General features: G+C 48.3%; 4 protein-coding genes across 9 annotated transcripts in view; 1 reads left to right on the top strand and 3 right to left on the bottom strand.

The window, feature by feature from the left end:
* Nucleotides 1-1,985: 1,985 nt before the first annotated feature.
* LOC128120964 (2'-5'-oligoadenylate synthase 1A-like) lies at nt 1,986-12,760 on the top strand. Its single transcript, XM_052755231.1, has 6 exons — nt 1,986-2,504; nt 4,067-4,355; nt 6,919-7,103; nt 9,889-10,121; nt 10,804-10,957; nt 12,176-12,760. The coding sequence occupies exons 1-6, from the start codon at nt 2,322-2,324 to the stop codon at nt 12,287-12,289; spliced, it is 1,158 nt and encodes a 385-aa protein (XP_052611191.1). The 5' UTR covers nt 1,986-2,321; the 3' UTR covers nt 12,290-12,760.
* Nucleotides 12,761-16,461: 3,701 nt separating this feature from the next.
* On the bottom strand, nt 16,462-28,378 carry LOC128120590 (2'-5'-oligoadenylate synthase 1A-like). 6 transcript variants are annotated; one of them, XM_052754748.1, is made up of 6 exons: nt 28,196-28,378; nt 25,899-26,187; nt 22,161-22,345; nt 19,031-19,263; nt 17,679-17,832; nt 16,462-16,630 (listed from the first exon to the last, which is right to left on the bottom strand). In XM_052754748.1, the coding sequence occupies exons 1-6, from the start codon at nt 28,376-28,378 to the stop codon at nt 16,526-16,528; spliced, it is 1,149 nt and encodes a 382-aa protein (XP_052610708.1). In that variant the 3' UTR covers nt 16,462-16,525. The 6 variants fall into 6 exon arrangements, with proteins under 6 accessions (XP_052610708.1, XP_052610706.1, XP_052610703.1 ...); XM_052754746.1 differs by adding an exon at nt 22,497-22,501 and having other exon boundaries at nt 16,524-17,832; nt 22,161-22,326; nt 25,891-26,187; XM_052754743.1 differs by having other exon boundaries at nt 16,524-17,832; nt 25,869-26,187.
* An 8,760-nt stretch (nt 28,379-37,138) lies between these two features.
* Nucleotides 37,139-46,884, bottom strand: LOC128120736 (2'-5'-oligoadenylate synthase 1A-like). The gene is given in 6 exon segments (XM_052754942.1): nt 37,139-37,177; nt 38,353-38,548; nt 39,200-39,432; nt 42,189-42,373; nt 45,344-45,632; nt 46,702-46,884. Coding segments are annotated over 6 exon segments (1,125 nt in total).
* A 10,222-nt stretch (nt 46,885-57,106) lies between these two features.
* LOC128120735 (2'-5'-oligoadenylate synthase 1A-like) overlaps nt 57,107-60,948 on the bottom strand; it is an 8,307-nt gene continuing 4,465 nt past the window's right edge. Inside the window, exons 4-6 of the mRNA XM_052754941.1 lie at nt 59,575-59,804; nt 58,749-58,902; nt 57,107-57,205 (exon numbers count right to left, since the gene is read on the bottom strand). Of these exons, the coding sequence (XP_052610901.1) occupies nt 57,107-57,205; nt 58,749-58,902; nt 59,575-59,804 (483 nt within the window). The remainder of the gene's footprint in view (nt 57,206-58,748; nt 58,903-59,574; nt 59,805-60,948) is intronic.

The following is a 60,948-nucleotide window of genomic DNA, read 5'->3' as shown; positions in this document are numbered from 1 at the left end:
AATAATTTAAAGATGACACATTTTGCTGAGGGCTGACCTCTGACCTGGAATAACACAGCCACCATTAACACAATTTCCTGTTCCTATGTCTTTAAGGGGAAGGTAATTTTACCACGCAGAAAGCGTGTTCTCGGCCATAGCCTTGGGCAGGATCATTTTTCCCATTCATTTCCTCAATCTATTGCAGCTTTCTTTTCTCACTCTCTGTAGTGAAGACAGTTGTGGTCTAACCCAGGCCAGCCCAGCCTCCAGTTATCCATCCTCCTGCATCAGCGTTTAGGTGCTGGACTCCCAGGACCATCGGCAAGGCTGATTTTCTTTCTTGGTTGTCTGTTTGTTGAGGGGTATGTGAAGGATTAATAACCTAGAAGCCTCAGGCAGTCTGAGAGATTCCCCGAAGGAAGAGATGTAGCGCTGATCTCAGAGGGCAGTTAGGACCAGGGACGCCAATGTGGTTAAGGACTCCACCAAGCTTCACCAGCTTGGGAAAGCAGAAAATAGGTCTGCAGATGAAATCTGTCACCCAAAGGTCCTGTTACTACCCTACAAAACCTGAGGCTCCTTGTGCCCCAGGACATAGACTCCACTAGAGACACTTCCTTCAGTATTCTGATTAAAGGGCAATTCTGCTCCTGCAAGAGGCCACAGTCATCGCTACATAAATCACCTCTGTTGATCCTGACTAAGGACATGTGTCTGTGTGTGTCTCTCTCTGTGTGTGTCTCTGTGTGTGTGTGTGTGTCTGTGTGTCTCTGTGTGTGTCTCTGCATATGGGTGTCTGCATGTGGGTGTCTCTGTGCGTGTCTCTGTGTGTCTGTGGTTGGGAGCTGCCGTGTGGGTTCTGGGAATGGACCCAGGGTTCCCTGGGAGAGCAGTCAGAGCTCTTCCCTCCTAGAGCTGGGTCCTCACTCTGCAGTCCTGGCTGCCCTAAAAGGTACTGACTGTGTAGACCAGGCTGGCCTCCAATCCACCAGCTTCACTCTTGAGTGCTGAGATTAAAGATGTGCACCAGCACACCCAGAGTCATTTTTATTTTTATTTGTATGTGTGTGTGTGTGCTCCTGAGCATAAATTTATGCACTCTCTGTACAATACCCACAATGCCTTAGTACTGATCCTTCTCTCCAGCCCACAGTGTTGATTTTGTACACTTTCTTCACCTTCTCATGGGTCCGTATCTGTATACTGACAGAAACATACACACGATAAACTTACAGTCCTACTGAATAATGAGACTTTAGGGTGGCAACAGGCTCAGCTCCTGTGGTGACATTTTTGCCTTAGGCGTAAGTAAGTCAATACATAATGCAGAGGACACCGATGAGCCAGTTAGGAGAAATGTGGGTACAGCTAGGCCCCGTGGCCCAGCCCTGTAACACCAGCACTGAGGAGGCCAATGTGGAAGAATCACCAGTTCAAGTCCAGCCTTGGACTCCAAGTAAGACCACAACAAAGTGAAAAGTCTAAACAAGAGATGAAGAGGCGGAGGCAGGGGGTTGCAGGACACCTAAACTGCTTTGAATGACGCTTTGGATGGTGGCTACATGAGTGTGCATCTGGGACCTGTGCCCCCCAAAGGCTGAACGAACTTCAACCTCGCCATGGCCTTGGCAGATAGCTCACGGTATTATCCCAGTGCTGACCTGTCCCGTCCCCCCTGCCATCCCGTGAATCATGCCTCATCCCCTGCCTTAAAACTGGGGAGTTCAGTGGTACTGCCGGTGCTTTACCCTTAGGTTGCCATGGGTTACCTCTCCAGGGCCACAGAGGAAGGAGAAGGGGATATGAGTATGAGAGAGGCCTTCTGGGAACTCTGGGCTTTCTGAAAGAATTTTCTGCAATCCTAGAACGGCGGGTCTAGAGTTAAAGGAAGATCAAAGCTCAAAGTTACAGCGTTTTGTTTTGTTTTTGTTTTTGTTTTTTTAAAAAAAGAAAAGAACACAGAGTTCTTCCAAAACATTTGCAGGAGCTGGAAGCCAAGCTCAGGACCCAATCGACGCCTTCTGCAGTTTCCTGACTTGGTTTCCCCTCTTTTCCAACACGTACAGGTTGCTCTTAAAATCTGCTATTTTTCGACAAGAAGAAACCTTAAAAAAAATAGCTGTTTCATTATGAATTCTTCTCTGGCTAGGATGCTAAGGAAACCTAGGCTTGGAGGGACCTCGTGAGAAGCCCCTGAAGCCATTGGCTGCCCGGGTCTGGGTGATTTGCATAGTCCCGCCCTCCCCGGGAAATCGAAACCGAAAAGCAGCTGCATCCAGCTCAGCCCTGGAAAGGGGAGACAGAAGATCTTGGGCTGCAGAGGAAAAGCTTCAGGGAGCATGGGGCAGGGACTCAGCAACATCCCGGCCTGGGAGCTGGACAAGTTCATAGAGGACCACCTCCAACCCGACGCCAGCTTCCGTCATGATGTCAGAGCCATCATCAACATCATGTGTGATTTCCTGAAGGAGAGATGCTTCCGAGACGCCGCCCACCCTGTGAGGGTCTCCAAGGTGGTGAAGGTGAGCCCCCACTCAGCCCGAGCTGACCCGGGTGGGGTGGGAGAGGACCCTCAGGAGCCAGGCTGCAGCCCTGATCCCGTCTCCTCACCTCTGATCACAGCTGTGTGGTGTGGGGGGTTCTGCCCCCAGGTCCCACATCTGTGTTAGAAAAAGAGGCTCAGCTACAGTTTATGTTCCACCCTCCCAGGCCACATCCATTTCAGAGTCAGGGAGACTGAGGCCAAGCTCGGGGAAGCAGTTTTCTGCAGAGTGGTGGATGGGGGGGCCCAACCTTCGCACTGCTGTGTGACCTTGGGTGAGTGAATTACCATCTCTGTGCCCAGGGTTCTCTGCACACCTCCTATATTGGCACAGGACATGCAGACTAAGTGTGACACAGAGGACAGAACAGGACCCCATATGCTGGTGACTGGATTGATGGGTGATCGTTGGGCTCGGTTCCGGGTCTTGGATTTTTCATCAGTACCTAATTTACTGGGAAAGCTGCAGAAATAAAGTTGTTTTCTTTTCTTTCTTTCTTTTTTTTTTAGTTGATTTTATTTATTTATTTATTTTTAATTTTATGGATGGGAGTTGTGCATGTGTTACTGCAGGCGCCCTCAGAGTTGAAGAGTGGGTGTCACATCCCTTTTAGCTGGAGTTACCTAGGTGGCTGTGAGCTGGCTGGCCCACGTGGGTGCTAGGCACTAAACTCAGGACATCTGTAACAACAGCAGGGTCTTTTAACTACTGAGCCACCTCTCCATTCCCAGACGGGACATTTGGAAATGACCACTCAACCATGGCGGGGGGCTCATGTGAGGGATTATTCTCAGCACGAGTCCTTCTGAAAATATTTTGTTTTACAGATGGAGATCTCTTTTTACTAATTTTTTTTTCTGTTGCTCTCTGAATTTTGTTACTAAATATTACGTAAGGCCGTTTTCTTACAAGTACGTGATGTCATGTGAGCACAGTCTACCAACTAGCAACGTTAACAATGGGGATCATGACAACCGTTTCATGAGTCCGTGTTAGTTTACTCAGAGTCTCCTCTCACCCACTACCATCCCGTCCTTTGCCCCCGCCACTGACCTCACCTAGAGGGTCCCTCTCTGATGGTATGTCACGTGTGTGCAGTGAGATCTGGATTCCACATGAGAGAAAATGTGCTATTTTGTCTTCCCTCATGACCCACTCTTTAGACCCCTCCCCCACTTTTCCCACATAGCCCCCCTTCTATCACACACACACACACACACACACACACACACACACACACACACACACACACTCATTCTCACAGACATATTTAAATATAGGCCCCACAGATCAACGCTGATGTTCATCATTCTGAGTCTGGCTTATCTCTTGAACCACAAGGAGATCCAGAACCATCTATTTTCCTACATTGATCCTGATTTCACTCTTCAGGGTTGACTAGTATTCCACAGCACATGTGCCGGCTTTGTCTGTTCTCTATCCGTCTGTGACTCTGGGTGGTGGCCCCCTAGGCTGCTGAGGGTCTGGACTGCTGGGCAAGGTTCTGCCTGTTGTCTGTCATTCTACTCATTGTCTTTCAGGGCGGCTCCTCGGGCAAAGGAACTGCTCTCAAGGGCAGGTCGGACGCCGACCTGGTGGTGTTCCTTACCAATCTCACCAGCTTTGAGGATCAGTTAAGCCGACGGGGAGAGTTCATCCAGGAAATTAAGAAACAGCTATACAAGTTTCAGAGAGAGAGACGTATTAGGGTGAAGTTTGAGGTCCAGAATCCATGGTGGCCCAACCCCCGGGTACTCAGCTTCAAACTGAGCTCCCCTGATCTTCAACAGGAAGTGGAGTTTGATGTGCTGCCCGCCTATGATGTCCTGGGTAAGCCAGTCAGAGCCTCAGCCGGCCCTTCCGTGTGCCTTCATCCTCTCTTCTAATTCTTTCTCTGTGTGTGTGTGTGTGTGTGTGTGTGTGATCATGAACCATGACTGACACACCTCAGAGGCCATCCATCTTTTTTGAGGCCTGGTCTCTTCCTGCCTCAGAGTTCAATAATTAATCTTGGCTGACTGGGCAGAGCCCCGGAACACTCTTGACTCCCCTCCCCAGCGCTGGGATTACAATCCTAAATCACCACTCCCAGCTTCTCCCTGAGTACTGGGCTTCCAACATGGGTCCTCACGATTCTGTGACAAGCACGTTACTCACTGATCATCTCCCCAGTCCACACCTTCTATTCCTGAACTGAAAACCCTTATCAATTGAGAAACTCTCCCAAACAGAGTATCTCTTTAAAGCTGAGCTGGGGGGGACAGACTTTAGAATTTTGGAGTGGGAGTAAGAATCCATCAGAGAAGGGCATTAAGTAGCACGCTGGCTCAGTGAGGGGTGAAGGCACCTTAGATGACCCCTCGGCTGACCAGTGATATTCAAGGCTGGGTGTGGATTTTGTCTTTCCAAACATAAGCAGAGAACTCAAAGAATATTACTAACTGATGATCTCACCCAAAGAATAGAAAACCTCAGACCTGTTCATAGGCCTGGGTGCCTGTGGGAGGGTTTGTGCAGGATGCAGAATTTTCCTGAAGCTGTATGCCTCTGGAAAACAGGAAACAGAGCCACACCACATCCCCACCCACTTGCACAGCTGTTAAATCATTAATCATTAAATGATCCTCTATGTAAAGACCTCACACCAGGTTTGACACACAGTGTGTCTCCAAAATTACAAATTGCCCACCTCTACCCTAAGACACTCACGGACACCCTCTGATAGCATACTGGGGATTGGGGGGACACAGCATCCCCTGCTGGCCACTGTGAGAACTGCTGCTATTAACTTAGAGACAAGGCCACTGCCCTTGCTTAGGAGAGCCATGGACACAGTGCAGAGTCTCAGGCAGCAGGAATGAGAGGCCAGCCTGGGAGCAGGAGCAGGGCAGCATGCTGTGGGAAGCTGCAGGGGCTTAGAACCCTGCTGAGTGGAAGGGCCAGAGGGGGTGACCCAGAAATGAGCTGGGAGGGCGGCTCCCCAGAAGCCTGTCTTGGTCGTGGACTTCCCAAGCCTCAGCAGCTTTCCAGTGGGGCTTGCGGGGCCACCGCAGAAGGACCCCCTGGGAAATGGCAGTGTGGGTGACAGTCCAAGAGAGGAGGACCCCAGCCACAACCTTACCTAAGATGATTTTGTTGATGAGCCTGACTGTGTGCTGGGCCCTGAAGTTGAAAATAAACATATGAGCAAGGGACCTTCCTGGGTCACTGAGTGACTGGCTGTGTCCCCAACTCCATCAGTAGGTGATTTTGCCCTGTGCCAGCATCAAAACCTGATGGTATGGCCTGCTGCAACCATGGCCACACCTGTGTATACCTAAGACACAGCCTGCTGCCTGTCTAGTCTACTCAAATGTGCACATGCACCCACACACAGACACACACCCACATGTTTTCTTTAGCCTGCTGCCCATCCACTCTACAAGTTCAGAACACACACACACACACACACACACACACACACACACCACCACCACCACCACCACCACCACCACCACCACCACCACCACCACCACCACCACATCTTATTGTTCTCAGGACCCGGTCAATCAAAACCATATGATATTAAGTTAGGCACTATGGAAAATCATGCACTAAAAACACACAGTGGCTGGGGAGACGGCTTAGTAGATAAGAGCAATTGCTACACAAGCATGAGGATCTTAGTTCAAATCCCCAACACTCACTTAACTTAGAAGGTGCCACACATGGATCTGTAACTCCAGCACTATAGGGGACAGAGACAGGAGAATCTCTAAAGACCTGCTGGATGTCTGCCAAGCTCCATGTTCACAGAGAGACCCTGCCTCAAAGGGAGGAGGAGACAAACTATAAAGGAAGAAACCAGTGTGTCCTCTCTTATCTCCAAACATAGGTGTATAACTTTTCATGAACATAAACAATGCATACACAAAATAGGGCAGAGACTCTGTAAGCACAAGACACATGATGTATAAATGCAGTCGACAGCTCCACCGTAAACTCTGACACAAGCAGGAGTGTACACACACACACACACACACACACACACACACACACACACGACAAGCCCCGTGCACAAGACACTGGACACCAGAGCATGGTTGGCCATCATTAGATGACTCTGCAGCTCTCTTGTGTGTGACCTCAGTGTGCTGTTTCCACCCACCGCTGTCTCCAGGCCTGTGAGGAAGGCACTGCACTAGGACCAGTTGCGGGCAGGACTTTCCAGGGCCACATGGTGTTTGCAGTCCTGAGGGGTGATGGGCACATGGTTGTATGGGGAGTGAGGCTTGCTGTGCTAAAACTCTGCCCTGTTCCCTGAACCCCACAGCCAGTGAGCTTGTCACCCCAGATATACCCAAGAACCCCAGAGAAGGGCTGGAGTGTTAACTGACTGAAGCCTCCTTGACAGGTCATGTTGGCATCTACGGCAAACCTGGCCCTGAAATCTACAAAACGCTCATCAGGAAGTGCACCTCCCTGAGGAAGGAGGGCGAGTTCTCCACCTGCTTCACAGAGCTCCAGAGAAACTTCCTGAAGCATCGTCCAACCAAACTGAAAAGTCTCATCCGCCTGGTCAAGCACTGGTACCAACTGGTATGGCATCTGGCCCATCTGCCATGAGCCCCGTCTATACAGGGGTGGATACAGCCAGAGAAAAGAAGGAGTATTCTAGTTTGCTTTCTATTGACATGATATCTTTGTTACATGACCAATAGTCTCTTGGGAAAGAAAGGTCTTATTAGGTCACACATCCCAGTCACAGTCCATCCCGAAGGGAAGAAAGGTCAGTCACTGAAGTAGAGACCATGGAGGAATTCTGCTCACTGGCTTCCTCTCCATGGCTCACTCATTTTGCTTTCATGTACAACCCAGGGTCATCTGCCCAGATGTGGCATCAACCAGAGTTGGCTGATCCCACCCACATCAATCATTAATTAGTAACATGTCCCCCACAAACTACCATAGGCCAGTTGATGGAGGCATTTTCTTAATTAAGGTTCCCTTCTCCCAGATGTCTAGTGGACCAAAACTAACCAGCACAATTGACTGCTTTTCAAGGTGATGCACAAACAGACCACTATTAAACCATAACCTTTCCTTTCTTGCTTATCCCTAAGATCTCATGTCTGTATCACATTATAAAATACAATATAGCCTTCAAAGTCACAAAGTTTAAAAAAAAACTCCACCAACACTTATAAAAATTAGTCTCTCAACTGTGAGCTCTTATAAAATTAAGAACACAAGTTAAATACTCTCTTATCCTAGAGCAAAGAACATGGGCATAGTCACAATCAGATCAAACAAAACCAATGTCCAACAGTGCAAAAGCTCAGTATCTGATATCTGGGACTCACCATTTTCTGAGCTCCAAAGGGCCTGGGCTTTGTTCATCTCGGGCTCTGCCATCCACAGCACACAGCTGGTCTCACAGGCTCAGGCCATCTCTGTTCACATGTTCTGCTCTCCTTGGCAGTGGTCTCATGCTCAACAGACCTTCAGTGTTTGAGGGGGTTCTCCACTACAGTTGAGGCTGCACTTTCTCCAATGGCCTCTCCTGGCCTCTCTCAGTGCCAGGCCTCAGCTGCTCTCCATGACCCCTTCAATCCTGCAGTCTTGAAGGGACTAAAATAGAATCACCTGGGAGACATCTCCACTTTACCAGGTCTGGCTGTCACCCTGAGAGGCAGTCTTGGGCCCCTTGGACCACAGCTTCTGTGTGTGACCATGAGAAAACTCTTCCCAGAAGACTTGGCCTCCATGGTGCAGGTCTCTTCTTACTCAGAGCTGATTTTCAGCCCCAGCTGATGAGAAACCATGATATTTAATTCAAAATCTCAAACAGCAAGATAGAGTCTTTGCTTCCCTCTGAAACTTCACACACCAGCCTCTGTCATCTGCCTGTCTGTCAACATTTGTATCTTCCAAGTTCCCACAAACGGCCCATTAGGTTCTGAGCACTCAATGGTTTTTCTAACCCAATGTTCCAAAACCCTTCCACTATCCTGCCAAAGAGCAACATGGCAGGTGTGGCCCAGCAGTAGTCCACTCTCTAGGACCAGGAAGTTGAGGCAGGGATTTAAGCAGAAGCCACAGAGGAGCGCTCTTTACTGGCTTGATACCCCTTGACTGCTCAGCCTGCTTTTTAAAAGCAACTCAGAACCACCCTCCCAGGGGTGGCTCTGCCCACAATGGGCTGGGCCCTCCCACATCAATCACTGATCAAGAAAATGACTTACAGGCTTGCCCACAGCCTGTCTGATGGAGGCATTTTCTCATTTGTGGGTCCATCTTCTCCAGATGACTCGACTTGTGTCAGGTTGACAAAGAGGAAAAAAAAAATTGGCACAAGTGGTGAGGAAAAAAAATTGAAAGGGAAAAAGGCAGGTGGAAGGGAGGGAGGGAGCAGGGGATGACAGAAAGTCAAGGGGTAAGTGGGGGTGATGCTGAGGGAGGGGACCGGAGAGGAAGGAGGACTTTCTATGTTTGTTCTAATTGATTTTTTTTTCCAGTCCACTTTGCAATCAGCTAAATCTCTCTTTGGCCGTGTCTAATTCCCTCTTCTCTGGATGCTGCTTCTTTTGTGTCTTTGAATTTTTTCTTCCATGGCAAATCTTGCATGTTCCTGTCTATCACTTTGATTTTCCCGACTCTTCATGCAATTCTCTCTTTAAACGTTTTATTCCTTGTTATATTCTGGGCTTTTTTAATCTGTGTGCATTTATACCTGTTCACGGGAGCACATGTGTATGTGTTTATAGGTGTGTGCAAAAGCACGTGCAGCCCAGAGAGCAATGCCAGGTCCTCAGTCACTCTCCACCTTGTATATCCAGGCAGGGTCTGATGCTCGAACCCACAGCATTTTGAGTCATGAGGTCTGAACCCTCATGTAGTCCTGGGGACCCCCATCTTCACCCCCCGAAGCTGGGATTATGAGTCAGCATCCTCACCAGACATTGATGTGCATGTTGCAGATCTAAACTCCCTGGCTTGCCTGGGGGGACACTTTATCCATTGATCAATCTCCTTGGCCCCTCCCCAGTTATTTCAGAGCCTGTGAAAACCTTCAAGAGTGAGCATCATTACTATCCCGCCCCCACCCTCATTCCCTGGCTGTCACTCAAAGTGTCATGATTCCTCCTGTGCCTGCCGGTAAATGCGCAGTCTTTGTGGACCACACAATCTCCATCCCAACTGCTCAACCACTGGCTGTAGCCTAGGAGGGTCCATAGACTGAATCTAAAGGACTAGGTATAGCTGTGTGTCAATAAACCTGTGATGACAACATCAGGTGGCAGCTGCATTGACCCCGTGAGAAGTGGTCCCCACAGCAGCTGATGTGACAGCCTGTTTTTTCTCATTACCTTTCTCTTCTCAGTGTAAGGAGAAGCTGGGGAAGCCACTGCCCCCCCAGTATGCCCTGGAGCTGCTCACAGTCTATGCCTGGGAACGTGGGAGTGGAGACACTGAATTCAACACAGCCCAGGGCTTCCGGACAGTCTTGGAACTGGTCACCAAGTACAGGCAGCTTCGAATCTACTGGACAATGTATTATGACTTTCAAGACCAGGACATCTCCAATTACCTGCACAGACAGCTCAGAAGAGCCAGGTAGCCTATCCCCACATGGCCCAGCTCCTCACCATGGGGTTCAGGCTGCAGGAGTGTGAAAAAGGGGAGGTGGGAGTTCTGTGTCAGTGAAGCATCTCCTGTCCTGTCACCGTGCTGGGCCCTGTCCTGCTGGCCCCTTATTGACACAAAGACCTGCAACCCTGGGCTCTCCTGTCTGTAGATAAGACCAAGGCTCTGACCTTGTCCAAACCCAAACAGTCGAGAGAGGGGAGTACATGGAGTGGGAACGGAGACATTCCAGCAGTAACATAAGTCATAAGGGCTGCTAGGTACTGAAGACTAACTCGGGGACCAAACTAATTGTAAATAATACAGTAGACTTGTTGCCCAAGGTAGGGACCTGTTGTGATCCGATGTTGTGTTCAGCCCTCACATCTCATCTCATCCTTTGAGACTGACTGGTTCAACTCTCCCCATCTCATAGATCAGAGAGCCTGAGGGACCTGCCCCAGGACACACAGCTACTAAAGGGTAGAGGATTGGAACCCAGGCCTTCCAAGTCATGGGCAAGTGGCCCTCCAGGCTTGCTCTATGCATGGGGCAGGGACTCAGGACAAACTTTGGATAGGGGTGATCTGCTGGGCTCCTCCACTGCCCCTGGGCATTGGTACCTGGGACACCGGACAGCTGGTCAATTCCCTCTCTGAATGTTGCTCTGCAGGCCTGTGATCCTGGACCCTGCTGACCCAACAGGGAACGTAGCTGGTTCAAACTCAGATGGTTGGGGGCGACTGGCTGGAGAGGCTACGGCCTGGCTTCGGTACCCATGCTTTAGGAACAAGGATGGCTCCCCAGTGCGCTCCTGGGATGTGCAGGTGAGACCCTGTCATCACCCTGTCCCCTTGCACACAGCTTAGGTCACTTCATCTGTTTGGTGAATACTCTCACCAAGATGTCATCTTTAGCTACAGGACTCCACACTCCTAGGAAAGTCAGCTGCTTCCCTGTTTTCCAGCCATTTTAGCGGCATTCAGAGATGTCACAGGCTGGCAAGATGGCCCAGTGGGTAAAGCCCGTGCTGCCAACACTGGTGACCTGGGCTTGATCCCTAGGACCCTAAGGTAGAAGGAGAGACCAACTCCTCCAAGTTTTCTCTGTGCTTCACCTCTGTGCTGTTACACAAGTGGACATGGACACACACACACACAAACACATAAACACATTCACACAAACTCACTCTCAGACTCACACACATATACCCACCTTCATTTCCAAACTGACGCACACACACTCACGCACACTCACAGACACAGGTGCACCCGCACACTGACACGCGAAGATCAATCCCACGTGAGTCTATTTAATGGGTAATAGGACCACTACACTGATACCCAGGGAGAGTGTGAAAAGGAGGCTCAGAGCTCAAACCCCTGGCTCAGGGACGCTCAGCTAAGGATAAACGGGGCTGGGATTCCCGTGGACTCTGAAGCCAGTGCTCAGGTCCAAGGAGCAGCCCATCTTTCCTGTCTCGTTGTCATGGGGTCAGTTGCACTCGGGGGGGGGGGGGCCTGTGTCACAGCCAAAGAGGCACAGAGGGACCTGCACTTGGACTCTCCCCCTCCTGGTATAGGGGCTTTCTGATGTTAGGGAACCGATGGTTCCCTTGGCCATGCATGGGTGGCCGAGCTTAGCCTGGGATATTGGAACCAAACCCCAGTTCAAGAAGGAAGTGAGAGGGGACATTAGGGATGTGGGGGAGAAGCATGGGAAGCAATAGTGGCCTCCAGGGTTGCCATGCAGCAGACAGTTGGCCTCCAGGGATGCCATGCAGCAGACAGTTGCCTATGCCCATTCTCTCATTTGACAGATCTATAAATGAATGAGGGGTCCTCAGGTGGGAGGCATGACTTCCAGGGAAGTACTCTATATACCCACAAGGGCCTGAGTTCTAAAGTTGGCCTACTGGCCACCTTCCCAGATCCTGTCTAAGGGGCTCAGATGGCCCGTTACAGCACCCACCTTCAGGGCTCATTTATACCCCCTTCCCAATAAGAACGTGGGCTCCTGACATGATTGTGTGTTTTCTGTTGCAGACGGAGGTTGGTGTACCACACCAGGAGAACCAGGAGACTCATTTTTTCCGTAATGTCTGTTTAATTTTGTTGTTTTCATTTGTTTTTGGTATTTCAAGGGCTGCTTCTGCATAGCATGGGCTAGCCTGGAGCTTGCCATCCTCCTGCCTTAGTGCTGGGATGACTGCAGTGTAGACCTGATGTGCCCTGCCTTCCATCCATCCTCAGGTGGATGAGAATGGAGCATGTGTCCTCCTGTGAGCTCAGTAGCACCCTTCCCAGAAGGCTCCCAGAGTCAGGGGGATGTGCTCCTCTGCTGCAGGCCTTGACCAGAGAGGTCAGGATGCTGCCAAGGCCCCAGTGATGGAGTGTCCAACCTGGAGTCAGACTCCAGGGTTCTGACCCTGGCCCACCTACCCTTCCACCCTGTCCCATCACAGACAGCCTTCCTTACAGCCTGCTTCATCAGCTGTATCCTCTGACAGTGTTCCCTGGGGGACAAGAGATGCAGAAGGGTGGGGGAGAATTCCAACTTGACTTCTGTCTGTGTGTCTGTTGGGAGGTTCTGTCCAATGTCTGATAAACAATAAACCACAGCCGATGCCATGAGGGTGTGTGAGATGAGTCATAGAGTATAGACATAGGTGTGTGTGTGTGTGTGTGTGTGTGTGTGTGTGTGTGTGTGTGTGTGTGTGTGTGTGTGTTTGTATGGACACTCGTGGTTCAACTAGATGCATTTATTGAGCACTTGTTACATGCTCCCCATGAGTCCAGGCACTGAACACTCAGCAGTGGACAGAGCAGAACCAAATCATTACAGCTTTTTATTCCGGGTGGCTTGGGGATCCCTCCAGGTCACTTGTACATAAACCAAAGACAGGAATCCTTGGTTCCTTCTGTCCATGTCCCAAGACAAGATTCTAGACCTGCCCCCATGTGACTCAGAAGCTGTTCTGCAGCTGCACATGGCCAAAGGGATCTGGGAATGTGAGCATTGCGTGTGATGATGCACCATGGCTGCAACATGCAGGCTGGGGTTCGAGGGTGTGCATGACAAAGAAAAAGTGCATGGAGTTTGTGACTATGGTGACTTTGAAACGAAACATGGTTTGTCTGTAGTGATTATGAACTTCTGGTGCCTTGAGTTAAATCACAAGGAGTGTCAGCTTTGTCTCTCCCTCTCTCTCTGTCTCTGTCTCTGTCTCTTTCTCCCCCTCTTTCTGAGAGAGGGTCTCATTATGTGTCCCAGGCTGCCTGGAACTCACTGCAATCCTTCTACCTCAGTCTCCCCAGCTCTGGAATTATACACACATGCACATGCACACACTACTAACCTCCACACAGAGAATTAAATGGTTACATAAGAAGGAAGACACCTCTAATCTGGGCCACATCTTCTGCTGGTATAAGGGACATGGAAGAAGGAAGCTTCTGTGCTTTGCCTGCTTGCCTTTGCCTTGCTAGCCCATCCATCCCTTCACTGGCGTTAGAGCCTAGTTCTTTGGGATTCCAGCATATACAGAAGACCAGATAAACAACTTCTGGATTCTGGGATGCTCTGTAAATAGCCCGTCATTGTTGGATTAGCTGGACAACAGCCCATAAGTCATACTCATAAACCCCCTTTCTGTATACATAGAGATTCATTTTTATAAGTTCTTCTACTCTAGAGAACCCTGACTAACACAAGAGAGCACCCGACCTTGGCCAAAAGGTCCAAGGTGAAGACTAGGCTTAAAACCCAACGACATGGATGGTAAATCAGGACCAACATGGGGCCCACAGGAAGAGCAAGGATGAGCACTGTGCTTAGGGCTAAAGGGCTCTTGGGCAGGTCCAGTCTGGAGCAAGCATGATGCTTCACAACATGGCAGTCAGACACAGTGGTGTGCAAGTGTCAAGTGTGGACATCTTTCTCCATCTGAGAGATGCTCTTCAGTCACCCTGTTGTCATGGAAACCTGATCCTGCCACCTTGTGGCTCCTCCCTAGGACTGCTCATCACTCATCCTGTGGCCTGCTGTTAACCTCCATGGTCTTTATCATTGGGAAGGCTCTCAGAGGTCCACACAGGGAGTCATTCCATCATGGAGACATGGGATGTGGCCATTACATGTCACATGTAGACTTGCTTTAGTGTGGGGTACATGAGGGCTCACATGATGGGTCTCCTCAGCTTGGCAGGAGACATGGGGCACCCCTGGCTATTGTTTGTTAAAACCTTCTTTGTGTATCTGGGGGTGTTTCAGAAGAGGCAAGACTGGAATCATAGACCAGCATCATTGCGTTCACCAAGGGCTCAGATAGAGCACAAGGCAGAGTGTGGTGTATTCTGAGGTCTAGGGTTTTGTAGGGGTCCACCAAAGGCTCAGATAGAGCACAAGGCTGAGTGTGATGTGTTCTGAGGTCTAGGGGATTGTAGGGGGTATTTACTCTTTGTGGGGAGCTGCCACCCAGCTCCTAAATAAATACACACAGAGACGTATTCTTACTTATGAAAGCCTGGCCTTAGTTTGGCTTAGTTTCTAGCCAGTTTTCTTTAACTTTAAATTATCCTGCCTATGTTTTGCCTCTGAGCTTTTCCTGTTCTCTTCTGTAAATTTTACTCTGTGGCTGGCTGGTTGTGTAGCTGGTTGGCTGGCCCCTGGAGTCCTCCTGCTCTGTGAGATCTCTTTTCTCTTCCATCTCTTTTCTTCTTCTTCCTCCCTACATCTTCTCTCTGCCTGCCAGCCCCGCCTATTCTTTCTCCTGCCTCGCTATTGGCCGTTCAGCTCTTTAGTAGGCCATCAGGGGTTTTAGACAGGCGCAGTAACACAGCTTCACAGAGTTAAACAGATGCAACATAAACAAAAGTAACACACCTGAAAATAATATTCCACAACACTAGGGGACTCATGTCTTCTCACACTCCAGGACATCGGGGCTCCTGGTTCTCAGGGGCTGCTATAGTGAGAAGAGAATGAATGAGTGCTGGAAGGACACCCCACACCCCCAGTTATTAAGAGAGTGGGCATTAGGGAGAGGAGCAGGTTTGGGAGTGGGTAGCTCTGTGCAATGCCCTGAACTTTTAGTGAGCAGTGCCCAAGATGTGAGTGCACACAGGTCTTCTGTGGTTCCAGGGTTTTGCATATGTATGGTTCTGACAAATGAGCTGCTGGTTTATGGCACTGAATTATGGAACCATTTAGTTTGGTGGTGGTGGTGGTGGTGGTGGTGGTGGTGGTGGTGGTGGTGGTGGTGTGTGTGTGTGTGTGTGGTTTTGTGGGGTCAGAGGTCAGCCTAGAGTGTCATTCCTGAGGCACTACCTACCTTTTTTTTTTTTTAAAGCAGAATCTTTCATGGGCCTGAGTTCACCAACTAGGCTACAGTGGCTAGCCAGGGAGCTTCAGGAGCCTCCTGTCTATGCTTCTACAGCACCAGGCTAACTGCATGCTACCACCTTGGTTTCTTAACACTAATACTGTTTTTTAACTACGTGTATGTCTGTGTGTGGACATGGGCACACAAGTGCTAGTGTTTGTGGAGGCCGGAGTAGTCTGATCTCATTGGAGCTGGAGTTAGAAATGGCTGTGAGCTACCTAAACAGGAATGCTGGGAATCAACCTCGGGACCCCTTCAAGAGCAGTAAGTGCTCTTAGCCACCAAGTAAGGAGCACGTGGGATTTTTAATGGATTAAATTCGGTCCTCAGGCTTGCAAGGTGAGCACTGTACTGCCTGAGCCAGCTCCTCAGCCTGCTCTTCAACCCAGTAATTCCCCTGCAGGGACGGAGCTAGCTCATAGATGTCCTGCAAACCATGAGGTGGTTTTACTGTTTCTAGCAGCCACTTTAAAAGTTTTGTAAGATGGGCCAGAGAAATGGCTCAGCAGTTAAGAGCGCTGGCTGCTCTTCTTGAGGACCTGAGTTCAATTCTCAGCACCTACATGATGGCTCACAACTGTCTAGAACTCTGGTTCCAGGGGGATCTGGTGCCCTCTTCTGGCTAACCTGGGTACTGCATGCATATGGTGCACAGATAAATAGTCTGGCAAATCCTTTCACACACATAATTTTTTTTAAAGATTTATTCATTTATTTTATGCATGAGTGCTCTGTCTTCATGTACACCTTTATGCCAGAAGATTCCACTAGAGATGGTTGTGAGCCACCATGTGGTTGCTGGGAATTGAACTCAGGACCTCTGGAAGAGCAGCAAGTGCTCTTAGCCGCGGAGCCATCTCTCCAGCTCCATGTAATTTTTTTTTTTTTTTTTTTTTTTTTTGGTTTTTTCGTGTAATTTTTAAAATTGTAAGGAGAGGTGCTCACATTTGTAATTCCAGAACTTGGGAGACTGAGGCAGAAGGGTTTACTGTGGTTTCCAGACCAGCAAGGGCTATGCAGCAAAAGCTCCCAAAAAATCATACAGAAAGACAAACAGAAAAAAGAGACAGAGGTGATGAAAATAATGAACCTCCTGCTTTGGCACATCAACTTCTGTCTGTAATAGAAAACACACAATCATGTCAGGAGCACATATTCAAACTGGGAAGAAGATGCAAATGAGTCCCCAGGGTGGGTGCTGTGACGGGCCACCTGGGTCATTTTATGGGATGCTGGGAAGGTGGCCAGTAGGCTAGCTTCAGGGCTCAGGCCTTTGAGGGTGGACAGGGTCCTTCCCTGGAAGTCATGCCCCCACCCAAGGTGCTCCTGTTCAGTTTGTCAAATGGGAGAGAGGGGCTAGGCACCTACCTACCTGTCTCCTGCGGGACAGCACTAAAGGAGCCTGCCCCCCTTTCCTCTCCCCACCTGCCCCTCCCACATCACCTCTCACTCCCTTCCTGACCTTCTGAAGTTTGGTTCCAGCATCCCTGTACCCATACTAAGGTCCATCCTGAGGCCAAACACATCATCATCATCAGTTCCCTAGCATCAGAAAGACCCCTGACCGAGTAGAGGAAAGGTCCAAATGCAGGTTCCTCTGTCCCTCTTTACCTGTGACAAAGCCCAGAAGAGTCCCATCAGCCACATGTTAATGAGGCAGGAGAGATGGGTTGTTCCATGGACCTGAGCAGTGGCTTCAGCTCTGAGCCTCCTTTTCACACTCTCTGTGTTTATGTGTGTCAGTGTGTGGGTGCACCTGTGTATGTGAGTGCATGTGAGTGTGAAAGTGTGGGTATGATTGGATGTAAATGTGTGTGAGTGTTAGAGTTTGTGTGTGTGTCATGTGTAACATGCAACATGTGTAACAGCACAGAGGTGAAGCGCAGAGAAAACTTGGAGGAGTTGGTCTCTCCTTCTACCTTAGGGTCCTAGGAATCAAGCCCAGGTCACCAGTGTTGGCAGCACGGGCTTTACCCACTGGGCCATCTTGCCAGCCTGTGACATCTCTGAATGCTGCTAAAATGGCTGGAAAACAGGGAAGCAGCTGGCCTCCCTAGGAGTGTGGAGACCTTTAGCAAAAGATCACATCTTTGTGAGAATATTCTCCAAAGAGATGGAGTGACCAAAGCTGTGTGCAAGGGGAAAAGATGAGGACAAGGACTTACCAGCACATTCCAGGAGCCCACTTGAGGCATGCAACATTTAAAAGAGCATTGGCATTGCAGCCAGGCTGTAGCCTCTCCAGCCAGGCGCCACCAGGCCTCTGGGTTCCCACCAGCCACGTTCCTTGTTGGATCAGCCGGGTCCAGGATCACAGGCCTGCAGAGCAAGATTCAGAGAGAGAATTGACCAGCTACTCAGTGTCCCAGGAACCACTGCACAGGGGCAGTGGAGCCCAGCAGATCACCACTACCCAAACTTTGTCCTGAACCCTGCCCCACAGCATAGAGCAAGCCTGGAGGGATCTTGCCCGTGACCTAGAAGGCCTGGGTTCCAATCCTGTACCTTTAGTATTTGTACATCCTGGGGAGGGTCTGGCATGCTCTCCAATCTGTGAGATGGGGAGAGTTGAACCAGCCAATCTCAAAAGAATGGGGTGTGAGGGCTAAAGACGACACAGGATCAAGACGTGTGACAAGTCTACTGTATTGTTTACAGTTAATTAGTCCAGGTGGTTTTGGGTGCCCTCCCAGCCCTTCTGACTTCTGTTATTGATGAAATAACTCAGTTGCTGCTTCATGTACTGTTGTAGAATATTTGTTTAAGATTCATTTATGCTGTGGAATATTTGTTCAACAATACAGAGATGTGTTGCATTCTTTTATTATGTTGCTTTTGTTCAACTCTGTGAAGCTGTGTTAGCTGCCTGTCTAAAACACCTGATTGGTCTAATAAAAAGCAGACTGGCCAGGAGCTAGGCAGGAGAAAGAATAGGCGGGGCTGGCAGACAGAGAGAATAAATGGGAGGAGAATTCTAGGCCTGAGAGAGGAGAAGCAGGAGCAAGAAAAAAAATAAGGAGAGGAGGGCATTAGGGGCTAGTCACATAGTCAGCTCCAGAGTAAGAAGGAAAGAATAAAGAAAGATACAAAGCCCAGAGGCAAAAAATAGTTAAAGAAAACCGGGATAATTTAAATTAGAAAAGCTGGCTAGAAACAAGCCAAGCTAAGGCTGGACGTTCATCAAGAAGAATAAGTGTCTGTATATTTATTTGGAAGCTGAGTGGTGAGCCCCCCCAAAAAGAAAAGAAAAGAAAAAAAAACTACAGTGTACTCCCCTTCTTCTGCTGTTTGGGTCTGGACAAGGTCAGAGCCTTGGTCTCCTCATCTGCAGACAGGAGAGTCCACCCCCGCCTCCCAGGACTGCAGGTCCTCATGTCAATCAGGTGCCCGCAGGACAGGGACCAGCACAGTGACAGGACAGAAGATGCCTAACTGACATGGAACTCCCACCTCCCCGTCTCTGCTGCAGCCTGGTCCTCCCTGGTGGAGAGCTGAGCCACATGGGTATAGAGGCTACCTGGCTCTTCCGAGCTGTCTGTGCAGGTAGTCAGAGATATATTGGTGTTGAAAGTCATAATACACTCTCCAGTAGATTCGAAGCTGCCTGTGCTTGGTGACCAGTTCCAAGACTGTCCGGAAGCCCTGGGCTGTGTTGAACTCAGTGGCTCCACTCCCACGTTCCCAGGCATAGACTGTGAGCAGCTCCAGGGCATACTGGGGGGGCAGTGGTTCCCCCAGCTTCTCCTTACACTGAGAAGAGAAAGGCAATGAGAAAAAACAGGCTGTCGCATCAACTGCTGTGCGGGGACCACTTCTCACGGGGTCAATTCAACTGCCACCTGATGTTGTCATTATAGGTTTATTGGCATACAACCAATAGATTCAGCCTATGGGAAGTCCTGTGATGCACCCGAGGGCTGAGTGCTTGAGATGGAGACTGTGTGGTCTACAAAGACTGCGCATTTGCCAGCAGGCATAGGAGGAATCATGACACCCGTGAGTGATAATCAGGGAATGAGGGTGTAGTGATGCTCACTACTGAAGGTTTTATCACAGGCTCTGAGATAACTGGGGAGGGGCCAAGGACATGGCCCAGTGGGTAAAGTGCCTGCCCAGGAGCTGTGAGAGCTGGAGGTCAGTTCCCCAACATGAATGTCAGCTTGGTGAGGAAGCTGGCTCACAATTTTAGCTTCAGGGGTAGAAAGGGGTGTCCCCAGGACTATATGACTGTCCAGACCTGCTGGTTCAGCACACTGTGGGTGCATGCATGTCTGAGACCTTGCCTGTATACATATAAGGTGGATAAGGACTGCAGACCTAAAACTGCTCTGTGCCCTCCTTGTGATTATACACACAGATACACATGTGCTCCCATGAGCAGGTATACATACACAAACACCACACAAACACATAAAAAAAAAAACCACCCACAAAATAACAAGAAATCACACATTTAAAGAAATAATAGCTTGAAGTGGCTGGAAAGCAGAAGCCATAGAAAGTGACATGAAGGATTTGCCAAAGACACAAATGAAGTAGCACACATGGGACAGTGAATTAGACACGGCTGAAGAGGGGTTTACTGGATTGGAAAAATGGACCAGGAGAAATCATTTCTAACAATCCCAGAAAGTCCTCCTTCCTCCAAGGCTCCCTCCCCCCTTTCCTTCTCCAAAATACAAGACCACCCTCCTTCCCCCTACTTTTTTCCCCTGTCTTTTTTCTCACCTTTTGTGCCATTCTCTCTCTCTCTCTCTCTCTCTCTCTCTCTCTCTCTCTCTCTCTCTCTCTCTCATCAACCTAACACAAGCTTGGTTCATCTTGGGAAGATGGAACAAGAAATGAGAAAACGCCTCCATCAGACTGGCCCATGGGCAAGCCTGGGAGGCATTTTCTTGATCAATGATGGATGTGGATTGGATCAGCCCATTGTCAGTGATGTCACCCATGAGCAAATAGTCATGAATCATGTAAAAAAGCAGGTCGAGCATCCCAGGGGTATCGGGCAGAAGCAGAGTCCCTCCATGATCCCTGCCTCAGTTCCTGCCTAAAAGTTCCTGTTTAGACTTTCCTCAGAGCTGGAGTGTGATGTGGGAGTGTAAGTCAGACAAACTTTCCTCTCCAAACTGCTTTCTGTTGCCGTAGTAAGCACAGCAAGAGGACAGACATTGGTCCTAGAGAGTGGACTACTGCTGGGACACACCCGCCATGTTGCTCTTTGGCAGGATAGTGGATGGATTTTGGAAATTTAGGTTGAAAAAACTGTTGAGTGCTTAGAGCCTAAAGGGCTGTTTGTGGGGACTTGGAAGATATGAATGTTGACAGACAGGCAGATGATGGAGGCTGGTGTGTGAGGTTTCAGAGGGAGGCAAAGACTCTATCTGGCTGTTTGTGTGAGATCTTTGAATTAAGAATCAGTGCTTTCTCATCAGCTGGGGCTGAAAGTCAGCTCAGAGTAAGAAGAGACCTTCACCATGGAGGCCAAGTCATCTGGAAAGAGTTTCCTCATGGTCACACACAGAAGCTGTGGTCCAGGGACTCAAGACTGCATCTCATGGTGACAGCCAGACCTTGTAATGTGGAGATGTCTCCCAGGTGGTTCTATTTTAGTCCCTCTAAGGCTGCAGGATTGAAGGGGTCATGGAGAGCAGCTAAGGCCTGGCACTGAGAGAGGCCAGGAGAGGCCATTGGAGAAAGTGCAGCTTCGACTGTAGTGGAGAACCCCCTCAAACACTGAAGGTCCCCTGAGCATGAGACCATTGCCAAGGAGAGCAGAACATGTGAACAGAGCTGGCCTGAGCCTGTGAGACCAGCTGTGTGCTGTGGATGGCAGAGCCCGAGATGAACAAAGGCCAGGTCCTTTGAAGCTCAGAAAATGATGAGTCCCAGACACCAGACACTGAGATTTTGCACTGTTGCAAAATTGTTTTTGGTTTTGTTTGATCTGATTGTGACTGTGCCCTGGTCCTTTGCTCTAGGATAAGAGAGTATTTAATTTGTGTTCTTAATTTTATAGGAGCTCACAGTTGAGAGACTAATTTTTATAAGTGTTGGAGTTTTTTTTTTAACCTTTGTGACTTTGAAGGCTATATTGTATTTTATAATGTGATATAGACATGAGATCTTAGGGATAAGCAAGAAAGGAAAGGTTATGGTTTAATAGTGGTCTGTTTGTGCATCAACTTGAAAAGCAGTCAATTGTGCTGTTTAGTTTTGGTCCACTAGACATCTGGGAGAAGGGAACCTTAACCAAGAAAATGCCTCCATCAACTGGCCTAGGGTAGTTTGTGGGGGACATGTTACTAATTAATGATTGATGTGGGTGGGATCAGCCAACTCTGGTTGATGCCACATCTGGGCAGATGACCCTGGGTTGTACATGAAAGCAAACTGAGTGAGCCATGGAGAGGAAGCCAGTGAGCAGAATTCCTCCATGGTCTCTGCTTCAGTGACTGACCTTTCTTCCCTTCGGGATGGACTGTGACTGGGATGTGTGAACTAATAAGACCTTTCTTTCCCAAGTGCCGTTTGGTCATGTAACAAAGATATCATGTCAATAGAAAGCAAACTAGAATACTCTTTCTACTCTCTGGCTGTATCCACCCCTGTATAGACGGGGCTCATGGCAGATGGGCCAGATGCCATACCAGTTGGTACCAGTGCTTGACCAGGTGGATGAGACTCTTCAGCTTGGTTGGACGATGCTTCAGGAAGTTTCTCTGGAGCTCTGTGAAGCAGGTGGAGAACTCTCCCACCTTCCTCAGGGAGGTGCACTCGCTGATGAACTTTCTGTAGATTTCAGGGTCAGGCTTGCTGTAGAAGCAGACACTACCTGTTAAGGAAGTTTTATTCGATTTAACACCTCAGCCCTTCCGTGGTCCTTTGGTCTGTCTGAGGTGACAAGCTCACAGCCTGTGGGGTTCAGGGAACAGGGCAGAGCTTTACAACAGCAAGCATCACTCCCCATACATCCATGTGTCCACTACCCCTCAGGACTGCATATACCATGTGGCCCTGGAGAGTTCCTGCCCCCTACTGATCCTAGTGCAGTGCCTTCCCCACAGGCCTGGAGACAGCGGTGGGTGGAAACAGCACACTGAGGTCACACACAAGAGAGCTGCAGGGTCATCTAATGATGGCCAACCATGCTCTGGGGTCCAGTGTCTTCTGCACGGGGCTTGTCGTGTGTGTGTGTACACTCCTGCTTGTGTCAGAGTTTACCGTGGAGCAGTCTGCTGCATTTACATTTCATGTATCTCATGCTTACAGAGTCCCTGCCCTATTTTGTTTATGGTGTATAATTCGTTGGCGTGTTTGTGAGGAAGTGTACATGTGTGTTCTGAAACAGGAGAAGACGCTGGGTGTCTTCCTTTACAGTTTATCTCCTTCTCCCTCAGAGGCAGGGTCTCTCTGTGAATGAGGAGCTTGGCTGGCATCCATCAGGCCACAGTATAGTAGGTAGCTGTTCCAGCTTTGACCTTGAAACACTGCCCCTAGAGTGAGAGCAGGTAACTGCCACACCTGCCTATGACCTGCTCCTGGGGTGTGGCTGAGAGGGAGCCCCTTCTTGGTACCTTGTGGTCCTGGAAACTGGATGGGAGACCAAGCCAGAGTTCTCCACTGGATGGTGCCTCATTATGGTGATATTTTATTTGTACTGAAATGTGAGTTTATTTGTATGTTAATAAATAAAGTTGCCTGGGGGTCAGATCTAATAGCAAGCCATAGCAGAAGCCCGGTGGTGGCGCACGCCTTTAATCCCCGATCACATGACAGGCAGATCTCTGTGTGCTCAAGGATACAGCCAGCATGGAGACACACACCTTTAATCTCAATACCAACCATAGAAACCTAGAGGTCTATATAGACAGGCAGTGACGAGGCTGTCGTATGGTTGGGTTTACAACCAATAAGAAGGCAGAACAGAAAGTCAATAAAAAGACAGACACACAGGAAGTAGGAGGGGAAGGACAGCAGCAGCAGGAAGGGTAAGAAGGCGGTTTTAAGTCTCAGCTCTTAGCTACTGCTCTGACCTCTTGGGCTTTTAACTCTGCATTTGGCTCTGGGTTTCTTATTTAATAAGACGGTTACATCTATACCTCATCTCTCCCAGATTCTGTATCCAAACCCTACTGGCTGTAGGTTACCCCAGAAATAAATCTCTCTTGATTACCAGATAAATTACGTGGAATTGCCTCATTCATTACAGTTATACCACAGAGATTCTCCTGTCTCTGTCCCCCATAGTTCTGGGGTTACAGGTCCATGTGCGGAACTTCATAAGTTTAGGTGGGTGTTGGGGTTTGAACTCAGGTCCTCATGCTTGTGCTGCAATTGCCTGTAACCACTGAGCTGCCTCCCCCAGCCACTGTGTGTTTCCAGTGCATGATTTTCTGTAATGACTGACTTAATATCATGTGGCGCGCGCTCTCTCTCTCTCTCTCTCTCTCTCTCTCTCTCTCTCTCTCTCTCTCTCTCCCCTCTCCCTCTCCCTCTCCCTCTCCCTCTCCCTCTCCCTCTCCCTGTCCCCTTCCCTCTCCCCCCTCTCTGTGGGTGGTGAACTTGTAGAGTGGATGAGCAACAGGCTACAGAATAGATGTAGGTGTGCAGCTGTGTGTGATAGTGCGCACGTTTGAGTAGACTAGGCAGGCAGCAGGTTGTGCCTTAAGCGTGTGACTGTGGTTTAAAAGGCCATACCATGAAGCCATGATGCTGGCACAGGACAAAATCACCTACTGTTGGAGTTTGGGACCCATCCATTTATGCAGTGACCCAGGAGGGTCTCATGTGCTTATTTCCAATGTCAGTCAGGGACCAGCACACAGTCAGGCTCATCTGCTAAGTCATCGTGGGAAGGACTGTGCCTTGGGTCCTCTCTTGGGCTGTCACCCACACTGCCATTTCCAAGGTGGTCCTTCTGTGGTGGCCCCACTTCCTCACTGGAAAGCTGCTGAGGCTGGGGAAGTCCACAACCAAGACAGACTTCTAGGGAGCCGCCCTCTCAGTTCATTTCTGGGTCACCCCCTCTCACCCCCTCCACTCAGCAGGGTTCTAAGCCCCCTGCAGCTTCCCACAGCATGCTGCCCTGCTCCTGCTCCCAGGCTGGCCTCTCATTCCCTGCTGCCTGAGACTCTGCACTGTGTCCATGGCTCTTCTAAGCCAAGGGCAGTGGCCTTGTCTCTAAGTTAATAGCAGCAGTTCTCACAGTGGCCAGCAGGGGGTGCTGTGTTCCCCAAATGTAAAGCCTCAACTATTCTCTAAAGTCCCCAAGACCCTGCTGTGCTATCAGAGGATGTTCCCAGTTGTCTTTGGGTAGAGTTGGGCAATTTGTAATTTTGGAGACACACTGTGTCAGGCCTGGTGTAAGATCTTTATATAGAGGATCATTAATGTTTAATGGTATAAGGCGTGTGCATGTGGGGGTTTGGGATGGTGGTGGCTGGGCTTCCAGTGTTCCCAAGGCAGACAGCCATCCTCCGGGAAATTCTGCATCTTGCACAAGCCCTCCCACAGACACCCAGGCCTCTGCCCAGGCCTGAGGTTTTCCATTCTTTGGGAGAAAATGCATCAGCTATTAATTTTCTATGAATTATCTGCTGCCTCATGTTTAGAAAGACAAAATCCACAGTCAGCCACAAATATTGCTGGTCAGCCGAGGGGGCATCTAAGGTGCCTTCACCCCTCACTGAGCCAGCGTGCTACTTAATGTCCTTCTCTGATGGATTCTTACTCCCACTCCCCAAATTCTAAAGTCCCCCCTCTCCAGCTCAGCTTTAAAGAAATACTCTGTTTGGGAGAGTTTCTCAATTGATAAGGGTTTTCAGTTCAGGAATAGAAGGTGTGGGCTGTAGAGATGATCAGTGAGTAATGTGCTTGTCAGGACCCAGTGTGAAGCCCAGGACTCAGGGAGAAGCTGGGAGTGGTGATTTAGGATGATAATCCCAGAGCTGGGGAGGGGAGTCAAGAGGGTTCCGGGGCTCTGCCCAGTCAGCCAAGATTCCAGGCCAGAGAGACCAGGTCTCAAAAATGATGGATGGCGCCGGGCGGTGGTGGCACACGCCTTTAATCCCAGCACTCGGGAGGCAGAGGCAGGCGGGTCTCTGTGAGTTCAAGGCCAGCCTGGGCTACAGAGCGAGTTCCAGGAAAGGCGCAAAGCTACACAGAGAAACCCTGTCTCGAAAAACCAAAAAAAAAAAAAAAAAAAATGATGGATGGCTCCTGAGGTGTGTTAGTCATAGTTCATGATCACAGTCACACACAATAAATCCACATGCGACACACACACACACACACACACACACACACACACACACCACAGAGAGAGGGTAGAGGCACTTAGAGGGGCGACTCCAGACTCTGCTGAGCCTTACGGATGACTGGCTTACCCAGGAGGTCATAGGCCAGCAGCACATCAAACTCCACCTCCTGTTGATGCTGCGGGGAGCTCAGCCTCAAGATTAGCCCAGGGGAGTTCTTCCTCCACGATCGGAGGACCTCAAGCTTCACTGGAAACTTTTTCTCTCCCTGTAGCTGGCACAGCTGATTCTCAATTTCCTTTAGGAACTCTCTCCGTCGCTTTAACTGATCCTCAAAGCTGGTGAGATTGTTAAGGAACACCACCAGGTCAGCTTCGAACCTGCCCTTCAGCATTTTGCCTTTGCCCGAGGAGCCGCCCTGAAAGACAACGAGTAGAATGACAGACATCAGGCAGAGTCAATAACAGCTGTCCAGATGTTGAACAGCCTAGGGGTCCACCACCCAGGGCGATGGATGGATAGAGAAAGCTGGCACATGTGCAGTGGAATACTAGTCAGCCCTGAAGAGTGAAATCAGGATCTATGTAGGAAAATAGATGGTTCTGGATCTCCTTGAGGTACAAGAAGTAAGTCAGACTCAGAATGATGAACATCAGGGTTTTTGTTTTTGTTTTTTACTTTTTTTGTGGAATCCAGATTTAAATATGTTTGAGTATGATGTAAGGGGGACCCGGGTCTATGAGAGAGATGGGGGAGGGGTCTGAAGGAAATAAGGAGCAAGAGATGGTAATGGCGGAAGACACCATAGCGCTTTTTTCTCATGTGAAATCTAGTGACACACATGTGACATGAAGTCAGAGGCAGACTCTCAGGGTGGGGTACACAGGAGGGAGATGATGGTGGGTGGGAGGAGACTGTGAGTAAATTAACACAGACATATGAAAGTGTTGTCAGGAACTCCATTGTTAGCATTGTTAGTTGTGGGGAGTATGCTCACATGACATCATATAAGAAAATGTCCTTGTGTAATAAAGAATAACATAAAAGTCATAGAGCCATACTAAGGAGAGCCTCCCTAAATAAAATGCTGAGAACAATCACTAACACTCGTCAGCACCAGCCACTGTTGAGTGGCCATTACAAATGTCATTTCTGGGAATCCACAGCCAAACATTAAGTGGAGCTTGGGGAGCCCCGCAGAAGAGAGGGAGGAAGGATTGTAGGAGGCAGAGGGGTCAAGGACATCTGGAGAAATCCCACAGAATCAACTAATCTGGACTCACAGAGACTGAACTGACAACCAGGGAACCTGCATGGGACTGACCTAGGCCCTCTGCATATAGGATATGATTGTGTAGCTTGGTTTTCTTGTGAGACTCCTAGCCGTGGGAGCAGGGCCTGTCTCCGACTCTTTTGCTAGCTTTTGGGACCCTATTCCTCATACTGGGTTCCCTGATTCAGCCTGCATACGAGGGGAGGTGCCTAGTCTTACTGCAACTTGATATGCCATGTTTGATTGATAGCTATGGAGGCCTGTCCTCTTCCGGAGAGACACCGAGGAAGAGTGGATTGGGGGGAGGGACAGAGGGAAGGAGGGGGAGAGGGACTGGGAGGAGAGGAGGGAGGGGAAACTATGGTTGAGATGTAAATAATAACAATAAATAGTAATAATAAAAATGTCATATCTGGGGATGGAGGTGTGCCTCAATAGTTAAAAGCACCTGCTGTTCTCGAGGATGACCTGAATTTGGGGCCCAGCACCCACGTAGGCCAGCTCACAGCCACCTGTGTTATAAACCAGCTCTAAGGGATGTGACACCCACTCTTCAACTCTGAGGGCCCCTGCACGAGCAAGCACACAGCCCCCATCCACAAGATTTTAAATGTGAAAGTGAAAAACAAAACCACTAACAACACGGTTTCTGCAGCCTTCACAGCGACTGAGAATTAGGTACTGACGAAGTCCAATTGGACAGACCCGGACCCTGCCCAGTGAGCATCCGTCAATCCAGTCACCAGCACATGGGGTCCTGTTCCGTCCTCTGTGTCACACTTAGTCTGCATGTCCTGTGTCAATCAATATAGGTGTGCAGAGAACCCTGGGCACAGAGATAGTAATTCACTCACCCAAGGTCACACAGTAGTGCAAAGGTTGGCCCCCCTCCCCCATCCACCACTCTCCAGAAAACTGCTTCCCCAAGCTTGGCCTCAGTTTCCCTGACTCTGAAATGGATGTGGCCTGGGAGGGTGAAACATAAACTGTAGCTGAGGCTCTTTTTTTAATACAGATGTGGGACCTGGGGGCAGAACCCACCACACCACACAGCTGTGATCAGAGGTCAGGAGACGGGATCAGGGCTGCAGCCTGGCTCCTGAGGGTCCTCTCCCACCCCACCTGGGTCAGCTTGGGCTGAGTGGGGGCTCACCTTCACCACCTTGGAGACCCTCACAGGGTGAGCCGTGCCTTGGAAGCATCTCTCCTTCAGGAAATCACATATGATGTTGATGTCTACTCTGACCTCATTACAGAAGCTGGTGTTGGGTTGGAGGTGGTCCTCTATGAACTTGTCCAGCTCTGAGGCCGGGGTGTTGCTGAGTCCCTGCTCCATTCTCAGGCCCTGAAGCTTTCCCTCGGCAGCCTGAGGCTCCTGTGTCTCCCAGGTGGGTTGAACCCAGGTACAGGGCTTTTCAGTTTCGATTTCTAGGAAAGGGCAGGGCTGCAAGTCTGGGATTCCTTAGGGTCCTATGGGCACACGGTCAAAATAATTCATCATGAACTTTGCCTTGGGGGAACTGAGAAAGAGGCTCCAGGAAAAAAAGGCAGAGGGCCTTTTATCTCGGGTGCATTTTGTTCCCTGGAGTGTTCTTGGACATGATTTTGTACCTCCTTAGACAAACATTTACATTCAGTTTATAAGACATGTTTATTCTTGTTGGATGCCAGAACACAGCGATAGAACCCAGTCTGACCCTGAATCTGCATATGGTCTTCTGCCTTGCTTTTCTGCTTTCCCAGATAGGGTCCATAGTAAATGCCAGGCAATTGTGTTTAAATCAGTTTGTCCTGAAAAAGTTCTGGGAAAGGGCTGCTCTGTTAATATTTAATATGTGTATACTAGTGTTTATTTTATTTATTTATTTTGGTTTTTCAAGACAGGGTATCTCTGTGTACTTTTGGTGCCTGTCTTGGATCTCGCTCTGTAGCCCAGGCTGGCCTTGAACTCACAGAGATCCGCCTGCCTCTGCCTCCCGAGTGCTGGGATTAAAGGCATGGGCCCCCACTACCTGGCTCTACCAGTGTTTATTTACATGTTTTTTTTTCTTTTTTTGATCATGTCTACCAGTGTTTATTTACATGTTTTTTTTTTCTTTTTTTGATCATGTTTTTCTGAACTCAAACAACCTTCCACAGATTGTAACCTTCTTTGTTACATTTGTGTCTACAAAAGTCCACTAAAAGGGAGGTCCAGCTGTCTGCAGCATTACACTGTAGTCCGGCTCATTCCTTCTGCAGTATTAGACTGTAGTCCATGCCTTCTGCAGCTGTACTTTAGCTACAGTAGATTACACTGTAGTCCGGCCCATTCCTTCAGGTTCTCGGATCCCAGGTCACATAGACAAGATCTGCACAGGTGGACAAGAGTTGACAAGTGGCACCTGAACCAGGGACCTAACTGAAAAGTTACAAGAGGACCAGGGGAACCCAGCAGAAGGAGGTAACCCGGGATTAATATGGGGGCAAAAGGCAGGAAAACTGGCGCCATATCTGGAGTTGATACCTCCTTTCTGTAAAGAGAGTGCTGCTGTGATGTCTAAAGCCCCTGCTGCAGGAATGCTGGGATTTAATAACAAACTGTAACCCTTGGTTTCCTGAAAAGGGCACTTTAGATCCCAGAGTGTGAGGTCAAGTTAAAGAAAAACTAGAGAAAGCCCGTAGACAAGGAGAAAGAATTCTGATACAATTCTGGGTAACTTGGACAATGGTCCATATTGTGATACAAACAATAAATGGAGACAAGCCAAAGGATTTAGAAAAGACTCTGACAGATTCTTTGTATGAGTATGAGCTAAATAATGAAACACACACAAAAAGAATTTACAAGCTAAAAAGGGGGTTTTTCCAGTGCAAGGTTGGAAGGGACCTAATGGAAGAAATTGGAAAGTAAAAATGTGGGCTCTGTTCTGGGATGAAGGCCCCTGGCCGTCCACTCCCCTGCCTGAACATTACATCATCCTCTACCTGAGGACTAAGATGATTGGAATGAATGGGGGAAGGGAAGATGATGTGCCAGGGTTCCCCAGAGGAACGCCTTTGTTTTCTGGGAGTGAGGACACACGGCATAAGTTACCAGACTCTGGGGGAAAAAAGGCAGGAACTTTCTAATATTAGACAATTGAGCCCCATTAAGATTTTGTTCCTTGTCTTCTACAGGTGATCAGCTGTCTTTCAGTTGATGGAGAGGCAGAAACACTATTGTTAAGCAATTGGCATATGAGAATAGTTAATGGAGACTATGGGGGTTCCAGCCCCTCAAAAGTCCTCTCCCAGGGTCCTTGGAAGAATTTACAACCTGCTGATAATTTAACCTTTGATGAAAAGAAATGAATCTATGTACACAAAACTCTTTAGTCTATTCACTTTATTTCTTCTGAGTCAGTTCTCTCTCTACATGGCTTCTATTCTGCTCTCATGCCTAGCTCCTGTCTTGCCTGATTTCTCTCTACATTTATCTGCTGTCCCCTCTAAGTTCTATCTTAATTCTGCCCCATCTAGGTTCTCATCCATCTGGTTTTTTTCCCATCTTAGCTCCTCTCCCATCTCCTTCTTTCTCATCTTATTCTTCCCCATCTGGCTCTTTCTCATCTTCATCTCATTCCTCTAGTACTTTCTTCTAGTCCTTCAATCTAGTTCTTCCCCATCTCAATTTGTTCCTCTCAAGTTCTTACCCATCTAGTTCTTCCATTCTCTTTTCTCTTCTCTGTCTAGTCCTCTGAAAATAAAACTGCCATTTTTTCCTTTGACCCTTATCTCTCCAAGCTATCTCTGCTCTGGGCATTTCTGGCTAGTGTGCTCGGTCGCTAGGCAACTTGGCTAGGCAACTTCGGTCACAGCTAGATGCACCTGTAAGTTGGAACCCTTTAGTTCTGAGTTAATTGTTAAGGGTGGATATAAAACTAGAGATAAGACTTTGGAAAGGAGAAAGTTAAGCTTAATTAGCACATCCGCCAAGCCTTCTCAAACAGATAGTCTGGATGCTTAAGTCTGTTCTTAGAGAGTACAGAGGTATCTCTGATAAGATACTTTCATTTGTCTGTTCAGGGATGGTCCTGGCCAGATGCTGCCAATGGCAATAATTACAGGGAGGATTGAACTGGGGTTCTGGCTGTGCATAACTGTCAGCATAGACGGTTTTCTAAATATTCCATTTGTAGAGGGGAAATGGTCCCCAGTGAATGATGGAAAAGCTACAATAGCACATGAGAAATTCATAGCAGGAAATGGCTAATAATCAAAAGCCAAATATCACCAAGACTCCTTGAGCCCCAGCTTGACCTCTGGAAGGCCCTTGGCATCTTCCAAGTATTAGCTTGTCATAATCACCGGAAATCCTACTTTATATATTTTTTGCAGCTTGCAGCAAATGCTAATGCTGCATATCAGACTGCCATCCGTCCCTTTCCAAAGAAAGGACATGCTAATGATTGCATCCACCTCTGTGTTGATATTGGGCTTGGCATACTGAAGGGTTTAACTAGGGCTATGGCCTCCAAGGGCAGACAATGCCTCCACTTCTGATAGTCAATCAACAAGGAAAAGGCAATAAATTATGACAAATAACTCAACTTGATGTCAAAAGTTTGTTAGTACTGCTTTAAAAAGAGCTAAAGAGCTGTTTCCTCTTGCTTTTTTTATTGTACATCCTATGGATGATATTCTGTTCTCTACAAAATAATAATAATAAAAGTAATAATAAAATGCTAAAAGGGATGTTTACAAAAATAAAGAAATGGATTAACCCTTTAAATTTGTATTCCACATTAAAAAAATTAAAATTTTTGTTAAGCAGTTCGGATGACTTAACACTAGTTTCTGCTATCTTATGTAAAATATTAAAAAAAACTAACAATGCTCCTGCATATACTGCCAAGCCTTTTGAGGAATTTTGCCAATGGTTTGATATAACCCACATCACTGGCGTTCCATATAACCCTCAGGGTCAATCTTTTATAAAAAGAACTAATGGACAGCTTAAACGTTGTTTAAAAATAAAGGAGGAGGAGGAGGAGGGTGATATGGCTATTCCTCACAATATTTTACCTTCTATTTTTATATACTTAAGATTTTTAAAAATTTGGGCAAGAATGGCCTCACTGCTGTGGAACATTTTGGGGCCCCTCTGAAAAAAGTTCAGTGTTGCGGTTCTTCGGAGAGATGTTATGTCTGGCCAATTGGGCAGCCCAGCTCCATTAATTCAATGGAGCTGAAGAAGCTGTGTTTGTATCCCCCCCCCAACCTCCCCCCCCAGGTGCTGAAAAGCCAGTGAAAAACTTGAAAGACTGACTTGGCCTCTGGAAAATGGACCAAGGGGTTCCAAAGCGTCTGCAGAGGCTATACCTGAAGAAAAGAGAGAGAATGGAGTGGCAGAGTCATGCCGGAAGAACAGATACCCCTACCAACGCTGGTTAGGGCGAAGAAATCGGTGACTGAGGAAAAAGAGTTGATGAGAAACCTCAGGGGAAGGGTGTGACTACAAGGTGGCTATTTTCCCTGTACTGTCTCTGTGGCGGGCATCTGTCACTGCTGAGACATACTAGGCTTACGTACCTCACCCTCCTGAGCTTCACTTTGTTAACTGGGAAGACAACAACATTGTTTCCCTTTGTTAACTGGGAAGAGACAACATTGTTTCCCTTTGTTAACTGGGAAGACAACACATTGTTTCCCTTTGTTATCTGGGAAGAGACAACATTGTTTCCCTTTGTTAACTGGGAAGAGACAACATTGTTTCCCTTTGTTATCTGGAAAGAGACAACATTGTTTCCCTTTGTTAACTGGGAAGAGGCAACATTGTTTCCCTTTGTTAACTGGGAAGAGACAACAACATTCTTGTTTATGTCAGTGACTCCGAGGTCTCGGATGCCCACACTGCTAATCCAAGAAAAGATGGTTATATGACAATTTGTGTTGATGGTCAAGTCTCCCATAACAAGTTATTAACGATTCAACATTCAAAGATAGATCAATTACCATCCTCCAAAGCTCTTATTTCTACCTTATTGTAGACATTCACTATTACGGGCATTCCCACACAGTTAAAAACTGATAATGGCCCAGCTTTTGCTAGTAGGAATTTTAAGAAGTTCTGATACAGATGACAAATTCAGCACATCACTAGAATCCTTATAACCTTCAACATCAAACACTTGTAGGACATACACACTCCACCCTTAAAAAAAAAAAACAAAAAACTTTTTTTTGTTTTTTTGTTTTTGTTTGTTTTTTGAGACAGGGTTTCTCTGTGTAGCTTTGTGCCTTTCCTGGAACTCACTTGGTAGCCCAGGCTGGCCTCGAACTCACAGAGATCCGCCTGGCTCTGCCTCCCGAGTGCTGGGATTAAAGGCATGCGCCACCACCGCCCGGCAAAAAAACAACTTTTAAAAAATAAAAAGGGGGACCTATTCCTAGAGATACACTCTTGCTATTACCTTGTTTACTTTATTTTTTTTTTTTTAAAAATTAGCCCCAAGGGAAACCGATTACTCAAGCTTCCCAGCCTTTTGAGGATGCTCAGCCCTCCATGTGGCCATTGTCCTGTCCCATATGGTATAAAGAACCAGACCACTGGGTACCAGGACAAGAAACAGACATTTTTAAGCAGTTGTCTGGATTCTCAGGACAAGGAATAATAATAAAAGGGATTGCTGATGCCTTACAAGGCACGGTCCTTGGTCATGATGGCAGGGGCATCATGCATAGTGCTCTTGGATCTTGTATTGCACTTACCATATGCCTTCATGTTTCTCTTAGGACGTCAGTGGCTCCAAACAAGAATAAATACCCTGAAATTTAAAAAAATAAATAGAGGGGAGATGTTTGAATATGGTCAAAAGGATGACCCATGGTTAACAATGCCTTTTGGAACCGTGAGACAGGCTCCAGGGGAAAAGGCAGAGGGCCTCTTACCTCAGGTGTGTTTTGTTCCCTGAATTGTTCTTGAACATGATTTCTTGCCTCCTGGGACAAACATTTACATTCAATTGATAAGACATATTTACTCTTGTTGGATGTCAGAACATAGCTATAGAACCCAATCTTCAGTGTGCCCTGAACCTGGATATGATCTGCCTGGCTTTCCTGATTTCCCAGATACAATCTATAGCACCTGCCAGACAACTGTGTTTAAATTGTCTGTCCAGAGAAACATCTGGGAAAAGGGCTGTTCCATTAATATTTAGTAGGTGCATACTAGTGTTTATTTACATGTTTTTTAAATCATGTTTTTCTGAACTCAAACAACCTTTTATGGATCATTGCCTTCTTTGTTACATTTGTGTTTATAAAAGTCCACAAAAAAAAGCTACACAAATAAGCCTCTTTCAAGTTGATACTCTAGCACACCATATTAAACCATAACCTTTCCTTTCTTGTTTACCCCTAAGATCTCATGTCAATATCACATTATAAACATAATATAGCTTTAAAGTACCAAATTATTTTATTTTTTTAAATTCCAACACTTATAAAGGCTCTCAACTGTGAGCGCCTCTAAATTTAAGAATACAAATTAAAAACTTTTTTTAGTCCAAGATGAAAGTCAGAATCAGATCAAAATAAAAACCAAGTCCAACAGTGCAAAAATCTCAGTATCTGATATCTGGGACTCACCCTTTTCATTTTCTGAGCTTCAAAGGGCCTGGGCTTTGTTCATCTCGGGCTCTGCCATCCACAGCACACAGCTGATCTCACAGGCTCAGGCCGGCTCTGTTCACATGTTCTGCTCTCCTTGGCAGTGGTCTCATGCTCAACAGACCTTCAGTGTTTGAGGGGGTTCTCCACTACAGTTGAGGCTGCACTTTCTCCAATGGCTTCTCTTGACCTCTCTCAGTGCCAGGCCTCAGCTGCTCTCCATGACCCCTTCAATCCTGCAGTCTTGAAGGGACTAAAATAGAATCACCTGGGAGACATCTCCACGTTACCAGGTCTGGCTGTCACCCTGAGAGGCAGTCTTGGGTCCCTGGACCACAGCTTCTTTGTGTGACCATGAGAAAACTCTTCCCAGAAGACTTGGCCTCCATGGTGCAGGTCTCTTCCTACTCAGAGCTGATTTTCAGCCCCAGCTGATGAGAAACCACTGATTCTTAATTCAAAGATCTCACACAAACAGCCAGATAGAGTCTTTGCTTTCCTCTGAAACTTCACACACTATCCTCCGTCATCTGCCTCTCTACATTCATATCTTCCAAGTTCCCACAAACAGCCCATTAGACTCTGAACACTCAATGGCTTGTCCAACCCAAAGTTCCAAAATCCTCCATACCCCAGGACATCCGGGCTCCTGGTTCTCAGGGTCACTAGAGAACTGAATGAATGAGAGACAGGAGCTTTGGGGACAGGAGCAGGTGCCCTGACCTCTTAGTGAACGGGACCCAAGTACTAAGAGCACACGTGTCTTTTGTGATTAATATATTCGTGTATTTATGTACTTACAAGCTGCTGGTTCACTACACTGAACTATAAAACCATTAGGTATATCAGGGAAGGGTGGTGTTTGTGAGTGAGTGAGTGCATGCATGTTTGTTTGTGTGTGTGTGTGTGTGTGTGTGTGTGTGTGTGTGTGTGTGTATGTGTGTGTGATTCCAGAGCTTGGGAGACTGAGGCAGGAAGATTTCTGCGAATTCCAGGCCAGAGTGGGACATAGAATAAGATCCTGTCTCAGAGAGACAGAGAGACAGATAATAAGTTAGAATTTAAGTCAGAGCATTTTGATTTAATTCAGTGCTTCATATTAGATCTTTGCCACAGACAGCTAAGTCATCAGCAGTCACAGATTCTATGCCTTTTTATTTCCCTGTGCTGGCTTGAACTCCAGCCTGTATACTGCAGCCACAGTGCACCCTGATGTGCACCGGACACATATCCCCTGCCCCGGGGCCACAGGCAGCTGGAAATAGTTTCTGTGTGAGATGGGGCAGGTCTTGAATCTTGTCTTAGGAACATGGACAGAAGGAACCAAGGATTCCTGTCTCTGTTTCATGTATAAGAGACGGGGAAGGATCCCCAGCCATTGGCATCCAAAGCTGTAGTGGTTTGGTTCTGTTCTGTCCACTGTTGGTTGCCCAGGACCTCAACCCATGTGGAGCATGTAACAAGTGCTCATGAATGCATGTAGTTGAACCATGCACACACACACACACACACACACACACACACACACACCTCTATACTTCTATGGCTCGCCATACCCTTACAGCATCTGCTGTGGTTTATTGTTGTTGATGAGACATTGGACAGGAACTCCCAACAGATGCACTGCTGCAGACTATTAGTTGAAGATGTGTGTTAGACTTGTTTATGCTGTGGAACGTTTGTTGAATGGTGCAAAGCTGTGTTGCATTCTTTCATGTTGCATTTGTTTAACTCTGTGAAGCTGTGTTACTCTGCTTGCCTAAAACACCTGACTGATTTAATAGAGAGCTGAATGGCCAATAGGGAGGCAGGAGAAAGGATAGGCAGGGATGGCAGGCAGAGAGAATAAATAGAAAGAAAAAAAGATCAGGAAGCAAGAAAAGGAGAAGGAGAGGAGGACGTCAGGGGCCAGCCACCCAGCTACGCAGCAAGCCATGGAGTAAGAAGTAAAGAAAGGAATAGAGAATAGAGAAAGATAGAAGCTCAGAGGTAAAATGTAGACAGGATAATTTAAGAAAAGCTGGCAAGAAACAAGCCAAGCTAAGGCCAGCATTTGTAAGTAGAATAAGCCTCTGTGTATTTATTTGTAGCTGGGTGGCAGGCCCCTCGAAGAGCCTATGAGTTAAAAACAAAATAAAACAAAACAACAACAACAACAAAAAACCAGCTTCAGTGCACAGACAGAAGTCAACTTGATTTCTTCCCCTACCCCCTTCTGAATCTCTTGTCCCTCAGAGAATGTTGTTGGAGGATAAAGCAATGAAGCAGCCATGAGGAAGGCTATCTGTGACGGGACAGGATGGAAGGGTGGGTGGGCCGGGGCCAGAAGCCTGGAGTCTGATCCCAGGTTGGAGACTCCCTCCCTGGGGCCTTGTGCAGCATCTTGACCTCCCTGGTCAAGACCTGCAGCAGAGGAGCGCATCCCCTGACTCCGCAGCCTTCTGGGCTGGTGCTGCTGTGTTCACAGGAGGACACATTCATGAGGCTCTTCATCCTCTGCCTGTAATAGAAAACATACAATCATGTCAGGAGCCCTCACTCCTAACTGGAAGGAATGTATATCAGCCCTGAGGGTGGTCACCATAACTGGCTACGGGGAGCCCCTCAGAAGAAGAGACAGGACATCCCCATGTTGGCAAGATGGCCATCAGGACTTCTTTGGGGTTCAGCCTATTGAGGGTCCATGGAGCCCCTCCTTAGGTCCCTTCATTCAGTAACAGATCTGCCAAGTGGGAGAGAGGGCCTTGCCACCTGTCTGATGCGGGACAGCACTAAGGACCAGGGCAGCCCGAGCTGCCACTGTCCTATGTCCCCTCTCACTTCCTCCCTGCCTTTCTGGTGTTTGGTTCCAAAGTTGCTGCAGCCATGGTAAACTCCATCCTGAGGCCAAGCACAGCATCATTGGTTCCATAGCATCAGAGAGTCCCCTGCCCCAGGAGAGGAAAGGTCCAAGTGCAGGTCCTTCTGTGCCTCTTTGGCTGTGGCACAGCACCCTCAGAGTCCCATTGACCACATGACAATGAGACAGCAAATATGGGCTGCTTCCTGGACCTGAGCACTGGCTTCAGAGTCCACGGGAATCCCAGCCCCACCACTCCTTAGCTGAGCATCCCTGAGCCAGGGGCTTCAGCTCTATGAGTCTCCTTTTTACACTCTCCATGTGTATGTGTGTCAGTATGTGGGTGCACCTGTGTGTGTGAGTGTGTTTGTGTGTGACTGTGAGTATATGTGTGTGAGTATGAGTGTGGGGGTTTGAAAGTGAGTCTGTGTGAAGGTGTGTATGAGCGAGTGTGAATGTGTTTGAGTGTTAGAGTTTGTGTGAGTGAGAGCATGTGTGAGGGTGCAAGTGTGTGTGCATGTGAGTTTCTGTGTGTGTGTGAGTTTCTGTGTGTGTGTGTGCATGTCCACTTGTGAAACAGCAAAGAGGTGAATGTCACAGGAAAACTTGGAGGAGTTGGTCTCTCCTTCTACCACAGGATTCTAGGGATCAAGCCCAGGTCACCAGTGTTGGCAGCACGGGCTTTACCCACTGAACCATCTTGCCAGCCTGTGACATCTCTGAATGCTGCTAAAATGGCTGGAAAACAGGCAAGCAGCTGGCCTCCCTAGGAGTGTGGAGACCTTTAGCAAAAGATCACATCTTTGTGAGAATATTCTCCAAATAGATGGAGTGACCAAAGCTGTGTGCAAAGTGACAGCGTGATGACAGGGTCTCACCAGCGCATTCCAGGAGCGCACAAGAGACTGATCACAATTCCTAAAGCATGGGTACTTCAGCCAGGCTGCAGCTTCTTCTGCCAGCAGCCACCAGCCCTCCGGGTTCCCACCAGCCACATTCCTTGTTGGGTCAGCAGGGTTCAGGATCACAGGCCTGCAGAGCAACATTCAGAGAGGGAATTAATTGATCAGATGCCCAGTGTTCCAGGAACCCAGCAGAACACCCCATCCAAAGTTTGTCCTGAACCCTGCCCCATGCATAGAGCAAGCCTGGATGGCCACTTGCCCATGACCTGCAAGGCCTGGTTTCCAATCCTCTACCCTTTAGTAGCTGTGTGTCCTGGGGCCGGTCCTTCAGCCTCTCTGACCTGTGTGATGTGGAGAGCTGAACCAGCCAGTCTCAAAAGATGGGGTGTGAAGGCTGAACACAACACAGGACCAAGACAGGTCCTTTCCTCGGATAACAATTTTACTGTAGTGTTTACAGTTAATTAGTCTAGCCCTGTTCTATGCCTAGCAGTCCTTATGATACTGTTACAGCTAGAACATCTCAGTTCCCACTCCATGGACACCCCCTCCCTCTGCTGTCTGGGTCTGGACAAGGTCTCTTGATCTACAGACAGGAGAGCCCACCCCCGCCTCCCAGGACTGCAGGTTCTCATGTCAATCAGCTGACAGCAGGACAGAGCCCAGCACAGTAACAGGACAGGAGATACTCATGGACACAGAATCCCATCTCCCCATTCCTGCACTTCTGCAGCCTGGTCCAGCCTGTGGGGAGCTGAGCCACATGGGGACAGACTACCTGTCTTTTCTGAGCTGTCTGAGCAGGCATTTGGAGACCTCCCGGTCTGGAAAGTCATAATACACTCTCCAGTAGATTCGAAGCTGCCTGTAGTTGGTGACCAGTTCCAAGACTGTCCGGAAGCCCTGGGCTGTGTTGAACTCAGGGGCTCTATTCCCACATTCCCAGGCATAGACTGTGAGCAGCTCCAGGGCATACTGTGGGGGCAGCGGCATCCTCAGCTTCTCCTCACACTGAGAAGAGAAAGGCAATGAGAAAAAACAGGCTGTCACATCAGCTGCTGTGTGGGGACCACCTCTCACGGGGTCAATGCAGCTGCCACCAGATGTTGTCATTACAGGTTTATTGACACACAGCCATACCCAGTCCTTTAGATTCAGTCTATCCGGTTGAGATGGAGACGACTGTGTGGTCCACAAAGAATGAGCAAGCACAATAGGAATCATCACACTGTGAGTGACAACCAGGGATTGAGGGTGGGGACGGGAAAGGAATGATGCTCACTATTGAAGGTTTTAACACAGGATCTGAAATAACTGTGAAGCCCGGGGAGATGGCTCAGTGGGAAAAGTGCCCCCCTTTCTGTGCAAGGGTGAGAACTGGAGTTCAGATCCCCAACCTGCACGTGAATGTCAGGCTGGTGAGGAAGCTGACTCATAATCCCAGCATCGGGGGGTCAACAGGGAGGCTCCCCAGAATATATGACTGTTCAGATCTGCTACTTCGGCACGCTCTGGGTTCAAGTGTGAGACCCTGCCTGGATATACAAGGTGTAGAGTGACTGAGGATGTGACATCACTCTCTGGCCTCTGCAGGCTTATACACAGACGTATAAACACGTACCCATGTGCTCCCTGAAACAGGTATACACAAACACCACACACACATTTTAAAGGACCCAGAAATAATGGGAAATTACCCATTTAAAGAGCTAATAGCTTCAAAGGTCTGTAAAAATAACCAGAAAAAAGTGACAGGATTAGCCAGAGGAGGAAGCCAAATTCCAAAGAGACACATGAAGCACCAGCCAGGGCACAATGGATTAGACATGGGTGAAGAGAGAGTTAGCTGACTGGAAAGCAGACTAGAAGAAATCAATAGAACATGCAGGGGAGGTCCTCCTTCCTCCCAGTTCCCCTCCTTCCTCCCAGTTCCCCTCCTATGGCATCACCTTCCCTTGCTGTCTCCCCTGACCTCTCTCTTCTCTGTCATCCCCTCCCCTCTGCTTTCTTTCCCTTGTCTTCTTTCTCCGTTTTCTATGTTCTCACCTCCTCTGCCATTTTTTTTTTCTTTTTGTAAACCTCACACAAGCTAGAGTCATCTTGAGAAGATGGACTCACATTGTGGGTGATGTCGCCCTTGAGCAGGTGGTCGTGAGTTAAGTGAAAAAAAAATCAAGATGAGCAGCCCAGGGTTGTCAAGCAGAAGCAGGGTTCCTCCATGACCCCTGCCTCAGTTCCTGCCTCGACTTCCCTCAGTGATGGAGTGTGATGTGGAAGTGTAAGCCAGACAATCCCCTTCCTCTCTAAACCGCTTTCCACCATCATCTTTACCACAGCAACAGGACAGAAATTGGTCCTAGAGAGTGGACTACTGCTGGGACGCTGGGACACACCCGCCATGTTGCTCTTTGGGAGGATAGTGGAAGGGTTTTGGAACTTTGGGTTGGAAAAGCCATTGAGTGCTCAGAGCCTAATGAGACATTTGTGGGAACTTGGAAGATATGAATGTAGAGAGGCAGATGACGGAGGATAGTGTGTGAAGTTTCAGAGGGAAGCAAAGACTATCTGGCTGTTTGTGTGAGATCTTTGCATTAAGGATCAGTGGTTTCTCATCAGCTGGGGCTGAAAATCAGCTCTGAGTAAGAAGAGACCTGTACCATGGGGGCCAAGTCTTCTGGAAAGAGTTTCCTCATGGTCACACACAGAAGCTGTGTAGAAATGTAGTGTAGAAAGGCCTCCCAGGTGGTACTATTTCAGTCCCTCTAAGGCTACAGGATTGAAGGGGTCCTGGAGAGCAGCTGAGGCCTGGCACTGAGAGAGGCCATTGGAGAAAGTGCAGCCTCAATTGTAGTAGCGACCCCAAAATACTAAAGGTCCCCTGAGCATAAGACCATTGCCAAGGAGAGCAGAACATGTGAACAGAGCTGGCCTGAGCTGGTGAGACCAGCTGTGTGCTGTGGATGGCAGAGCCTGAGATGAACAGCTGCCCAGGCCCTTTGAAGCTCAGAAAATGTTGAGTCCCAGACATCAGACCCTGAGATATTGCACTGTTGGACATTGGTTTTGTTTGATCTGACTGTGACTGTGCCCTGGTTCTTCCCTTGTTTAGTAAGAGAGCATTTAAATTGTATTTTTCAGTTTATAGTTTTCCACAGTTTGATAGACCAATCTTTTCAAGTGTTAGTATTAAAAAAAATAAAGATTGGAATTTTTAAAGCTACATTGTGTTTTATGATGTAATATTGACATGAGATCTTAGGGATAAGCAAGAAAGGAAAGGTTACGGTTTAATGTGGTGTGTCTGAGTATCAAACTGAAAAGGGGCTTATTTGTGAAGGTTAGTTTTTGTCATGTAGACATCAGATAGGTTCATCTGCTAGGAGAGAACCTTAATCAAGACAATGTCTCTATCATACTTGATATGGGTAACCTTTGAGGTTTTGTGTTTTTTTGATTGACGTGTCTAGTGCCACACCTGAGCAATTGGCCATTGGTTGCATAACAAAGCAAGCTGAGTGAGCCATGGAGAGCAAGCCAGTGAGCAGAATTCCTCCATGGTCTCTGCTTCTGCTACTGCCCCGACTTCCCTCAGTGATGGACTGTGACTGGGATGTGTAACATACTAAGACTTTTTCTTCCCAAGGGACTTTTGGTCATGTGATAAAGATACCATGTCAATAGAAAGCAAACTAGAATACCCCTTCTTTTCTCTGGCTGTATCCACCCCGTATAGATGGGGCTCATGGCAGATGGGCCAGATGCCATACCAGCTGGTACCAGTGCTTGACCAGGCGGATGAGACTCTTCAGCTTGGGTGGCCGATCCTTCAGGAAGTTTTGTTGGAGCTCAGTAAAGCAGGTGGAGAACTTGCCATCCAGCCCTAGGGAGGTGCACTCAGTGATGAGGCAGGCATAGATTTGGGGGTCAGGTCTGTGGTTGTTTGTGCCAGGACCTGTAAAGGAGGCTTCACTCAGTTAACACTCCAGCCCTTCTCTGAGGTTCTTGGGTATATCTGGGGTGACAAGCTCACTGGCTGTGGGGTTCAGGGAACAGGCAGAGTTTTACCACAGCAAGCATCACTCCCCATACAGCCATGTGCCCATCACCCCTCAGGACTGCAAACACCATGTGACCCTGGAAAGTCCTGCCCCCAACTGGTCCTAGTGCAGTGCCTTCCCCACAGGCCTGGAGACAGCGGTGGGTGGAAACAGCACAGTGAGGTCACACACGAGAGAGCGGCAGGGTCATCTAATGATGGCCAACCATGCTCTGGTGTTCAGTGTCTTCTGCACGGGGCTTGTCGTGTGTGTGTGTGTGTGTGTGTGTACACTCCTGCTTGTGTCAGAGTTTACCGTGGAGCAGTCTGCTGTGTTTGTGTGTCATGTATCTCGTGCTTACGAAGTCTCTGCCCAGTTCTTTGTTTGTATTGTGTTGTGCACACACATGTACAGAGCCCAGAGGAGGACATAAGGCATCTCCTGTTAATTTTTAAACCCAGGACTGAGGTGCCTATTTAACATATCAGAGTGAACCTAATAGCCTGGTTCTCCCAGCATCCCTTAGTCCTTACCTGTTCCAGGGCACTCCTGGCTGGCATACCCCCCCCCCCCCCCGACCATGAACTCTCCAGCCAGAGGGCTGGGCTGCTCTTCCCTGTATGACCCAACTGTTTTGGTCACCTGTCCCTTTTGCATCTTTGCCCTCTGGCTGCTGCATCTGGTTTCCGCCTCTCTCCCCTCTCCCTCTCCTTCTCCCTCTCTCCAGCTCAGTCTGGACTCTCCCAGATGTCTCTGCCTATGCTTGCCCACATATCTGCAATAAACTTTCTCTTCCACCATACCTATGAGCAGTCATGGCCTTTCCTTTCCTTTTATTTCTTTTTTCTTTTTCATTTATCTCTCTTCATTATTTGTCTCCTTCTCCCTTTGAGGCAGGGTCTCTCTGTGAATGAGGAGCTTGGCTGGCATCTAGCTGGCCACAGAGATTCTCCTGTCTCTGTCCCCCATAGTTCTGGAGTTACAGGTCCATGTGTGGCACTTCCTAACTTTAGGTGGGTGTTGGGGATTTGAACTCAGGTCCTCACCCTTGTGCAGCAATCGCCCTTAACCACTGAGCTGCCTCCCCAGCCACTGTGTGTTTTCAGTGCATGGTTTTCTGTAGTTCCTGACTTAATATCATGTGGTTTTGTTTGTCCAGGTCCTGAGAGCAACAGGAAGTGACTGTGTGTGTGTGTGTGTGTGTGTGTGTGTGTGTGTGTGTGTGTATGTGTGTGTGTCCATCCTACACTTGTAGAGTGGATGGGCAATAGATGTGGGTGTGTGTCTGTGTGTGGATGTGTATGTACAGCCTGCAGGCAGCAGGCTGTGTCTTATGTGTGTGTAGTTGTGTGGCCGTGGTTGCAGTAGGACATACCATCAGGATATGATGCAGGCACAGGGAAAAATCACTTCTGATGGGTTTGGGACACACCCAGTCATTACAGTGACACAAGAGAGTCTCTCCTTCATGCGCTTATTTTCAATTTCTGGCCCCAGCACACAGTAGGGCCTGTTGGCTAAGTCATCGTGGGTAAGGTTGTGGCTGGGGTCCTCTCTTGGGCTGTCACCCACACTGCCATTTCCCAGGGGGTCCTTCTGTGGTGGCCCCACTTCCTCACTGGAAAGCTGCTGAGGCTGGGGAGGTCCACGACCAAGACAGGCTTCTGGGGAGCCGCCCTCCCAGCTCATTTCTGGGTCACCCCTTCTGGCCCCTCCCCTCAGCAGGGTTCTAAGCCCCTGCAGCTTCCCACAGCATGCTGCCCTGCTCCTGCTCCCAGGCTGGCCTCTCATTCCCTGCTGCCTGAGACTCTGCACTGTGTCCATGGCTCTCCTAAGCCAAGGGCAGTGGCCTTGTCTCTAAGTTAATAGTAGCAGTTCTCACAGTGGCCAGCAGGGGGTGCTGTGCCCCCCTCCCCACTGTGCTATCAGAGGATGTTCATGAGTGACTTTGGGTAGAGTTGAGCAATTTGTAATTTTGGACACACACTGTGTGTCAAGCCTGGTGTGAGATCTTTACATAGAGTTTCATTTAATGATTGATGATTTAACAGCTGTGCAAGTGGGTGGGGATGTGGTGTGGCTCTGTTTCCTGTTTTCCTGAGGCAGACAGCTTCAGGAAAATTCTGCATCCTGCACAAACCCTCCCACAGGCACCCAGGCCTATGAACAGGTCTGAGGTTTCCTATTCTTTGGGTGAGATGCATCACTTAGTAATATTCTTTGAGTTCTCTGCTAATGTTTAGAAAGACAAAATCTACACCCAGCCTTGAATATCACTGGTCAGCTGAGGGGGCATCTAAGGTGCCTTCACCCCTCACTGAGCCAGCGTGCTACTTAATGCCCTTCTCTGATGGATTCTCACTCCCACTCCAAAATTCTAAAGTCTGTCCTCCCCAGTTCAGCTTTAAAGAGATACTCTGTTTGGGAGAGTTTCTCAATTGATAAGGGTTTTCAGTTCAGGAATAGAAGGTGTGGACTGGGGAGATGATCAGTGAGTAACGTGCTTGTCACAGAATCGTGAGGACCTGGGTGGGAAGCCCAGGACTCAGGGAGAAGCTGGAAGTGGTGATTTAGGATTGTAATCCCAGAGCTGGGGAGGGGAGTCAAGAGGGTTCCGGGGCTCTGCCCAGTCAGGCAAGATTAATTGTGGAATTCCAGGCTGGGGAGAGACCAGGTCTCAAAAAAGATGGATGACTCCTGAGGTGTGTTAGTCACAGTTCATAATCACACTCTCACACACATACATGCACACACATAAACACACAATAAACCCACATCTCACACACACACACACACACACACACACACACACACACACACACACACACACAGGAGAGGGGGATGCGGGCAGGTGGAAGGGCCAGCTGAAGCTCTGACTGGCTTACCCAGGACATCATAGGCTGGCAGCACATGAAATTCCACCTCCTGCTGGAGCTCAGGGGATCTCAGCCTGAAGCTGAGCGCCAGGGAGTTGGGCCATCGTTCATCCGGCATCTCAAACTCCAGCTGAAACTTTTTCTCTCTCTGTAACGTGCGCAGCTGCTTCTTAATTTCCTGGATGAACTCTCCTCTTCGCTTTAACTGATCCTCAAAGCTGGTGAGATTGTTAAAGAACACCACCAGGTCGGCGTCCGATCTGCCCTTCAGTTCAATGCCTTTTCCAAAGGAACCGCCCTGAAAGACAAGGATGAGAATGACCACAGGCAGACAGAGCCTTGCCCAGCAGTCCAGATCCTCAACAGCCTAGGGGTCCACCACCCAGGGCGATGCATAGGGAAAGACAGCACATATGCAGTGGAATAGTAGTCAGTCCTGAAGAGTGAAATCAGGATCAATGTAGGAAAACAGATGGTTTTGTATCTCCTCGTGGTATGGGAGATAAGCCAGACTCAGAATGACAGACATCCATGTTTATCTGTGGAGTCTGTATTTGTGTGTGTGTGTGTGTGTTTGTGTGTGTATGTGTGTGTGTTAGAAGGGGGACTAAGAGGAGGTAAGGGAGGGGTCTAAAGGAAGTAAGGAGCAAGGAAGGGTAATGAGGGGAGACAAAACAGCACATTTTTCTGATGTGGAATCCAGATCTATCTGCACACACGTGACATGAAATCAGGGGTGATAGGGTACAAGGGAGGGGGATGATAGTGGGTAGGAGGAGACTGTTGAATAAATTAACACAAACGTACAAAACTGTTGTCATGATGTTAGCAGACTATTAAGGGGAATACACTAAAAGTGCACCAGATGCTTGCATGAAGATAGCCTATAACAATATTTAGAAGTCACAGGATTAAATTTAAAATTATTAAAATTGAGTTCACAAAGCGAAAAATTTTGAGAAAAAAAAAATAACAAGCAATAATGCAGAGAGCCTCCCTAAATAAAATGCTGCACACACTTACTAATACACACACACACACACACACACACACACACACACACACACACAGTGGAACTGGCGTTACAAACTGACATTTCAGTGGCCGTCACAGTGACTGGGAGTGAGGTACTGCTGTCAAGTTGTCCCATTTCACAGGTGGGACACCTGGACAGTGAGGTTCCATCAGTCCAGTCATCCAGCAGGTGGGGGCGCTGTTCTGTTCTCTACCCTGTGTCACAGCTGGGTGGGCATGAGAACACTGGGACACAGAGAAAGTAGGTAACCCACCCCCACTCAGGGCGGCAGCCTGGCTCCTGAGGGTCCTCTCCCTCCCTATCTGATCAGCTCAGGCTGAGGGGGGCTCACCTTCACCACCTTGGAGACCCTCACAGGGTGGGTGGCGTCTCAGAAGCATCTCTCCTTCAGGAATTTACACATGATGTAGATGGCTGCATTGACCTCAGCACGGAATCTGGTGTCGGGAAGGAGGTTGTTCTCTATGAACTTGTCCAGCTCCCTGGCTGGGATGTTGCTGAGTCCCTGCTCCATCCTGGGGCCAAGAGTGTTTGCTGTCTGCAGCTGCCTCTGGGGCCAGCTGCCCTTTATCTCTCTAGCTAGTTTCTTTCCCAGGAAGGGCGGGGCTATGCAATCACACTTCTGCATCTGAGGTCTATGGCTCCTGGGCTCCATGACACTCTGGTGTTTACCAACAGGGCATTTCTTTGGGTTCCCAAACCCTCATCCTGCAGGAAGCATTTCAAACACATTGTTTCTTGTTCTTTCTTTATTGGTCTTCTACTGTTACTGAAGAAAAATAGTTTTATAGCCTCCTAGACATTTAACACCAATACACACACGTCGCTAAAACGTGAAGAGCAAGTGAGAAACATCCAGAAGATGGCTGGCATCCAGTTCCACCACTGCTGTGGTGGGTGTGTGGCAGGTGACTGGTCCATACTGGGTCATGATAATGAGCTGTCTGCCCAGGCTAGGGCTAGCTTGAATGTCAGACTTCATGTCTCACTGTTCCCTGTGTTCTGAGGTGCACACCCATCCAAGGCATCATTCATAACAGTTTCACTGCCCTCCTTTCGCTGTCTGGGGACCAGCCTCCAGCAGTGCAGGGCTCAAAAGGAATCCACAGTCGGTGTGTACTAGGACTTTGATATCTGAAGGGATTAAGGGAAAAGACACTCACTCTCTTAATGGTTTCCTTCTGACTCTCCCAATTTTGATGGTTTCCTTCTAACTCGTTTAACTCTATTCTTTCCTTTACAGCTTATATACCCCAGCCAAATCTTTCAGGCAATAAAAAAAACTACAATGTAGTTACATTCTGTGTTTCAAGAGAATGATTACAATGAATAAAAGTAAAAAACAGTGTGTTTTCCATATCCCTTACATGATTAAACATTTTATGTATTATAGGTGAATAACAAATTATCCCAAGAACCCGCATACATTCCTACCCAAGCAACTTGTTTTAGATTAACCATGTGGGCCAGCAAGGTATTCTTCTCAGTCAGGTTTTTTTTTAAAAAAAAAAACAAAAAAACTGGGAGACTGTGTTTTGCAGTTATAAAGAAAGGACAATCACTTTATTATCTTGAAAGATAATCTTATAAAGCATCTTAAAGGAATCACACATCTGAACTTTTATATATGAAAAAGAATCAGTCAGCTTTACTTTAAATCTTTAGGGTGCATACCTACTCATCAATAGTTTTTTATATCAGGAGATCGAGGGCAGGGATGGGCATAAGGAATTAATCATCACCTTTGGCCATCAACCAATCCTAGCAAGAAAGGCACATCAGCTAATGATAACTGGGCTGCTTTGTTCTTGTTCCCTGACCTTAATGAGTTCCTCACTCAACTCTGTGCCTTTCTAGAACTTTAGATTGTCTTGTTGGGTTTTTCACCTCAAAGGTGTTTAACAAAAACATCTTAGCCTAACTTTAAGTTATTTTCAAAGCTTTGTTTCAGTTATGATGAACTCTGAAACCTGCAAACACATCTCCCAACATTAAAAGAATTTCAACTAGTTGGGCTACTGGGACTCAGTTGTTTTTCTTAATCATTAACCTAAGCCACAGTCTATATGGCTCCTCAATAGAAACTCATGTGTTCAGGCTGTGTGACACTTCCTTGTTTTCTTTTTTATCATCAAGACTCTATTTAAACTATCATTATTATTATCAACTAGACAGTACCGCTTAGGTAACACAGTCTGGGAGGCCAGATCCCACAACTGCTCCAGGGTAGCAAAAAGAAATGCCTCAGATAGCAAGGGCTAAGGGAAAAAAATTTCTCTGCATCTAAGGGTCATTAGGAAAAAACTCACATGTTCTGAGGATAACTTTTTTTTTACTACTGCATCTTGAAAAATTTCTTCCTGAAAAAAATCTCTCTAACTCTCTCTTCTACCTAACTACATCTCTCGTCCACCCCCTTTGCTCACCCACACTCACACACCTCTGTACACTCTCTCACACAGCTCTCTCTTTCACACACACACACACACACACACACACACACACACACACACACTTCTACATCATTCACTCACTCTTTACTCATTCACTCTCTCTCACTCTCTCACACTTCTCTCACACTTCTTCTTCCTCGTCTCTCACACTTCTCTCTCTGCCCATTCAGCTACATCCCTCACTCAGCACATACACACCTTCAACAGCCAACTCTGGACAGTTACGTGTTACATTTTCAGGGTTCGACCCATTCTCATAACACGGGATATATCACACAGTTTCTCTTAGGCCAGAGATGTCACACTAACCAGTCAGTGAATAATGCTTCGCCATGCATGTAACTCTTTCCCAGACAGAGAATGACATTGAAATTCAGGACTTGAACAATAAACAGTTAGTTAGCTGAACCTTGATTGGTAGGGAGTACACATAGAAAGTCCATTACTGCAGGGGGTTATATCTACCAAAGTTGCTTCAAATCTGATCTTGAATCAGCAATAAACACCTGGAAATTTGTCCTTGTGAATTCTTGTCCAGGGGCAACCAGTTTGCATTGAATTTGTTCTGAAGTCTGAAATTAGCTGTCTTTGTGACTGAGAATACTATTACTTTCCTATGTCAGTCTGAATAATGGAAAAATATCATAGTCTGATTTCTGTTCATCAAACTTATATGGCTTAAGCAAAAATCATCTTCTTGACCCTCCACAGCTGTATGTGTGCCCAATAGATAGAATAATTACATGAGATAAATACACAAGCAGAGGGAAAACACCCTTAGCTGTTTTTAGGGAAGGAATGTAGTGGCACATGAGAGAAAATACAGGCAGAAGCAACTGGCCATTTACAGTGCGTAACCCCATGGCTTTGCCAAGTGGGGCACCACCAGAGAGTCATTCATCTGGTGGGTTGACCTGTTGAATACTAGTTGTCACCTGCTGTATATTCCCACAGGTTCTGGTAAAGCCACTGCTACCAGCAGCTCTCAACAGTTAGGAAGAAATCATCTTCATAATAATCTATAGGTCAAAGTGCCCAGTAGAACGGGATGTTTCCATGAGATAAATACACTACATTATAGGCAGTGGGGATCTTCCCACACCCATTCACACCGTGCCAGATACCAGAGAAAGATGGCAGCAGCAACATGTGAAGACACAGCAGAAGCAGAAGACATTCTGGAGTCTGTGGTCTCCGGGCCATGCCTATCTGAGATTCATCCATCAGGGATTCACCTCCTGGTGGGCTGACAATCTGAAGTCAACTGCCATCTGCTGCTCCTCTGACATGGCCACTGGCACCTTACAGCCCCCACCCCATCTGTCCATCATAAAGGATGAATGATTCATATTTATTTAATGAGGGATCTCACTATGTTGCCCCGGATAGACATGAACTTGGGAATCTGCAGCTTTGACCTCCTGAGTACTGAGGTTACAGGGGTCTGCCACTCTACCCAGCTGTGACCACCTGCATTATCAGTCAATTGCCAAACTCCAATAAGGTAGAGTGTTGACTTATACCCAGGACATATCACCAGGAGGGACCAGCCTATCTCCATGCCAAAGTCTCCTTGCCCAGCAGAAGTGGATGTTCATCATGGCAGGGTGGTCCACATTTGTGATCCCAAGTCCTGGGAGGCAAACACAAAAGATGAAGTGTTTGAGGCCAGCCTGGTGAGACCCTGTCTCATAAAAGAGAAAAACAAGCACACACACACACACACACACACACACACGCACACGCACACGCACACGCACACGCACACGCACACGCACACCCACCCACCAAATTACTGTTGGAATCACTGCAGAGAGCAAGGAACCGGAGACTGAGGAAGTAACTGGAAAATTGGCTCTGCTCATGGTTATGGTCGTGAGCCATAGGTGGTTGTAAGGGATCTTCTTTTTAAAGAAGTAGAAGCAGGAAGCTGTCTATGTCTGTGTCATTCAAGGTCAGAGGCTCATAGCAAAGAGTACAGTGTTCAGGGCATGGTTGGTAAAGGACACTTCTTGGTGGACCCTGATCACGCCTGAGGGAACTACAGCGCTAAGGGCCTGTGAAGAGGTGCCAGATAGGAGGACAAGACCAGTTGAGGGTCCTGAGCAGATCTGGGCAAGGGCCAAGGTAATTATACTTGAGAATGTTCTGTTACATTTATTTCATGTGTGTATGAATATGTGGGGTGAGGGGATGTGGGAGCCCACAGAGGTTTCCTAGTGAGATCTGAGCTTGCTTTACCCAGCAGGACTGCATAAGGTGATGGATTGACCATGTGCATAGTTATTAAGTGCTTGGAAGGGTCTGCACTTGGTTATGCTAGGGGGAGGTCTTTTGCTCCACCCCTTGGCATTCCTTAAAAAGCCCTTTAGAAGAGACAGAGGGGCTGGTGGATAAGGATCCAGGCCCTCCCAGGGCAATCCTGTGTTTCTATCCGTCCACCTACACTCTATATTTCTATCTAAATATCTTTTATCCCTCACTCCTCAAGAGAACCCTGGGGAAAAAGGTGGGGGCTGGTCCCCCACAAGAGGACAGCCTGTAGGCATTGGCTTCTCCCTCCCTCTACCATGTGGGTCCCAAGATCAAACTCAGGCTATCAGGATTGGCAACAAACACCCTCTGAGCCTTCTCACTGACCATTTTTGTTGTTGACCAGGGCCTCATAGTCACATATGCCAGGTTAGCATTCAACTTACAGCAATCCTCCTGGCTCAGCTCCCTGAAGGCTGGAATTACAATGTGCCACTATGTCCAGCTCATCTATACCTCTTCCTCACACTCATGCATGTCTTAACAAGTGTCACTCAGCCCAATGAGGCCAATGCCCCTATAAGCCTGACTGAGCCAGGGAGTGCTTGGGTCACAGGTCTAAGAGCCCAAGTCTTTAACCCTCTTGGCTACATGTCTCCATTTGTTGCTGGGGAAACAGTATCCTCAGGAGCTCCTTGTGAGGAACTGACCAGCTCTGCGGGAAATGACTTGTGCCTCCTGCAGGGCAACATACAGTGGAATTAATAATCCTCTTGGCCGTTTTGATACTTTCATAATATATATTCCATGTATTTTATCAAATTCACCCTGCCAACTCATGGTCCCCTCAACTCTCCTCCCAACTCCATGTCACTTTTTTAGTGAATAAACCAGTAAATCCGGTTAGTGCTTCTCATACTTACACGTGGGTGAGGCCATCCACTGGAATGTGGGCAACCTGCCAGCGACCACACCCCTAAGGAAAACTGACTCTGTCCTGGCTGGTTTTTATACCAACTTGACACAAGCTAGAGTCCTCTGAGAAGTGGGAACTTTGGTTGAGTAATGCTGCCATAACATTGGGTATAGAGTTGTAGAGGGCAGCCTGATAATGTCCATTTATCAAAATGGCTGTAGTAGTGATCTCCCAGACATGGGTCCTTGATCAGATGTGCAGAACCAGGTTGGAGTTTCCTCTTGTGTTGTGGGCCTCAAATCCAGTCAGAATGTGGCCAGTGATCCCCACAACATCCATACCCACAATTGCCCCTAGAGGTATATCTTGCCAGGGCAGTCCTTATTGGCTTGGTTCCCAGATGGGTAAGATACAGTGGGCAATGATTGATTATTAAAAATACTAAAGAGAGCTCACCATAATTCGTCTCCGGATCTACAACATCCCAACTCTCCATCACAAAGTTCTAATTAGGTATTCAGCTTCGAGGAGTCTTAACCTCTCTGTGGCTTTCCTTCTCTCTTCCCCAGGAACTTCAATTGACAAGATCCTGTGGGAGGGAGGAAGGGCATTTGACTCTGCCTGGGACATACAAAGTGCTCCTGAGTAGTTCCCTAAAGAAGGGATGTCTTAGCTGAGGACTGAAGCATGCTGAACCTCCAGCCAAATGCAGGAGTGGACCAGCATGCAAGGCCCTGGGAACAGCCTCTGCAAAGACCCAGAGGTGGAATAAAAACCAGAAGAAACACACAAAGGAGCAGAGTGGGGTAGTTGGGGACAGACAGGGAGGAGGGAGATGACGAGGGAGCGGGTCATTCCCTAGGGCTGCAGGGACAAAGTGTAGAAACACTCATGTGACAGAGTGACAGTGGGGGTTCAAGAGCAGAGTGGTTCTGGGTTAGAGACCCAAGGTCAAGACATCAGCGGGCTGGTCCCTTCCAGTGTCCCAAGGGAGACTCTGCTCCTGCCTCTGCCTTCTGCTGGCTCCTGCTGTCCACTCCCTGCCTCCTCCCTCACACCACAGCGCCCTGTGTGCACAGCTCTGCCCAATGTCTCCATCACCCAAGGAAGCCAGCAGCCTCGGGCCAGCAGTCATCCTGATGACCATCACTTAGCACAGCCCCACTTCTTCATGACATTTCACCTGAGGTCCTGAGAGTTAGACCTCAGTGTCTCTTCCTGGAGAAAGGCTGGGGATGTCCCAGCTCCTCTGTCCCTCTCTGGACATGTGCAGGCCAGTAACCCTGGACCAGGCTGATCCTACAGGAAGCAAGGGTACTAGGAGGCGGGTGGGCAGGGAGGCAGGCTGTGCTAACTGCTCTAAAGCATGGAACAGATCCCCAGGAGCTCCCAGGCCGAGACGCTCCCACAGCACTTGCTTCCCCCACATCTCTTACCCCCTGACCCTGGTGCACAGCTCTGAACCCCCTTAGCGCCTTCCCCATCTAAAGTGACCACAACAGACCAAGGAAATCTGGTTCTTAATGTGGTCTCTGTCCTTGGAGAAGATACCAAAATAAAAAAAAAAATTTTTTTTTTTAAAGAAATTAGAGGTAGGAACCTCGGGCCTCTCATGGTGAGTGTTCACAACCTTAAGTGAGAGAGTGGAATTAATATGGGTTCGTAAAGATCCCATGAAAGGAAAATAAAATCCCTCTCAATTATTTTTTAAAGAGAGAGAGAGACAGAGACAGAGAGAGAGAGAGAGAGAGACAGAGACAGAGAGAGTTGAATTTTCTGGCAGACATCTCCTCGCAGTTCTGGGTAGGGCACCCCAATATATCCTGCAGCTGCTTGGCTTCCAAGTCAGCCACTTGGGTTTGCCCCTCTTATGCATCTGGCTGGACTCACAAAGCCCTCTGGCCTGGGTCCCTTATTCCCAGCAGCTGGAAAGCAAAGAGAGAGGCCCCGTACTGCCTGAGTCTCTCGGAATAGCAGGCAGGGCTCCATTGTCTGGACAAGGCCGGAGAGAGGCACAAGGCAGGAGGCAGGGGTGAGAGTGTCTAGATGGTGTGTTGCAGATGGTTAGGAGCTCACAGGAATTCCAGAGCAAAGGTCAACAACTATTAAGGGCATGCCTGGTACAGATTTATGTTTTTTTAGCTAAAACCGAGGAGTTATGGTCAAACTGTTATACAAACCAGCCCTCAGCTTACCAGCATTATTCATGGCTGACTCTGGATTTTTGTCTTTCTAGACATGAGGCAGCGTAGAAGTCCCTGAAAATTAGTATCTGGTGCGTCTTCTCCCAAAGAATGGGAGACCTCAGACCTGGACAGAGGTCTAGATGTCTGTGGGAGGGGTTATGCAGGATACAGAACTTCTCAGAGGAGTACTGTGTGCCTCAGGAAAACTGGAAACCAACCACCACCACCCCAGCCCCCACTACCCCAGCCCCCAACTTACACACATGTTATGATTAAATATTAATGATTCTCTTTGTAAAGATCTTACACCAGGCCTGACACACAGTGTGTCTCCAAAATTACAAATTGCTCAACTCTATGCAATGACAACTGGGAACATCCTCTGATAGCACAGCAGGGCCTTGGGGACTTTAGAGAACAGTTGAGGCTTTACATCTGGGGGGACACAGCACCCCCTGCTGGCCACTGTGAGAACTGCTGCTATTAACTTAGAGACAAGGCCACTGCCCTTGGCTTAGGAGAGCCATGGACACAGTGCAGAGTCTCAGGCAGCAGGGAATGAGAGGCCAGCCTGGGAGCAGGAGCAGGGCAGCATACTGTGGGAAGCTGCAGGGCCTTAGAACCCTGCTGAGGGGAGGGGACCAGAGGGGGTGACCCAGAAATGAGCTGGGAGGGCGGCTCCCCAGAAGCCTGTCTTGGTCGTGGACTTCCCCAGCCTCAGCAGCTTTCTAGTGGGGAAGCGGGGCCACCACAGAAGGACCGCCTTGGAAATGACAGTGTGGATGACAGCCCAAGAGAGGACCCCTACCCAAGATGACTTAGTCAATGAGCCCTACTGTGTGCTGGGCATTGGAATTGAAAATAAGCATGAGAGAGAGAGAGAGAGAGAGAGAGAGAGAGAGAGAGAGAGAGAGAGAGAGAGAGAGAGACTTCCCTGGGTCACTGCATGACATGACTGGGTGTGTCCTGAACTCCATCAGTAGGTGATTTTGCCCTGTGCCAGCATCAAAGCCTGATGGTATGGCCTGCTGCAGCCATGGCCACACCTACACACACCTACTGCCTGTCTAGTCCACTCAAACGTGCACATGTACCCACAGACAGCCACACACTGGCACCTGTTCCATAGCCTGCTGCCCATTCACTCTATAACTGCAAGACTCAGACACACACACACACCCGACTGCTCTCAGGACCTAGACAAAAGTTAGGTAGAGCAGAAAAAACTATGCACTGAAAACACAGACATCAGTGGTTAAGGGTGATTGCAGCACAAGCGTGAGGACCTGAGTTCAAATCCCCAACACCCACCTAAAGTTAGGACGTGCCACACATGGACCTGTAACCCCAGAACTATGGGGGGCAGAGACAGGAGAATCTCTGTGGCCTGCTGGATGCCAGCCAAGCTCCTCATTCACAGAGAGACCCTGCCTCTGAGGGAGAAGGAGATGAACTATAAAGAAAGACACCCAGTGTCCTCTCCTTTATCCAAACATACATTCTCAAAAACTCACGCTTGCACAAACAGACGCTCACACACACTCACAGAGGGGTGAGCTGGGAAGCAGGAGGAAGGTAGATGAGGCTGCCATGGTCTTTAGTGTGTCCCCTAGCAGACAGGTGGCTAAGCCCATTCTCCCATTTGACAGATTTGTTGCTGAATGAGGCGGGGTTGCATACATGATCCATGGGTTGAGCCATAAAAGTGGCCAGGTGGCCATCTTCACACATGAAGACATGCTGGAGCCCCTTCAACATGGGGTTCCAAGTGACAAGTCATGGTGCCCACCCTCAGAGCTCATTCAAATCCCTGTCCTAGTGGGAAAGCAGGCTTCCAACATGATGGTATGTTTTCCATTAGAAAAGGAGGTCTTTTGTGGATCATGTATTTATGTGCTTACGAGCTGCTGGCTCACTACAATGAATTATGGAACCATTAGGTCTGTGTGGGAAGGGTGATGCTTGCACATGCGTCCATGCGTAATCCCAGAGCTTGGGATAGTGAGGCAGGCAGATTTCTGTGAATTCCAGACCATAGTGGGACAGAGAATGAGATCCTGTCTCAGAGACGGGGAGGGAGGGGGAGAGACAGAGACAGAGACAGAGACAGAGAATAAGTTAGTTTTGAGTTTAACTCAGTCAATTTTGATTTAATTCACTGCATCTGATCTCATCTTTGCCACAGACAGCTAAGTCATCAGCAGTCACAGATTCTATGCCTTTTTATTTCCCTGCGCTGGCCTGAACCCCAGCCTGTATACTGCAGCCACAGTGCACCCTGATGTGCACCGGACACATACCCCCTGCCCCGGGGCCACAGGCAGCTGGAAATAGTTTCTGTGTGAGATGGGGCAGGTCTTGAATCTTGTCCTGGGAACATGGACAGAAGGAACCAAGGATTCCTGTCTCTCTTTCATGTATAAGAGACCTGGAAGGATCCCAAGCCACCAGCATCAAAAGCTGTAGCAGTTTGGTTCTGCTCTGTCCACTGCAGGTTGCCCAGTGCCTCGACCCATGTGGAGCATGTAACAAGTGCACATGAATGCATCTGGTTGAACCATGTGCACACACTCACACACACACACACATACACACACACACACACACACACACACACACACACACACACACACACACACAAACACCTATAGGTCTATGGTTCATCTCACACACCCTCATGGCATCTGCTGTGGTTTATTGTTGCTGATCAGACATTGGACAGAATCTCCCAACAGATGCACAGACAGAAGTCAAACTTGAGCTCTTTCCTCCCTTCTGAATATCTTGTCCCCCAGAGAACGCTGTCAGAGGATAAGGCAGTTGGAGGAGGTCGTGAAGAAGGGTGTCTGTGATGGGAGAGAATTGATGTCTGACCCTAGGTTGGACATTCCCTCCCTGGGGCTGTGGGCAGCATCCTGACCTCCCTGGTCAAGGCCTGCAGCAGAAGAGCACATCCCGACTCCAGAGCTTTCTGGGCTGGTGCTGCTGTGCTGCCAGAACACATTCCTGTGGCTTTTCAGCCTCTGCCTGTAATAGAAAACATATAATCATGTCAGGAGCCCTCACTCCTAACTGGAAGGAATATATATCAGCCCTGAGGGCGGTCACCATAACTGGCGACCTGGAGCCCCTCAGAAGAAGGGACAGCACATCCCCATGTTGGCAAGATGGCCATCAGGACTCCTTTGGGGTTCAGCCTATTGAGGGTCCATGGAGCCCCTCCTGAGTTCCCCTCATTCAGTAACAGATCTGCCAAGTGGAAGAGAGGGCCTCGCCACCTGTCTGATGTGGGACAGCACTAACGGCCAGGGCAGCCCCAGCTGCCTCTGTCCTATGTCCCCTCTCACTTCCTCCCTGCCTTTCTGATGTTTGGTTCCAATGTCCCCACACCCATGGTAAGCTCCATCCTGAGGCCAAGCACAGCATCATTGGTTCCACAACATCAGAGAGTCCCCTGCCCCAGGAAGAGAAAGGTCTAAGTGCAGGTCCCTCTGCACCTCTTTGGCTGTGACACTGCCCCCAGGAGTCCCATTGACCACATGAAAATGAACAGGAGAGATGGGCTGCTTCCTGGACCTGAGCACTGGTTTCAGAGTCCACAGGAATCCCAGCCCCACCACTCCTTAGTTGAGCATCCCTGAGCCAGTGGCTTCAGCTTGCATATCCTCCTGACTCTCCTTCTGTCCTGCGAGTGTGTGTGTGTGTGTGTGTGTGTGTGTGTGTGTGTGTGTGTGTGTGTGTGTTTGAATATGTGTATGTGTGTGTGTTTGTGTGTGTGTGCAAAAAACAGAGAATGCTATTTTCCTCAAATGCTGTCCACCTTGGCATTTGTTTCACACTGGACTGGAACTCACCAAGGATACCATGCTCCCTTGTCAGCCTGTGCAGGGATCTTGCTGTCCATGCACTGGAATGTCAAGGGCACATCTCCTTGTCTGGCTTTTTTACATGTGTCTGGGGATGATAGTAGGCTCCTCATCCCTACTTACATGGCAGGTGTTTTATTGACTGAGCCATATCCCAGGCCCTGAGCCTTCTCAGCTCATCAGAAAGAGAAGTTATTAAGTACACCTTGTAGAGTCCCAGTGAGAATCCAATGAGTTACTGTACTATAAAGAACATAGGACAGAACATGTGTGTAAATACAATAAGTTACTGTATGATAAAGAGCACAAGATGAGCATGTGTGAGGATCCAGTGAGTTACTGTATGATAAAGAACATAGGATGAGCATGTGTGAGGTTTCAGTGAGTTATTGTATGATAAAGAGCACAGGATGAACATGTGTGCAGATCCAGTGAATTATCGTATGATAAAGAGCAGAAGACGGAGCCTGAGCACGAAGCAGACACTCAGCGCAGAGACTGTCATTCCTTAGGACACTGAGTGACAGGAACTCTGCAGGGGTGAAGTGACAATCTCTGAGACAGAGTGACTGAGAAGCAGTGTGGCAGGACAACCTACAAGCCTGGGCACCTTTGGGAAGACCACATGCTTGTTTGAATATTCTCCCAATAGATGGAGTGACCAAAGCTGCATGCAAGGGAACAGGATGATGACAGGTTCTCACCGGCACATCCCAGGAGCGCACTCGGGAACCATCCCTGTTCTTAAAGCATGGGTAGTCCAGCCAGGCCGTAGCCTCTCCAGCCAGTCGCTGCCAGGCTTCTGGCTTCCCACCAGCCACGTTCCCTGTTGGGTCAGCAGGGTCCAGGATCACAGGCCTGCAGAGCAACATTCAGAGAGGGAATTGATCATCTACCCAGTGTCCTAGGAACCACTGCACAGGGGCAATGGAGGAGCCCAGCAGATCACCACTACCCAAAGTTTGTCCCATGCATAGAGCAAGCATGGAGGGATCCTTGCCCATGACCAGGGAGGCCTGGGTTCAAATTCTCTACCCTTTATTAGCTGTGTGTCCTGGGGCAGGTCCCTCAGTCTCTCTAATCTGTGTAATGATGAGAATTGAACCAGCCAGTCTCAAAAGATGGGGTATGAAGGCTGAAGACAACACAGGATCAAGACAGGTCCTTTCCTCTGGTGACAATTTTACTGTATTGTCTATAGCTAATTAGTCCAGCCCTGTTTTATGCCTCACAGCCCTTATGCTACTGTTACAACTAGAACATCTCAGTTCCTGCTCCATGGATACCCCCTCCCTCTGCTGTTTAAGTCTGGACAAGGTCATTGCCTCAGTCTTATCTACAGATAAGAGAACCCACCCCCATCTCCCAGGGCTGGTGGACCTCATGTCAATCAGCTGACAGCAGGACAGGCCCCATCACAGTGACAGGACAGGAGATGCTCCATTAATATGAAGCTTCCACCTCCCCATTTCCACACTGCTACAGCCTGGGCCTCCCCCTGGGGAGCTGAGCCATGAGGGGACAAGCTACCTAGATCTGAGCTGTCTGTGCAGGTAGTCAGAGATGTATTGGTGCTGAAAGTCATAATACTCTGTCCAGTAGATTCGAAGCTGCCTGTAGTTGGTGACCAGTTCCAAGACTGTCTGGAAGCCCTGGGCTGTTTTGAATTCAGGGGCTCCACTCCCACGTTCCCAGGCATAGACTGTGAGCAGCACCAGGGCATACTGGGGGGGCAGCGGCTTCCTCAACTTCTCCTTACACTGAGAAGAAAAAGGCAATGAGAAAAATAGGCTGTCACATCAGCTGCTGTGTGGGGACCACTTCTCATGGGGTCAATGCAGCTGTGACCTGATTTTTGTCATTACAGGTTTATTGGCACACAGTCACACCCATTCATATAGATTCAGTCTACAGACACCCCTGTGCTATAGCCAAGTTCTGAGCGGTTGAATGGAGACTGTGTTGTCCACAAAGACTGAGAATTTACCAGCAGGCACAGGAGGAATCATGACAGCTTTAGTGACAGCCAGGGAGTGAGGGTGGGTGTGGGATAGTAATGATGCTCACTCTTGAAGGTTTTATCGCAGGATATGGAATAACTAGGAAAAGGCTAGGGAGCCAACTCAGTGTGTTAAGGGTCCCCCTCTCCTTGCAAGGGTAATAACTAGAGTTCAGATCCCCGCCATGCACATGGCTTGTGAGGGGCCTGACTCATAATCCCAGCCTAAGAGAATGGAAATGGGGGTCCCCAGGACCTGATGAAGGTCCAGAGCTACTGATTCAGCACACTGTGGGTTCAAGTGTGAGATCCTGCTTGGATATAAGAGGTGGAGAGTGACTGGGGACCTGGTATCACTCTCTGGTTTCCACATGCTTATGTACATACATACACACACACACACACACACACACACACACACACACACACACACACACATATAGGCATGTGCTCCCATGAACAGGTATACATATACTCACACCATATATATCTCTCACACACATCAAAACTCTAGAAATATTCCAGGATGGATGTTTAAAGAAACCATAACTTGACACATCAGGAAAATCAGAGCCATAGTAAGTAGCAGTGCATGTTAAAAAACAAACAGACTAGGGATCTATAGGTCAAGTGGGGTGTAGTGGTGCACACCTTTTATCCCAGCATTAGGAGGCAGAGGTAGGCAGATCTGTGAGTTCAAGGCCAGCCTAGTCAACATAGTGAGTTTCAGAACACCCAGAGCTACATCGTGAGATCCTGTCTCAAAATAACAGAAGAGAGAGAAAGAGAAATCCTAAGATCAAAATGACATGTTAACAATGAATTAGATGCAGCTGAAGAGCGAGTTAGTTGACTGGAAACTGGACTAGAAGAAATCACTCATAACAAGCATGGAAAGTCCTTCC

The sequence above is a fragment of the Peromyscus californicus genome, unplaced genomic scaffold (genome assembly GCF_007827085.1).
Source record: "Peromyscus californicus insignis strain IS unplaced genomic scaffold, ASM782708v3 Scaffold_2__1_contigs__length_46816999, whole genome shotgun sequence".
Classification (NCBI taxonomy): Eukaryota; Metazoa; Chordata; class Mammalia; order Rodentia; family Cricetidae; genus Peromyscus; species Peromyscus californicus.
The sequence above is the reverse complement of the archived record's forward strand: the minus strand, read 5'-3'. Positions and strand labels throughout refer to the sequence as shown.

What these genes read in the sequence shown, in the direction of transcription:
- LOC128120590 (XM_052754743.1), bottom strand. Translation starts at nt 28,378, where the DNA reads ATGGAGCAGGGACTCAGCAACACCCCGGCCTCAGAGCTGGACAAGTTC. An exon ending in CATCCGTAAGGCTCAGCAGA is followed by an intron (nt 22,346 to 25,868) that starts GTCTGGAGTCGC and finishes CTTCCTTAACAG; the next exon opens with GTAGTGTCTGCTTCTACAGC. An exon ending in TCAAGCACTGGTACCAACTG is followed by an intron (nt 19,264 to 22,160) that starts GTATGGCATCTG and finishes TTCTCTTCTCAG; the next exon opens with TGTAAGGAGAAGCTGGGGGA.
- LOC128120964 (XM_052755231.1), top strand. Translation starts at nt 2,322, where the DNA reads ATGGGGCAGGGACTCAGCAACATCCCGGCCTGGGAGCTGGACAAGTTC. An exon ending in TCAAGCACTGGTACCAACTG is followed by an intron (nt 7,104 to 9,888) that starts GTATGGCATCTG and finishes TTCTCTTCTCAG; the next exon opens with TGTAAGGAGAAGCTGGGGAA. An exon ending in AGACAGCTCAGAAGAGCCAG is followed by an intron (nt 10,122 to 10,803) that starts GTAGCCTATCCC and finishes GTTGCTCTGCAG; the next exon opens with GCCTGTGATCCTGGACCCTG.